The sequence below is a fragment of the Zingiber officinale genome, chromosome 3B, assembly GCF_018446385.1.
Source record: "Zingiber officinale cultivar Zhangliang chromosome 3B, Zo_v1.1, whole genome shotgun sequence".
Classification (NCBI taxonomy): Eukaryota; Viridiplantae; Streptophyta; class Magnoliopsida; order Zingiberales; family Zingiberaceae; genus Zingiber; species Zingiber officinale.
The window spans coordinates 61,888,478-61,960,566 of NC_055991.1; the positions used below are offsets into that span (position 1 = coordinate 61,888,478).

The 72,089-nt window shown below is 38.6% G+C and overlaps 1 protein-coding gene across 2 annotated transcripts; it reads right to left on the bottom strand.

Moving 5' to 3' along the window:
- Positions 1–23,818: 23,818 nt before the first annotated feature.
- LOC122056525 (mitogen-activated protein kinase kinase kinase YODA-like) lies at positions 23,819–53,319 on the bottom strand. Of its 2 annotated transcripts, none has more exons than XM_042618510.1 (12): positions 52,911–53,319; positions 51,063–51,711; positions 50,233–50,961; positions 48,323–48,410; positions 48,152–48,214; positions 35,052–35,212; positions 34,900–34,975; positions 33,232–33,291; positions 33,050–33,157; positions 32,169–32,408; positions 25,335–25,426; positions 23,819–24,839 (listed from the first exon to the last, which is right to left on the bottom strand). In XM_042618510.1, exons 2-12 carry the CDS (start codon positions 51,596–51,598, stop codon positions 24,320–24,322), a joined length of 2,673 nt encoding a protein of 890 aa, XP_042474444.1. In that variant the 5' UTR covers positions 51,599–51,711; positions 52,911–53,319; the 3' UTR covers positions 23,819–24,319. The 2 variants fall into 2 exon arrangements, with proteins under 2 accessions (XP_042474444.1, XP_042474442.1); XM_042618508.1 differs by having other exon boundaries at positions 51,063–51,756.
- Positions 53,320–72,089: the final 18,770 nt, after the last annotated feature.

The window sequence follows — 72,089 nt, forward strand, 5'->3', positions numbered from 1 at the left end:
TAGCCATGACCAAAAAAGATGAAGAATTCGGCAGGTTTCTTGACAAGGTTAAGGGTATCTATGTTGAAGTCCCTATAATTGATGTTATTCAACAAATGTCAAATTTGTCAAGTTCCTGAAGGACATCATGTCCAATCGAAGAAAGAAGAGAGAAATCGAGACTATAGCTTTAACAGAAGAATGAAATGCTCTATTTGAGAAGAACACTTCCCCAAAGCTCCATGACCCTGAAAGCTTTTTCATTCCTTGTACCATAGGATCTGAATTCATATAAAAAGCTTTTTGTCATTTAGGGGCAAGTGTTAACTTCATACCATATTCAATTTGTAATAAGATAGGTCTCAACAACTTTAAACTTGCTACCATGACACTGCAATTAGCTGATTAGGTATCGTTGAAGATGTGCCGATAGAAGTGGATGGTTGCATCATACCCACAGATTTTGTTATGTTAGACATGGAGGAAGACCCAAAAATTCCAATTATACTAGGAAGACTTTTCCTTGCAACAGCCGGAGCCATCATTGATATAAAAAACTATAAGCTATCTTTAGTTATCGGTAAGGAAAAGTTAGATTATGATTTATCTAATTCTCCTAACCAAGTCTCTTCTTTCTTAATAAGCATGTGTAGCGGGGAAGATGCTTACAAAACAGAGAAGCGGAACTTCCATCCTTATGGGAGGTCGTCGGATAAAGTATACAAACTGACAAATGTTGGGAGAAGACCCCCAATTAAGAATGAGAAGTAACTGTTGGGACCGATGTGCCCGCTAGAGAAGGGATGAATAGCATCTCATCGTGCGCTCGTCGATTGCGTCTTGATGATGATATACAGCGGAAATAAAATACAAGATTCACACAATGCTAACAAGTAGATTTACTTGGTATCCACCTCAAGAAGAGGTGACTAATCCAAGAATCCACACACGACACGCTCCGCCACTATGAAAACCCTCCTTCTCAGTCACAGCCGAAGGCGGAGAAGCCTTGTACAAATTCTCACACACACAAACAACTCACACAAGAAGAAGAACTACAAATACAAGTAAAAACACTCTCTTCTTGCTTGCTTGTTGCTTGTTATTGCCTCTTGAACCTTGAGAGAACACTCTCAAGAGCCTTCAAGAACTGGTGGTGAAAGTCGGAGAAGCTCCTTGAAGATCGCCGAAAAATCACAAGAAGAAGATCACAAAAATCTAGCGAAGAATACGCTCCGCCCAGGCTATATACAGTGTCTCCAATCGATTGAAATCAACCCCAATCGATTGCCACGTCAACACTGCTCCATCGCAGCCGTCCATCATCTACATCCTGTGCAACGGTCACTTCCTAATTGATCGATCGATCGATTGGGACTGCCTGAATCAATCGCCCGATCGATTCAGCGCCTTTCTGTGCTCTCGCGTCCGCGTGAGAGCTTCTGCTGCCCAATCGATCGACCGATTGATTGGCAGCTCCCAATAGATCGCCCGATCGATTGGGAAAGTCTTTGTGCTCGCGATTTCACATCCCAATCGATCGGCCGATCGATTGGGCCTTCCCACAATCGTAGCACAATCCAAATCAATCGACTGATCGATTTGGACCCTGTTCAATCGATCTCCCAATCGATTGACCAACCTGGACTTGACTCAATCTCAAGTCCAAAGTCTCCAACCCAACTCCCAGTCAACCATGACATGTTGGGTATCCATGCCTAGCATTTGGCCACACCCGACCAACCTCGAATTAGCCTTCTAGTCTCCTCCATCAGCCTTGCGTCCCTTAGATATCTCCCCATCCTTCACGCCTTACCTTCAAGAGCTTCCTTCGGCCTCATCCTAGTTGTCGGGTTCTCCTTGCCAAGTTACACTAGGACTTATCTTGCCAAGACCACATGCTTGGACTTACACCCTTTGCCAAGATCACACTTAGACTTTCCAATTGCCTGGCTCCTCGCCAGGACTTTCCAATTGCCTGACTTCTCACCAAGACTTTCTCCTTTTCCAAGATCACACTTGGACTTTCCAACTGTCTGACTCCTCACCAGGACTTTCTACTTGTCTAGCTCCTCACCAGGACTTTCTAATTGCTTGGCTCCTCACCAGGACTTTCTCCTGCCTAGCTCCTCACTAGGACTTTCCCGTTGCCTGGCTCCTCACCAGGACTTTCTCCTGCCTAGCTCCTCACTAGGACTTTTCCATTGCTTGGCTCCTCATCAGAACTTTCCCCTGCCTAGCGCCTCACTAGGACTTCCCAAATGCCTAACATCCAGTTAGGACTTTCTCAGTCAAGTCTCCTGTCAATCTTGACCTACTTGACTTGTATTCTCATCAACCTGGTCAATCCTTTGAATTGCCCCAGCAATCTCCTTATATTATCAAACATTAAAACTCAAATCCTGACTCAAGCTTGACTCAACTCAAGCTTAGTCAAACTGGTCAAACTTGACCTAGGGAAATTGCCCCAACAGTAACTCTGCCCTCCGAGGGTAAGAAATAAGGAAGAAGTAGCAACATCAACCTAAGGAGGAAAATCCGTACCTCCTCGGGTATATTTAGTGGAAACGGAGATGGGGTCGAGCTAAAGACCTTAAACAAGCACTTTTTGGGAGGCAACCCAAGGGTTCTTTTAGTTCGATTCGTTTTCACTTTTCTTTTTATTTTTTTAGTGTTTCTAATCTTTTGTTACTTTGTTTTCAGGTTGTATATCGCCTCCATGAGCTAACCATGATCATTTCATGGACGTGGAGGTGTTGGTGAAGTCAAAAAGGAGAAAATTCAGGACTCCTGGACCTTACAGAACCGGCCGTGTAACTTCACACGACCGTGTGATACAAACAGAAAAGGAGGAGCATCTGGACGGTTGTGTGAGCTCACCCTGTTGGTGCAACATCCCTCAGGTCAAGGTTGACATGGTTGACCAAGCTGAGTCTTGGTTTGAGTTTAGATGTTTGACAATAAGAAATTGATTGAAGAAGAGTCAAGTAGGTCAAGGTTGACCGGATACTTGACTGGGAAGTCCTAACTGGGATGTTAGGCAGAAGGAAAGTCCTAGTGAGTGAAGCTAGGCAGATTGAAAACCCTAGTGAGTGAAGCTAGGTGAAAGTCCTGGTGAGTGAAGCCAGGTGAAAGCCCTAGTGAGTGAAGCTAGGCAGATGGAAAATCCTAGTGAGTGAAGCTAGGTGAAAGTCCTGATGAGTGAAGCCAGGCAAGGGAAAATCCAGATGGATCAAGGATGATCGGACATCTGGTGTTGGGAAGTCCAAGTAGGTCAAAGGATTGACTGGATACTTGGCACGAGGAAATACAGATAGATCAAAGGGATTGACCAGACATCTGATGGAAGTCCAAGTAGGTCAAGGGAGTGACCAGATACTTGGCATTAATAGAAAAGTCCAAGTGGGTCAAAAGAATTGACCAGATACTTGGTGGGAAGTCCTAGCAGGTCAAAGGAGTGACCAGATGCTAGGCATGATGTACCAACAGGTCAAGGTTGACCGGATGTTGGTTTGATAGGCTTGGGACTTGGTTTTGGGCAAAAACCAAGTGCTGGATCGATCAGTGGATTGATCCAGGAGATGAATCGATCAGTGGATCAATCCAGGCCTTTCCTAAGCGAACAGAGAGCCTCTGGATCGATCCGTGGATCGATCCAGATGCCCCAATCGATCAGTGGATCGATTGGGACACGGCTGCTTCGCGCGATAAGCGCTGGATCGATCCGTGGATCGATCCAGGCGTTTTTCTAGAGCACAGAGGCACTCTGGATCGATCCGTGGATCGATTTAAAGCCTCCCCGATCGATTGGGAACATTCGAATCGATCGGGATCCGACCGTTGCGTCGGGTTTATAGCCGCAGGCGAACGTTGTCTTCGGCATTGCTTCACCGACTCACTCCAGATCTCTCGCCAGCTCCTCCACAGCACTCACAAAGCTCAGATCGCCAGTTCTTGAAGGATCTTGGAAGTTCTCCAAGTCAAGAGGCGGATCAAAGCAAAGAAGAGAAGCTAGGGTTAGGATTTTGTACTCATTGTAAGCTTGTAAGCTTGTATTTCTTGTATCCTTTCCCTCTCTTCTTGTGTTGAGTCTTGTAGGGCTTCTCCACCTTTGGTAGTTACCATAAAGGAGTGTTATTCATAGTGGAGGGTGTGTGTGTTGGTGTAGATCCTTGGATTAGTCACCTCTTGTGAGGTGGATACCAAGTAAACCAACCGTATTAGCATTGTGTGATTGTTTCTTTGTATTTCCGCTGCACATCTTTGAAGGAACAAGCAACGCCGACCACCGAGCGAACGCGACGAGCTATTCACCCCCCCCCCCTCTAGCTACTTTTGGTCCTAACAAGTGGTATCAGAGCGAGGCCGCTCTTCACCGGAATCATCGCCGAAAGGGTCAAGCATAACAAGAAAAGCTAGAGGGTGAAGAAGTTGGAGCAAATTCTTCAAGTTCAAGACTTTATCAAGCTCAACTTCAAGATGCAATTCCAAGATGGACTTGGATTTGACACAAGGGTGGCTCCACCGTACACATCCACAAGCTTCGATTCTTGGAAATCAAGAATCGAAAATTTTCTTATGATGGAAATAGAGCAATGGTTTGCTCTAATGGAAGGCTTCAAGGCTCCAAGAAATTCAAAGGGCAAAGTTCTCAAGAGGAGCAAGTGGAGCCAAGAGCAAGTCTAAAGGTGCGAAGCAAATGACAAAGTGACAAAGCTTTTGGTCAATTTATTGCCAAGCACCATCCTTTGCAAAATTGGAGAATTTGAAGATGCAAAGGAATTATAGAGCAAATTGGCCAAGCTTCATGAAGAGATCCCCTCCACTGTACAAGAGCAAGAAGTATCCAGAGAGGGTGACTCTTTGGAGCAAGACCAAGAGGAGGACTCCGAGGTTGAGAGATGCTCAACCTCCAAAGAAGAGGAAATCCAAGAAGCTTCATCCTCAAGGGAATGCAACGAAGGGAACAAGGAGGGAGCATACTCCTTGTTTCATATTCAAGATGATGAAGCCTCCACTTCTAGGATTGAGGGGGAGCAATCCTTGGTGACGCCGGATCAAGAAGAAGGAGAAGCTTCTATATCCGGGTCAAGAGACAAAGAGGAGGAAGAAGATTCTACCTCCACAAGTCAAGAAAAATCAAATGGAGGAGAATCAAGGTCCGATCAAGAGGAAGCTTCTACCTCCGGATCCAAAGGAAAAGATGCCACCCCTACAAGCAAAGGTATAAATATTTCAATTAATAATAAAAATCATATTATATGTTTTGAATGTAGGGAACATGGGCACTACAAGAGCAAGTGTCCAACTTGGCCAAGAAGAAGGGTCAAGTGGCACCAAAGGGCAAGGAGAAGCCAAAGGAGACCATTCCCGGAACAAAGAAGAGCAAGGAGCACATTGTGTGCTTCTCTTGCAATCAAAAGGGGCATTACCGGAGTCAATGCCCTAAGGGGAAGAAGATGGTCAAGGCTCAAGGAGGGAGCTCAAGTCAAGGGGGAGCTTCTAAGGTAAAAAGGAAGGTAACTTTTATTGAGCCTACCCCTTTACATCATGGTAAAAAGCATGATAGTTCTAATTTTTATCATTTTAATGCAATTTACCATAAGATAGAAAGCATGAGGGCTTTAAGGAAAAGCATGTGGCCCTACATGCCAAAACTACCCAACCTAAGGTTAGGAAGGTAGATAGACACTTGGGCGGGAACACTAAGGAAAATAGATACATGCCCAAGATCAAAAAGGCTCATGGACCAAAACCTAAGGATTTAATGATAGAAAATCAAGTCTTGAGGTCAAGACTTGATAAAATAGAAAAGACCCTAAAAAGGATGGAAAATATCCTAAAAGGGCAAAATGAGCAATACCTAGGGCTAGGAGCACAAAGGTCATCCAATGGCCATAGAGGTTTGGGATACAAACCAAAGGCTAAGAAGGATGCTCCCTCTTACCATAGAGTTCCATACAGTTATGGAACAAACCCTAGGTCTAGTGGTCAAGTCAAACATACTAGGGAGGTCATCCCTAAGAGTGTTTTTGCAATAAAAGTGACTAAGGCTTCTAAGAAGTCTAAGAAAGTCACCAACAAGGTCACAAGGGAGGCTATCCCTAGAGTTGACCTAGAAAATGTGACCAAGGCTTCTAAGAAGCCCAACAAGGTCACTAGGAAGGTATCTAGGGAAGTTATCCCTAGTGAGTACCTAGAGCATCCAAGGAGCACCAATAGGTGTTGGGTTCCTAGGAGCATCTTCTCTACCCCATAGATGGGTTAGAGAGTGTCAACTCCGATTAGAAGGGTAGTTAACCCAACTTTGAGGAAATTGACACTCAAGAAGCATTTTCAAAGTTTTTGTTAACCTTTGAAAATGGAATGGAATTATTATTTACTCCTTGAAAGAGTAAAATGTGCCTAGTGGTGAAAAATTGATTTTAATCTTAAATGACACATATTGGGAAATTCATAAGAACTACCAAGTTGGGATTTTGGTATGTTCTTAGGAAATTTAAGGCAATCCGGGCCTTAATTTAAAAGTGCTACTTTTGTGAAAAATGAAATATGCCAACATTTGAGGATATGCTTATTTTCGACTGGCATAAATTAATCAAGGGAATTAGAAATGCCAATTTAGGCTTTGGCATTTTCTTGAAGCACTTTAGGGCAATCTAGGTTTAAGTTGTAAGTTTAGCTAAGGTTTTAAGGATACTTAGATAGTTAATCTAGGTATATTTTATTTATGCTAAATCTTGCCATGATTGTTTGCCCATCATATGCCATGACATCATGTCTATTTTTGCATTCATGTTTTATTATGAAAAATCCAAAAATACCATGTCATAACATTCATACATCATGTAGTTATAGGATATTTTCTTTTGAAAATTATTTCTTTTTGATGTATGCCATAACATTATCATGCATTAAGTTTAATTCCTTGTAATTAAGGACAAAAGGCATTTAACAACACTTATTAACAAGTGACATCCTAGGTGGGTGTCTAATATCTCCAAAATGCCTAGATAATGCATGATCCCTAGATTAAGGGCAAAACCAAAATCTACATCTCACAAAGACCTATAAGATGACTTGTATGTATTTTTAGTACACATTAGATACAAGTGAGATGTTAGGATGATGAATAAAGCTCAAGATGTTGATTTAGTGCATTCTTTTGAGTTTTAGGTTCATCAAAACACATAGTTATGTGTTTTCCCATCATTGGGAAAGCTAATGTACAAGTCATGTGCATTATGCCCAAGGAACATGATGGAATATTGGTTTTGAAAATATTTTTAAAATACTTTTGGAAAACCATGGTGAAGGCTATCTTTTGATAGTAATCACCATTGAATAGTTAGACACAAACTTGAAAAAAATACTAAAGTTTTAGCAAGTTTTCAAGCTTGTGTCAATCTTTGAAAATATGATGTATTTTCATAGAAAACTATTTTTTCATGATTAAGTATGCCCTAAATAATGTCTACACGAAATTTTATGATTTTTGGATTTTTGTAGAATTTTCTAGGGGTTTCTGAAGTTGACTGAAATGGAATTTCAGCAACTATCAGAGCTTCGATCGATCCATGGATCGATTGGAGTGCCTGAATCGATCCGTGGATCGATTCAGAAGGCAAGTCTCCCACGAGCAGAAGCTCGCTGGATCGATCAGCCGATCGATCCAGGTAGTCTGAATCGATCAGTGGATCGATTCAGAAAGGTTCAATCGATTGGAACCCAACTCCAATCGATCCAAGTTGCTGATTTTGGCTGGGAAGGCCTGATTTCAGCATCTTTGAACCTCTTTGAGTCTAGGTAACCATTCCAAACCCCTAAAATACATTTGTATACATACAAAGGGTGTTTTCATGTGAAAACAAGGATGGATTGGTTTAAGGAAGGCTTCATTGAAGTTTAGGTTGAGGTTTGCTTCAAATTTTGAGTATTTGAACCTCAAAACTTCTAAATTTGGGTTTCCTAAAGGTTTAGGGATTCCAAGTCATTGTTGGTGCAATGACGAAGTTACCACCATGTCCTTAGGGGAGGGACTCTTTAAAAACATGAAAATTATTTTTCATGAACCATGGAAGGTGGTTAACCTTCTTTAAAGAAAATGCTCATGTATGAGCTTTTGAACTTGAAATGGGGAGTGGATATCCTCATTATTTCAAGTGGGAACTCACGTGGTTAGAAAATGCTCAAGGTTGGGTATTTGTCTACATTGAGGGAGAAGTTAAGGATAAATGAAGGGTATGGGACCTTCATTATCGTGTTGATTACAACGAGTGATGTTGTGAACAACGATGAGCCACTCTTCAGGGGGAGAGTCGTCAAATGGATTTGTTGATGTGTACTCAAAATTGGGGCATGGGTTGATGTGTGCCCAAAGATGGGTTGATGTGTGCCAATAGGGGGAGAATGAAAGGACCTGTGAATGGGTGTAAGTTAGGCTTTTATTACCTAGAGGGAGTGTGCCCTCTTAGGGGGAGAATGAAGAGCTTAATTTATGTGTTCATTACCTAGTGGCATGAAGATTGAGGCTATAGGATTAGCCTAACTTACATGTGGTATTGTAAATTGTGGTATTGTCAAACATCAAAAGGGAGAGATTGTTGGCACATCGTGTCAAGGTTGACCTGGTTGACCAAGTCGAGTCTTGGTTTGAGTTTAGATGTTTGACAATAAGAAATTGATTGAAGAAGAGTCAAGCAGGTCAAGGTTGACCGGATACTTGATGAAGTCCTAAGTGATGTTAGGCGTAAGGAAAGTCCTAGTGAGTGAAGCTAGGCGGTTGAAACCCTAGTGAGTGAAGCTAGGTGAAAGTCCCGGTGGTGAAGCCAGGTGAAAGCCCTAGTGAGTGAAGCTAAGCAAATGGAAAATCCTAGTGAGTGAAGCTAGTGAAAGTCCCGGTGAGTGAAGCCAGGCAAGGGAAAATCCAGATGGATCAAGGATGATCGGACATCCGGTGTTGGGAAGTCCAAGTAGTCAAGATTGACCGGATACTTGCACGAGGAATACGATAGGTCAAAGGGATTGACCGACATCCGATGGAAGTCCAAGGTCAAGGGAGTGACCGATACTGGCATGAATAGAAAAGTCCAAGTGGGTCAAAGGAATTGACCGAACACTTGGAAGTCCTAGCAGGTCAAAGGAGTGACGGATGCTAGGCATGATGTACCAACAGTCAAGGTTGACGGATGTTGGTTTGAGAGGCTTGGGACTTGGTTTTGGGCAAAACCAAGTGTTGGATCGATCGGTGATCGATCCAGAGATGAATCGATCGTGGATCGATCCAGCCTTCCTAAGCGAGCAGAGAGCCTCGGATCGATCCGTGGATCAATCGATGTCCTAATCGATCGCGATCGATTAGGACGCCGTCGCCACGCGATAAGCGCCGGATCGATCCGTGGAGCGCTGGATCGATCCGTGGATCGATCCAAAGCCTCCCCGATCGATTGGGAACATTCGAATCGATCGGGATCCGACCGTTGCGTCGGGTTTATAGCCGCAGGCGAACGTTGTCTTCGGCATCTCTTCACCGACTCACTCCAGATCTCTCACCAGCTCCTCCACAGCACTCACAAAGCTCAGATCGCCAGTTCTTGAAGGATCTTGGAAGTTCTCCAAGTCAAGAGGTGGATCAAAGCAAAGAAGAGAAGCTAGGGTTAGAGTTTTGTACTCATTGTAAGCTTGTAAGCTTGTATTTCTTGTATCCTTTCCCTCTCTTCTTGTGTTGAGTCTTGTAGGGCTTCTCCGCCTTTGGTAGTTACCATAAAGGAGTGTTATTCATAGTGGAGGGTGTGTGTTGGTGTAGATCCTTGGATTAGTCACCTCTTGTGAGGTGGATACCAAGTAAACCAACCGTGTTAGCGTTGTGTGATTGTTTCTTTGTATTTCCGCTGCACATCTTTGAAGGAACAAGCAACGCCGACCACCGAGCGAACGCGACGAGCTATTCACCCCCCCTCTAGCTACTTTTGGTCCTAACACACCCGAGGAGAAGATGGACAAGGCTGTGTGATCTCATATGGTCGTGTGGAAATTCTAGAGAGAAAGAAGAAGGCGGGTGTGTAACACACGGTCGTGTGAACTCAACAGTTGAGGAAAAGAACTCGGTCGTGTGGTATACACGACCGTGTGAAACCAGCCGAGGGGAAGACTTCATTGCCTATGTCATGGCGTGTGGATCTAGCCGAGAAAAGGAAGACTTAAGTCGTGTTGATCCACATGGTCATGTGGGACATTTAGATCGGGTCTTGTCTATAAGACACGGTCATGCCAAGGTCGTGTCAGTCGCACACCCTTGCTGAATTCTTGTTCTACATTCCTTCTTATTTGCAGACCTTCTTCTTCTACTTCTCATATCTAGATCAAACTCATTTTTCTCCAAGAACTAGATCTAGATCTAGATCTAAAACTTTGATTCTTCTTCTCCTCCTTTCTCAAGATCTATTTCTCTTTTCATAAGACCTCACTTCTTCAATTAATCACCTTTCCCTCTTTTAACTTGACATCATGTCTCATTTATTGAAAAGACTCCGAAAGGGAAGTGGTGGATCTAGTGGAGGAAAGGAACCACCAAGGGAAAAGGACAAGGAAAAAGCTACGGTAAAGGGAAAGGCAAGAGGATAGCACGCGATGAACATTACGACAATGAATTTCATATTGTCTTTAGAAATGATGAACATAAATTTAGATATGATATTCTTGTCGCTAGATAGATGCATGTCTTGTCATGAAAATGATTTGTTAGGATAGAGATGGGTTTGCCTTTCCTAAGAGAGACGGGTTTTCACTACCTCTTCCTTGTCCCAAGCGGCCTCAGTTCACAACCCTACTAATTAGGTGATCACCAATTCCATTCCCCGAGTATATTCCCTCCTTGTCCGAAAATATTGAGCCCCACCTTGAGCTCTCATCATCTGGACACTCGTAGTCGTCTGGACATCCGGAACCTGTTAGGCACTCTTTTGCCTATAGTACGGGTTATTCCATATTCTACTTTTCTGACTTCCACACTTCTTTAGACTCACTTCACGAGAAGCATGAGGCCCAACAACAAATGTTGGAGGGTCGCTTCACTTTGTCAGATGATCAGTTTCGAGAGGTACGTGATTATTTTCAGTTCATATGGAACTTCCAATGTCAGGTGGCCGAGTTTGTCCAAGATTATGACACTAACCAGGCTAGAATAAGAGAATTCATGGAGGGCATGAACGTCACTAGTCAACAAGTAGATGACCTCTATGAATACTATAGGATCGTTGGTCACTCCCGGCTTCCCTAGTTTCCCTTCTTGCTGACCACGTAGACCTCCCTTTCCCCATCTTCCACCTCCATTTTGATTTTTTCGGGACAATGAAGAGTTAAGTCTGGAAGGTGTTTGCACAACCTGAATTTTCTGCTTCTTTTTTATATTTTTATCACTTTACTTTCAGCATTTTCATTTATTTTGTTTGTTCTGTATTTTGTTTTGCTTTGCTTGCTTTTAGTTTCTACTTATGTCTTTGTTTTATTTGCTAGACTTGTTTTTGATTATTACTTAACTATCTTTTGAAATATTTTGTGGCATATTGAGAACATCATTCCTAACAATTACTGACTTGTTCAATAGTAAAATTATTTGCACGTTCATTTCTTGATTCATGTTGTTGTGGGCATAAATCTAGTATGTTTAGTATATCTCTTTCCTCTATCTCAAGTAGCATGAAATGAGCTAAGCATTGTGTGGAGACAAATTTGAGTTTTGGCTTAACCTTAAGGATCTTACTTTCACTTTACTTAAACTTTAATGGTTGATATAATTGAAATAGTCATGATTCATCTTATTTGTTTAGTACTTTAGTTCCTATGGTGATTTCTCAAACTACATTTTGGTTACTAGATGATGCTTAAATCATGTAAGCTCATTTGGAAAAATCAAATATCCCAACATTTGCATGTATGTATATTTGTGTTTTAAAGTGTTGCACCTTACAATCACTTAAAAAAATGATGAATGAATAAGGGATATAAAAAATAATTGTCATGAGTGGAGACTAGTAAGTTATCCTTTTGAGACTGAGTTAGGTTACTAGGAAAATAACTGTTATGTTTCTCTTGATATTGAGCACACATTTGAGACATTGGGTGGATTGAGGAATATGAACCAAGTCTGTAGCAGGTAAGTGCCTATCACCAGGAATATTAGGAACTCGATTGGATGACGACTTAACTAGGACAAAAATTTAAACTTGAAGAGTTTGGGTCACTATTTGCACAGTACACAAGAAACTTATGCTTAGGTCATACTTGAGTTATCTCTACGATCATGCTCACCAATGAAATTTATGATAGAGTTAGGAAAGTTTACTATGGATTATGATGCATTATAGAGCACATGGGTTTAGATTGCAACATTTTGCTTGAGGACAAATAAAGGTGTAAGTCTGGGGTTGTAATGTGCGTAGATTATATACACTTTATGCATGTTTTGATGCACATTTACATACTTTACGCATGTTTTATACAAGAAACTTATGCTTAGGTCATACTTGAGTTATCTCTACGATCATGCTCACCAATGAAATTTATGATAGAGTTAGGAAAGTTTATTATGGATTATGATGCATTATAGAACACATGAGTTTAGATTGCGGCATTTTGCTTGAGGACAAATAAAGGTGTAAGTCTGGGGTTGTAATGTGCGTAGATTATATACACTTTATGTATGTTTTGATGCACATTCACATACTTTACGCATGCTTTATCTATGTATTTTTATACCCCTTGTCTTACTTTCAGCATAATTACTCTTCATTATTCGAAGATCTGCTCTTTATGCATTTTCTGTTAACATGAGTCAAATTTGAAGAGAAAATTGCGTTCGTGGTCAGTCCGAACAACAAACGAAGGCAAACGACATTGGCCCTGTGACCCTACATGATCGTGTCAAAGAAGCAAGAAGAAGGATGACTCTTGCCTTGTGAAGCCACACAGTCGTGTGGTTTCACCAGAGAAGGAGCAAGGCATGGTCGGTGAACCCATACGGCTATGTCACCCAACCAACAACAAACAGAGCATGGCTAAGTGGATCCACACGACCGTGCAACATTTCCAGAGAGCAAGAAGACCTCGGATGTGTGACCCACACGGCCGTGTGGCCAAGCAGAAGAGAAGAAGAGCACGACCGTGTGAATCCACACGGCTGTGTAGCCCATCCAGAGCCAAAGCAGAACATGGCCATATGAACTCACACGGCCGTGTCACGTTGACCGAGAGCAAGAAGAAGGAGGTCGTGTGGAGGACACACGGCCGTGCCACGGGCTTTGTAGTACCTGTGCCCTGCTCTATAAAAGGGGGTTTCTTCCCCTTTCTAAGGGAGGAAGGCTCTCCCTTTAGGGAGATCTGTCTTGGTGTCGATCCTTGCCTTCTCTAACCTTGATTCGACAATTCGAGGTCATCTCCATCTCTGCATCGAGATCACTCAACGCTATTGGATAAGCATTTCTCTTCAATTTGGGATTTGAATGCTTGTGATTTTTATGTCTTTGAATCTCTATCTTAGTGTCATGGAGTGGATCCTTTGTTCTAGGATTAAGGGAGTAGTTATGGTGTGATTTGATGTAAGAACTCATGGATATGTCAATTTCCTATCTAAATGATGTTAACATGTTTTGTATCTATTTGATCTTATATGGATTCATGTGTTTGGACTCAATTATCACGTTTGATTGAATATTTATGTATGCTTGTGAATCACGTAGAGGGATGCCCTAGATACTATGACCGAGAGATACTAGCGACAAGCGGATCCTCGCTAATAGACGCCTAGGTGTTATCTTGAAAGGTGAAGTAAGTCTCACAAGGAAGTGGGATGGTTGAATGCAATTATCACTTTCATCTCTATATACATTGAGTAGTATATGTGTTTGTGTTATATGACCGAGGGACACTAGTGACAAAATCCACTAACGGACTTCATAAGAATCATACCTATTTGATTGCTAGTGATGTTGATCTAAGTTCTTGCCGGTTGTCCTCTGTAAGGGAGGGATACAAACCAAAGGCTAAGAAGGATGCTCCCTCTTACCATAGAGTTCCATACAGTTATGGAACAAACCCTAGGTCTAGTGGTCAAGTCAAACATACTAGGGAGGTCATCCCTAAGAGTGTTTTTGCAATAAAAGTGACTAAGGCTTCTAAGAAGTCTAAGAAAGTCACCAACAAGGTCACAAGGGAGGCTATCCCTAGAGTTGACCTAGAAAATGTGACCAAGGCTTCTAAGAAGCCCAACAAGGTCACTAGGAAGGTATCTAGGGAAGTTATCCCTAGTGAGTACCTAGAGCATCCAAGGAGCACCAATAGGTGTTGGGTTCCTAGGAGCATCTTCTCTACCCCATAGATGGGTTAGAGAGTGTCAACTCCGATTAGAAGGGTAGTTAACCCAACTTTGAGGAAATTGACACTCAAGAAGCATTTTCAAAGTTTTTGTTAACCTTTGAAAATGGAATGGAATTATTATTTACTCCTTGAAAGAGTAAAATGTGCCTAGTGGTGAAAAATTGATTTTAATCTTAAATGACACATATTGGGAAATTCATAAGAACTACCAAGTTGGGATTTTGGTATGTTCTTAGGAAATTTAAGGCAATCCGGGCCTTAATTTAAAAGTGCTACTTTTGTGAAAAATGAAATATGCCAACATTTGATGATATGCTTATTTTCGACTGGCATAAATTAATCAAGGGAATTAGAAATGCCAATTTAGGCTTTGGCATTTTCTTGAAGCACTTTAGGGCAATCTAGGTTTAAGTTGTAAGTTTAGCTAAGGGTTTAAGGATACTTAGATAGTTAATCTAGGTATATTTTATTTATGCTAAATCTTGCCATGATTGTTTGCCCATCATATGCCATGACATCATGTCTATTTTTGCATTCATGTTTTATTATGAAAAATCCAAAAATACCATGTCATAACATTCATACATCATGTAGTTATAGGATATTTTCTTTTGAAAATTATTTCTTTTTGATGTATGCCATAACATTATCATGCATTAAGTTTAATTCCTTGTAATTAAGGACAAAAGGCATTTAACAACACTTATTAACAAGTGACATCCTAGGTGGGTGTCTAATATCTCCAAAATGCCTAGATAATGCATGATCCCTAGATTAAGGGCAAAACCAAAATCTACATCTCACAAAGACCTATAAGATGACTTGTATGTATTTTTAGTACACATTAGATACAAGTGAGATGTTAGGATGATGAATAAAGCTCAAGATGTTGATTTAGTGCATTCTTTTGAGTTTTAGGTTCATCAAAACACATAGTTATGTGTTTTCCCATCATTGGGAAAGCTAATGTACAAGTCATGTGCATTATGCCCAAGGAACATGATGGAATATTGGTTTTGAAAATATTTTTAAAATACTTTTGGAAAACCATGGTGAAGGCTATCTTTTGATAGTAATCACCATTGAATAGTTAGACACAAACTTGAAAAAAATACTAAAGTTTTAGCAAGTTTTCAAGCTTGTGTCAATCTTTGAAAATATGATGTATTTTCATAGAAAACTATTTTTTCATGATTAAGTATGCCCTAAATAATGTCTACACGAAATTTTATGATTTTTGGATTTTTGTAGAATTTTCTAGGGGTTTCTGAAGTTGACTGAAATGGAATTTCAGCAACTATCAAAGCTTCGATCGATCCATGGATCGATTGGAGTGTCTGAATCGATCCGTGGATCGATTCAGAAGGCAAGTCTCCCACGAGCAGAAGCTCGCTGGATCGATCAGCCGATCGATCCAGGTAGTCTGAATCGATTAGTGGATCGATTCAGAAAGGTTCAATCGATTGGAACCCAACTCCAATCGATCCAAGTTGCTGATTTTGGCTGGGAAGGCCTGATTTCAGCATCTTTGAACCTCTTTGAGTCTAGGTAACCATTCCAAACCCCTAAAATACATTTGTATACATACAAAGGGTGTTTTCATGTGAAAACAAGGATGGATTGGTTTAAGGAAGGCTTCATTGAAGTTTAGGTTGAGGTTTGCTTCAAATTTTGAGTATTTGAACCTCAAAACTTCTAAATTTGGGTTTCCTAAAGGTTTAGGGATTCCAAGTCATTGTTGGTGCAATGACAGAAGTTACCACCATGTCCTTAGGGGGAGGGACTCTTTAAAAACATGAAAAATTATTTTTCATGAACCTTGGAAGGTGGTTAACCTTCTTTAAAGAAAATGCTCATGTATGAGCTTTTGAACTTGAAATGGGGAGTGGATATCCTCATTATTTCAAGTGGGAACTCACGTGGTTAGAAAATGCTCAAGGTTGGGTATTTGTCTACATTGAGGGAGAAGTTAAGGATAAATGAAGGGTATGGGACCTTCATTATCGTGTTGATTACAACGAGTGATGTTGTGAACAACGATGAGCCACTCTTCAGGGGGAGAGTCGTCAACAAATGGATTTGTTGATGTGTACTCAAAATTGGGGCATGGGTTGATGTGTGCCCAAAGATGGGTTGATGTGTGCCAATAGGGGGAGAATGAAAGGACCTGTGAATGGGTGTAAGTTAGGCTTTTATTACCTAGAGGGAGTGTGCCCTCTTAGGGGGAGAATGAAGAGCTTAATTTATGTGTTCATTACCTAGTGGCATGAAGATTGAGGCTATAGGATTAGCCTAACTTACATGTGGTATTGTAAGTGTTATTGTGGTATTGTCAAACATCAAAAAGGGGAGATTGTTGGTGCAACATCCCTCAGGTCAAGGTTGACCTGGTTGACCAAGCTGAGTCTTGGTTTGAGTTTAGATGTTTGACAATAAGAAATTGATTGAAGAAGAGTCAAGTAGGTCAAGGTTGACCGGATACTTGACTGGGAAGTCCTAACTGGGATGTTAGGCAGAAGGAAAGTCCTAGTGAGTGAAGCTAGGCAGATTGAAAACCCTAGTGAGTGAAGCTAGGTGAAAGTCCTGGTGAGTGAAGCCAGGTGAAAGCCCTAGTGAGTGAAGCTAAGCAAATGGAAAATCCTAGTGAGTGAAGCTAGGTGAAAGTCCTGGTGAGTGAAGCCAGGCAAGGGAAAATCCAGATGGATCAAGGATGATCAGACATCTGGTGTTGGGAAGTCCAAGTAGGTCAAAAGATTGACTGGATACTTGGCACGAGGAAATACAGATAGGTCAAAGGGATTGACCAGACATCTGATGGAAGTCCAAGTAGGTCAAGGGAGTGACCAGATACTTGGCATGAATAGAAAAGTCCAAGTGGGTCAAAGGAATTGACCAGATACTTGGTGGGAAGTCCTAGCAGGTCAAAGGAGTGACCAGATGCTAGGCATGATGTACCAACAGGTCAAGGTTGACCGGATGTTGGTTTGAGAGGCTTGGGACTTGGTTTTGGGCAAAAACCAAGCTTTGGATCGATCGATGGATCGATCCGGAGATGAATCGATCGGTGGATCGATCCGGCCTTTCCAAGCGAAGGGCCTGGATCGATCCGTGGATCAATCCAGATGTCCTAATCGATCGCTGGATCGATTGGGGCGAGTGCTCAGCGGCTCGATTGGCGCGGCTTTCCCGCGAAGGCTCTGGATCGATCCGTGGATCGATCCAAAGCCTCCCCGATCGATTGGGAACATTCGAATCGATCGGGATCCGACCGTTGCGTCGGGTTTATAGCCGCAGGCGAACGTTGTCTTCGGCATCTCTTCACCGACTCACTCCAGATCTCTCACCAGCTCCTCCACAGCACTCACAAAGCTCAGATCGCCAGTTCTTGAAGGATCTTGGAAGTTCTCCAAGTCAAGAGGTGGATCAAAGCAAAGAAGAGAAGCTAGGGTTAGAGTTTTGTACTCATTGTAAGCTTGTAAGCTTGTATTTCTTGTATCCTTTCCCTCTCTTCTTGTGTTGAGTCTTGTAGGGCTTCTCCGCCTTTGGTAGTTACCATAAAGGAGTGTTATTCATAGTGGAGGGTGTGTGTGTTGGTGTAGATCCTTGGATTAGTCACCTCTTGTGAGGTGGATACCAAGTAAACCAACCGTATTAGCATTGTGTGATTGTTTCTTTGTATTTCCGCTGCACATCTTTGAAGGAACAAGCAACGCCGACCACCGAGCGAACGCGACGAGCTATTCCCCCCCCCCCCCCCTCTAGCTACTTTTGGTCCTAACACACCCGAGGAGAAGATGGACAAGGCTGTGTGATCTCATATGGTCGTGTGGAAATTCTAGAGAGAAAGAAGAAGGCGGCCGTGTGTAACACACGGTCGTGTGAACTCAACAGTTGAGGAAAAGAACTCGGCCGTGTGGTATACACGACCGTGTGAAACCAGCCGAGGGGAAGACTTCATTGCCTATGTCATGGCCGTGTGGATCTAGCCGAGAAAAGGAAGACTTAAGTCGTGTTGATCCACATGGTCATGTGGGACATTTAGATCGGGTCTTGTCTATAAGACACGGTCATGCCAAGGTCGTGTCAGTCGCACACCCTTGCTGAATTCTTGTTCTACATTCCTTCTTATTTGCAGACCTTCTTCTTCTACTTCTCATATCTAGATCAAACTCATTTTTCTCCAAGAACTAGATCTAGATCTAGATCTAAAACTTTGATTCTTCTTCTCCTCCTTTCTCAAGATCTATTTCTCTTTTCATAAGACCTCACTTCTTCAATTAATCACCTTTCCCTCTTTTAACTTGACATCATGTCTCATTTATTGAAAAGACTCCGAAAGGGAAGTGGTGGATCTAGTGGAGGAAAGGAACCACCAAGGGAAAAGGACAAGGAAAAAGCTACGGTAAAGGGAAAGGCAAGAGGATAGCACGCGATGAACATTACGACAATGAATTTCATATTGTCTTTAGAAATGATGAACATAAATTTAGATATGATATTCTTGTCGCTAGATAGATGCATGTCTTGTCATGAAAATGATTTGTTAGGATAGAGATGGGTTTGCCTTTCCTAAGAGAGACGGGTTTTCACTACCTCTTCCTTGTCCCAAGCGGCCTCAGTTCACAACCCTACTAATTAGGTGATCACCAATTCCATTCCCCGAGTATATTCCCTCCTTGTCCGAAAATATTGAGCCCCACCTTGAGCTCTCATCATCTGGACACTCGTAGTCGTCTGGACATCCGGAACCTGTTAGGCACTCTTTTGCCTATAGTACGGGTTATTCCATATTCTACTTTTCTGACTTCCACACTTCTTTAGACTCACTTCACGAGAAGCATGAGGCCCAACAACAAATGTTGGAGGGTCGCTTCACTTTGTCAGATGATCGGTTTCGAGAGGTACGTGATTATTTTCAGTTCATATGGAACTTCCAATGTCGTGGCCGAGTTTGTCCAAGATTATGACACTAACCAGGCTAGAATAAGAGAATTCATGGAGGGCATGAACGTCACTAGTCAACAAGTAGATGACCTCTATGAATACTATAGGATCGCTGTCAGCCTCCGGCTTCCCTAGTTTCCTTCTTGTCGACCACGAGACCTCCTTTTCCCCATCTTCCACCTCCATTTTGATTTTTTCGGGACAATGAAGAGTTAAGTCTGAAGGTGTTTGCACAACCTGAATTTTCGCTTCTTTTTATATTTTTATCACTTTACTTTCAGCATTTTCATTTATTTTGTTTGTTCTGTATTTTGTTTTGCTTTGCTTGCTTTTAGTTTCTACTTATGTCTTTGTTTTATTTGCTAGACTTGTTTTTGATTATTACTTAACTATCTTTTGAAATATTTTGTGGCATATTGAGAACATCATTCCTAACAGTTACTGACTTGTTCAATAGTAAAATTATTTGCACGCTCATTTCTTGATTCATGTTGTTGTGGGCATAAATCTAGTATGTTTAGTATATCTCTTTCCTCTATCTCAAGTAGCATGAAATGAGCTAAGCATTGTGTGGAGACAAATTTGAGTTTTGGCTTAACCTTAAGGATCTTACTTTCACTTTACTTAAACTTTAATGGTTGATATAATTGAAATAGTCATGATTCATCTTATTTGTTTAGTACTTTAGTTCCTATGGTGATTTCTCAAACTACATTTTGGTTACTAGATGATGCTTAAATCATGTAAGCTCATTTGGAAAAATCAAATATCCCAACATTTGCATGTATGTATATTTGTGTTTTAAAGTGTTGCACCTTACAATCACTTAAAAAAATGATGAATGAATAAGGGATATAAAAAATAATTGTCATGAGTGGAGACTAGTAAGTTATCCTTTTGAGACTGAGTTAGGTTACTAGGAAAATAACTGTTATGTTTCTCTTGATATTGAGCACACATTTGAGACATTGGGTGGATTGAGGAATATGAACCAAGTCTGTAGCAGGTAAGTGCCTATCACCAGGAATATTAGGAACTCGATTGGATGACGACTTAACTAGGACAAAAATTTAAACTTGAAGAGTTTGGGTCACTATTTGCACAGTACACAAGAAACTTATGCTTAGGTCATACTTGAGTTATCTCTACGATCATGCTCACCAATGAAATTTATGATAGAGTTAGGAAAGTTTACTATGGATTATGATGCATTATAGAGCACATGGGTTTAGATTGCAACATTTTGCTTGAGGACAAATAAAGGTGTAAGTCTGGGGTTGTAATGTGCGTAGATTATATACACTTTATGCATGTTTTGATGCACATTTACATACTTTACGCATGTTTTATACAAGAAACTTATGCTTAGGTCATACTTGAGTTATCTCTACGATCATGCTCACCAATGAAATTTATGATAGAGTTAGGAAAGTTTATTATGGATTATGATGCATTATAGAACACATGAGTTTAGATTGCGGCATTTTGCTTGAGGACAAATAAAGGTGTAAGTCTGGGGTTGTAATGTGCGTAGATTATATACACTTTATGTATGTTTTGATGCACATTCACATACTTTACGCATGCTTTATCTATGTATTTTTATACCCCTTGTCTTACTTTCAGCATAATTACTCTTCATTATTCGAAGATCTGCTCTTTATGCATTTTCTGTTAACATGAGTCAAATTTGAAGAGAAAATTGCGTTCGTGGTCAGTCCGAACAACAAACGAAGGCAAACGACATTGGCCCTGTGACCCTACATGATCGTGTCAAAGAAGCAAGAAGAAGGATGACTCTTGCCTTGTGAAGCCACACAGTCGTGTGGTTTCACCAGAGAAGGAGCAAGGCATGGTCGGTGAACCCATACGGCTATGTCACCCAACCAACAACAAACAGAGCATGGCTAAGTGGATCCACACGACCGTGCAACATTTCCAGAGAGCAAGAAGACCTCAGATGTGTGACCCACACGGTCGTGTGGCCAAGCAGAAGAGAAGAAGAGCACGACCGTGTGAATCCACACGGCTGTGTAGCCCATCCAGAGCCAAAGCAGAACATGGCCATATGAACTCACACGGCCGTGTCACGTTGACCGAGAGCAAGAAGAAGGAGGTCGTGTGGAGGACACACGGCCGTGCCACGGGCTTTGTAGTACCTGTGCCCTGCTCTATAAAAGGGGGTTTCTTCCCCTTTCTAAGGGAGGAAGGCTCTCCCTTTAGGGAGATCTGTCTTGGTGTCGATCCTTGCCTTCTCTAACCTTGATTCGACAATTCGAGGTCATCTCCATCTCTGCATCGAGATCACTCAACGCTATTGGATAAGCATTTCTCTTCAATTTGGGATTTGAATGCTTGTGATTTTTATGTCTTTGAATCTCTATCTTAGTGTCATGGAGTGGATCCTTTGTTCTAGGATTAAGGGAGTAGTTATGGTGTGATTTGATGTAAGAACTCATGGATATGTCAATTTCCTATCTAAATGATGTTAACATGTTTTGTATCTATTTGATCTTATATGGATTCATGTGTTTGGACTCAATTATCACGTTTGATTGAATATTTATGTATGCTTGTGAATCACGTAGAGGGATGCCCTAGATACTATGACCGAGAGATACTAGCGACAAGCAGATCCTGCTAATAGACGTCTAGGGTGTTATCTTGAAAGGTGAAGTAAGTCTACACAAGGAAGTGGGATGGTTGAATGCAATTATCACTTTCATCTCTATATACATTGAGTAGTATATGTGTTTCAGTGTTATATGACCGAGGGACACTAGTGACAGGCAAATCCCGCTAACGGACTTCATAAGAATCATACCTATTTGATTGCTAGTGATGTTGATCTAAGTTCTTTGCCGGTTGTCCTCTGTAAGGGAGAACCGACAACTTCCTACATATGCATGTGGATTGAGGATGTGAATTAGTGAACCATATTACATTGATGAATATCACAATGAAATCGAACTCCTAGAACACTCACAAAGACCAAATTCCTCATTTACTTTTCTTATTCTAAGTCTTGTTTTTTTACTTAGTACCCTTCTTGTTTTAGACAATCATTTAGCTAATTCTTCGTGAGACATCATTAGTACTTATAATCAGTCCCTGTACACTTATGGAATCATAATAATGATACGCTTCGATTTCTGGATCAAATTAATAGCATTCACTTCCCCAATTTTATATGAAATTTTATTTTACCTATTATATAAGACTCAGTTTTATGTCCTTCCTTCAACATATTTTTACAATTAAACAATTCTAATGGTCAGATCTCATTTTTTTAGTGCTCTACGTTTCTCCTGATCTCCACCCTCTAGATGCTCTTATCCTTCTTTCAGTAATATTTTTTTCTCACTCTATGTTTTTTTTTTCAAAATGTAAAATAGAATGTTAAATTTTTTTAATATCAATTTTTTTTTCAGAGCTAGAAATAAAAGTTTAATTAATATTTTTTATCTCAAAAGTTAGAAAACTAAATTTTATAAAAAAATATATATACTTTTAAAAATTAATATTTAAAAAAAAAACAAATTATACCCACAAATCTAATGAAAAAAAGGTGAGGGTAAATTTTTTAAAAAAATAAAAAAATATTGAAGGCCTATTTTTTTTTTTTTTTTTTGCCTAGGGCAACCTTGAGACGGCCTTGATGTTGGTCTCATGCGCCATTGCCTTTAATTTTCCATCACCGTAGAATAGATTACCTTTAGCAACGAATATGACTTTAGTTACGCGGTAAAGACGTCGGCTTTGGATCAACGATTATCTAAAACTCTGAATGATTTTTTACTGCTAGTGGCTTACTTGTTCGATAATTTTATCGATGCGAAGAACATAATGTGCAACTGTGATGGATTGTTTGACGGATTAGAGAATATTGCGAGGACAATGGCAATAACTTAAGAAGTTGGCAGAGTGCGCGAGGCTGGGTCTCTTGTTGACCACGAGAGTCTTCTTAGAGACGAGGAAGCTTTTCTTCGCTAACGGAGGCACAATCTGGGATTATCATTTGGGATTTTAGTTTTTAGTCCGCAAAGAATCAGTGTCGATATAGGGGCATCAGGGTTTACTCCTCCAGGAAAGATCAGTGTGGTCAATGTGTATAAGGGCATTAGGGTTTAGTCCTCCAAAAAGTATATAAGGACATTAAGGTTTAATCCTCCAGAAATGATCAGTGTGGTTTATTTTACTTGATGCAACCCCAAACCGTATTGAACAATTATTCAAAAAAAAATTTTGTATTTTATTATTGATGTATGAATGGTTACCAGAAAAATATAAATTCGATGTTTGCCTTTTAGGAAAAAAAAAGTTTAAAATTCCATATTAAAAGATAAAAGAAAAGAATTTGCCATCAACCATTATCCAAACTAAATCTCTTCCTCACAATAAAAATGTTTTTTTTCTCAATTTTCTGAATTAAAATATCCTTCATTTTCTAAAAAATAAAATCAGTTGTAAACAACAATTAACTCTATAAAAGCCTTTACAACATGTCTAAGAAGCAAACGAGTGATTAAAACATCCTTTGATATCCTTAAAAACTGTCACAAATATAGATAACTGCATAGAAGAGAATGCTTCCACATAAAGAAATATGTTAATTGTACATCCAAACTGATGCAGTCAGACATAGTATAATAACTTAATGATGCAAAATGTTGGACAATGTGGGGGTCAGCCTTTATACAAATAGTCAAACTGTATGCACAAGTTGAGTTCCGAGCTTCCGGTTTTCCAAACATCGCTTGCTCTTTTGCTTTCCTAACAAAGAACTTGCATCCTCTGAAATCACTGCGTCAATCTGCAGACTCCACTAATACTTAGCAGTTTGAAACTTGGCAGAGAATTTGTAGAAAAGAACGTAGTCCACTTCCCAAGTCTCCAAAGAACAAAGAATGATTGTACAGTGGCAACTTCCTTACCAAATAAATTAGTTTGGGATGAAATTGGGGGGCAATATAAGCATGCCAGACCAATAAAAAAAAAAATTAAGATCTGGCTGATCATTCTGTCAGTCATGTAGCCTTTGTGAGTCATGAGTTGGAATACCTGAACTGCTGGGACTTTGTGAAGGCTTAAGCTTCATTTGATCTCTTACAGAACGAAGGAGCACATGATCATGCTGCTTCTCATGAGGATCCCGTAAATTAACCTGTCTCAACCTACCAAACTGAGCACTGCGAATGTCAGCTTCTGATGCCACTCTTTCCCAGACATTTTGCGGGCCTTGCTGCATTCCAGCTAAAAGATTGAGTTTCCGTTCATGGCAAATGGTCCCGCTAAGATACACATCACTTTTGCATTTTGACAAGCGATTGAAGCCATCAGGTTCTCGACCCCCCTGCTTTGACTGGCTGAAGGGAATAGCACCATTGCCACCAGTCAGAGGTGTAGATGCACCTGAGGTGGCTATAGGACTCGAAATGGGAGAAGGGGACATCCTTCCACTCACATACCGTTGAGAACTGGAATTCAAGTGAGGACTTCCCATCGGAGAGACAGGACAAGATATGTATCTCATAAGAACATCACTGCATACAAGAAGGATAATCAATAGTTTATTTTACAAAAAAAATTAATTTTTTTTTTAAAAGGCGCATGTTCGCTGCAATTTTGTGCAGTAGTGCGAATAATTGGAACACAAGACCTTTGTGTGCTAAGAGTGCTACTTAACCACGTGCCTATTATTGAGTATGCATTAAGTTCAACATACTATTAGAAAAATTTTAAAATGTTTGATTTGTAAGATCATATCCCACAGTAACCAATAGTTCATTTGGATTTCTTTGATTGTTCCATAATGAAATACGATGACAGGAAAACATTGAATATTTTCTTAAACAAATATAATTAGGATGCTTTCGACAAAGTTTCAAACTTAACATGTCATGTTTAAACCATGTCTCAAGTTAGACCAAGTATTCCTGCCTTTTAAATTGATAAAAGAAAACAACAAACATACTAATAAAATCATAGGTCTAACAAAGGCAAGAAAAACAAAACAAAAAAAAAAACAAGTGATTTACCTTGTCGTTATGGTAGGTGCTCCACCTCTTACGTGATAGATTGTCATTCCTTCTGTGTCCAGAGAAGACAAATTTTTCACATGGCTAGTTACCTGGAGTTGTATTAATAGCCACATGAAAATTCAAAGCATATAACAAGTACAAAAGAAAATATCACGATCAAAGCAGATGCAAAATGAAGCAATGAAAGAGAAATATAGAGAAGAAAACAGAGCATTTGACTGAACACATCCCTTCAAAAAGCACAAGGATTATATAACTAGACCTAGATCTTAGATTCATTCTTTTAAATTCTACTAAAGTGCATCAATTTCTGCACTATCAACGTGTATTTAACCATGTACTTCGTGGTTCTCATAGACGAGGGATTGGTTTAATTAACAAATACACATTCATTATCCACTAAAGCACATGTTTCAAGTGAAGCCACTTAGGGTACAATGAGGCAATTACATCTGTAATTCAAATTCCCATACTGTTCTTGGCACAGTTTCCAAAATTGCTCTAGAAGATGATGAACTGGTCAAACTCCAAGAAGTTGGTTCACTAGTTAGACTCATGCTTCAAATAGCCAGATCACATATCTACAATATCTGTATTTCTATATAGAATATATATAGGAATGTATGACAATATATAAAATATTACATCTAAATATTAGGCAGTAGAGTTAAATGGCATACAAGTATCCATAATGTAAAATGTGCGAAAGTGTACGTGAGAAGGTGAATGTAAAATATAAAAACTGAGAATAAAAAATTAGCAGAGTTTTGACCGATGAGAACTTGGTCCAGTCTGCTTAAATGAGAGAATTGACATTAATTTGTAAAGCCCAATCACTAGACCAAAATACTTAATCCAAAACCCAAGTCAATAGTATTAGTGCAATCATGCCCTATGTGGTCGTGTTCGACCAAAATGTTTTAATGTGTTTGTCAAAGGATAAGTTTTGTTGTGTTACTAATGTGTATGAAGTTTGCAGACTCAACAAAGTTGAGTTGTATTGACTTGGTATAGCCAAGTTGTGATGGTTCAATGGCTTGATGTTTTGATGTGTTTGTCAAAGGGTTTAAATTTTCATGTTACTAATATGTGTACAAAGTTTGCAAGAACTTAGTAGAATTCATATGAAACTCGTGGAGCTTATGACTCCACGAAGTCGAGTTGTGTTGACTTGGTGTAGCCAAGTTGTGATGGCTAAAAAGTCTATTGGAGATCCATGAAGGATGAAACATTTGGGGACTACAAGACCACGAAGATATAGTTGATTCAATAACTTTGACAGAAGCCACAATAGGGGGACTATGTAGGTAACCTAATGAAGGATAGCACATGGAAGGAGCTCAAGGCTTAGTGCATCTAAGGGACTGAGGACCTGATGGGAGACAAATTCTTGGACAACATAAAGCCGAGACATCCTGAAGACAGTGACCCTTCGGTTAAGGAACATAAGTTTCGAGTTGTAGTCTATGGTTGAGCATGATCTATGAGATTTTAAGGTGTAAGCCAAGCAAAATCGAAGATGGGAGTCCATTAATGCTTATTCTAGTTGCTTAGTTAACTGTCAAATTGATTAAATCCTATGCTCAAGATAAGCCTTGCACTCTATTTGATTTGAGTCAATTGGAATAGACTCAACCAACTTAATAAATTCAACTCGACTGGATTAGAAATTTGTCATATGGGACTAAACAATATCATAATCTCCCTACCTACGCCTTGACATCCCAAACCTTTTCAACTCATAGCCTAGAAACCTCCTCGAATAAAGGTACATGAAGTCAAATGGTGGCTACACAACAACATTGATAGCCATTCCAATATCTCATCATTCCTAGGATTAGGTTTTTGCTGATACTAATTGATACGACCCACTTAGATGAATGAATTGAATTATTAACATGTAAGGCACAATCACCCAACCAAAATACCTAACCAAATTAATAGTGGGTACCCCATCTAAGCTTTACAAAACTTCTTTATTAGCCCAAAACTCACCATGTGTGACTAAATTGAGGGATTACACGTTAACGAGAGTTACTTCTAAGGTTTAAAATCTCAATCCGTGTCGAGATTTCGGTTCAGACCAGAACAATAAGCTTTCAGTATCGTGTCATGCCATGCCGATATGATTTGTATATTTTTTTTATTTATATATAGTAATTATTAGATAAATATATTTATTGTGTATAATTTAAAAATAAGTTGTATATTGATTTTATATAAGTTCTTCATTATCGAACAACTTAAAATTGTTAGAAAAATAATTAAATATAATTTTCTTTAAAGAAAATTGATCTATCAATAACTCGAATTAAAATTGATACATCATAATATATTACCTTACTAATACCAAAAGAAGTTGTGTGAATCAAATGGAAGCATTGGTTCTTGTAACATTCTGCATAGGTCAACTCTATAGTTCTCTAACGTCCATATTAAATAATCATAATTATATAAATTAATACAAAGATGTTATTTTATATATAATAATTATATAAATTAACTCCGCCCATGACGACCGGTCATGACCGGTACCAAGCCCGGATAAAGGAGGAGGGTTGCATTAGGTTGCCAACTAGCGTCAAAACTATGGCAAATATTCAATGAATGAATCCATTAAACTATTGTGCTAATGCTAGGTTGTTCCCTGGAAGGAACGCGTTACAGGGTCTGACTGTAACGTCTCGGCAAGGACCGCTACATCTCCAAAACTCGGGTGTAGTGCTAAATATGCAAGAATTTGCGTTACAGGTCCGACTATAACGTGTCAGCAAGGACCGCTACATCTCCATGAGAACTTGAGTGAAGTGTTAAATAGGCAAGAGTTCTCACACCATAGGTTGGATAAGAATAAATATGATAGGAAAACTAATAATCTAAGATTTAGAACATGGAACATAGGAACTCTCACCGGTAAATCAATAGAGGTAGTAGATATGATGATTAGAAAAAAAATTAGTATTTTGTGTGTACAAGAGACAAAATGAATAGGCGAGTTGGCAAAGATGATAGAGAACTAGGGTTTTAAATTATGGTACACTGGAAAGAGTAAAGCAAGAAATGGAGTGGGTATTATTGTAGATAGTTTGTTAAAGGATGAAGTTGTAAGAGTAGTTAGAAAAGGGGATAGAATTATAGCCCTTAAGATAATAATGGCGAAAGAAACTATGAGCATAATTAGCGTATATGCATCACAAGTAGGATTAGACAAAGTTACCAAATCAAAGTTTGGGAGGACTTAGATGAAATATTACAAAATATTCCACCAAATAAAATGATTTTAATAGAAGGTGATCTAAATGGGCATGTTGGAGTGAAAAATGAGGAATATGAGAGGGTACATGGGAGTTATGGGTTTGGAAAGAGAAATGAGGAAGGAAAAACTATATTAGATTTTGCGATAGCATATGATCTTATATTAACTAATACGTTTTTTAAGAAAAGAGAAGAACACTTAGTCACATTCAAAAGTGGGAATAATATATCACAAATTGACTTTCTTATTGTTAGGAAGAAGGATAGAAAGATTTGTAAAGATTGCAAAGTCATCCCTAGAGAAAACTTAACTACCCAACATAGGTTAGTAATGTTGGATATACGCCTTAAACATAGTATCAATAGAAAGAAAATATATACGATTCTTAGAATTAAGTGGTGGAAGTTAAAGGATGGAAAGCAAAATATATTTAAGGAGAAGGTAGAAGTACAAGCATTAGGTGAAATATACGATGACTCTAATACGACATGGGATAAGATGATATCAAAGTTGAAAATATTAGCTAAGAGTGTACCCGGTGAGTCAAAGGGACATGCACCACTAAGTAAGGAATCTGGGTGATGGAATGAGAAAGTACAAGAGAAAGTAAAGGAAAAACGAATAACTTATAAGGAATTATATATTTGTAAGAACAAGGAAAACTTAAAAACATATATAATAGCCAAGAAAGAAGTGAGTGAAACAAAAAATAAAACTTCTGAATGATTATATCAAAAATTAGATACAAAAGACGGGGAAAGAGACATTTATAGAATAATTAAAATGAGATAAAGGAAAACAAGAGATCTTAACCAAATAAAATGTATTAAAGATGAAAGTAATAGGGCATTAGTAAACGATAGAGAAATAAAAGAGCGGTAGAAGAAATATTTTCATCAACTTTTTAATGAAGGTTTAGGTGACCAACTTAACTTAGGCAATTTAAGTAGGTCAAATAAGCATAGAAATTTTATTTTTTATCGTAGAATTCAAACTTCAGAAGTAAAACAAACTTTAAATGAGATGCACAATGGAAAAGTCATTGGACAGATGATATTCTGATAGAGGTATGAAAGTGCTTAGGAAAACAAGGTATTGAATGACTTACAAAATTATTTAACATGATATTGAAAATGAAAAAAATGTCCGATCAATGGAGGATAAGTACTCTAGTTCCCTTATATAAGAACAAGGGAGACATACAAAACTGTGCAAACTATAAGGGTATTAAACTAATGAGTCATACTATGAAACTTTAAGAAAAAGTAATAGAAAAAAGATTAAGGAAGGAGACCAGAGTGACCGAAAATCAATTTGGGTTCATACCTGAAAGGTTGACAATAGAAGTTATAGATCTTCTTAGACAATTAATTGAAAAATATCGAGAGCAAAAACAAGATCTACACATGGTATTCATTGACTTAGAAAAATTTTATGATAGAGTCCAAAAGAAATTATATGGAGAATTCTAGAAAAGAGAGGTGTTAGCGTAACATATATTGACCTAATTAAAGATATATACGAGGATGTAACGACTAGAGTAAAGACTTCAAGCGGAGTAACTGAAGCATTTCAATAAAGATAGGGTTACACCAAGGATCAGCTCTAAATCCCTATCTTTTTACACTAATTATGGACGAACTCACTGCGCACATTCAAGACACATTACCATGGTGCATGTTATTTGTAGATGATATTATTTTGGTAGATGAAACACTTGAAGGAGTAAATGTTAAACTAGAATCTTGGCAGAAAACACTAGAAGGGAAAGGTTTTAAGCTTAGCAGATTAAAGACAGAATATATGAAATTTAAGTTTAGCAATATTAGAAGTAATAAGACAATTGTTAAGATAGGAGAGGATGAATTGCCCGAAACCGAGAGATTTAAATATTTAGGATCATTTTTGCAAAACGATGGAGGGATTGAGAGAGATGTCTTACATAGAATACAAGCATGATGGGTGAAATGGAGGGAGCGTCGAGTGTTTTTGTGTAAGTTCTATAAAACCGCAGTTAAACCTGCTATGTTATAAGAAACTGAATGTTGGGCTATGACTCGAGCACATGAGCAGAAGATGAGAGTTGCAGAGATGAGGATGTTAAGGTGGATGTGTGGACATACGAGGATGGATAAAATAAGAAATGAGAACATTAGAGAGAAAGTCGGAGTTGCATCTATTGAGGAAAAACTCCGAGAGACACATTTAAAATGATACGAACATGTATTTAGACGACCAATAAATGCTCCAGTTAGGCGATGTGAAATTATAATAAACATGCATATCAAAAGAGGAAGAGGAAGACTAAAAAAAACTTGGTTAGCAACAATAAAACAAGATAAAATTTATTTAAATATAGATGATGATATAGGAGATACAGTTCAATGGCATAAAAGGATTTATATAGCCGACCCCACCTAGTGAGAAAATGCTTAGTTGTTGTTGAACTATTTATTCATTTAATTAATTATTAATTTAAATAATATATATTTAAAATAGTAAAAGATATCAGAATATAAATTAAACATTAAAATAGTAAAAAAATATAAAAAATTATCAAAATATAAATTTGAATTATTAAAAATGATTTAGAATTTTTTTTAAATTTTTAAATAAAATTTAAAACAAGAATTGCTTGAATTAATTAAATTCGCAGTTTTAATTTTCTTCGGCACAATAGCATCATGCGTCGTGAGATCGCTAGCGATGTTGGAGGCGTCGCGTCTTGCGACACCTCCGACCCACCTTTTGTTGCATGAGCATGACGCACATGATGACACACACGAAATTGTCACACATACAGTGTCGATTTCGCTCCCGTGTCAGAATAGTAAAAACCGAGCGTGTCGCCCGACATGGAACGATATTTCAATCACTGGTTACTCCTATGATTATATATGAGATGAACTAAAATAATTAGATACTAATTTTCATGTTTCCCAATACCATGGTCAATTTAGTCATAATTATATACCTTTGAGCTATTGGTTAAGGACAAAGAATGTTTGAAATAGAAATAAATATCGAAACAATTTGGCATGTCAAACTTTAGGGGCAAAAGTTGGTTGCTTGTGCACAAAACCTCAATCTGAGATTTCCTAGTTTATTTGTCATTTCATGTCTAGACAACAATGGGAATTCACTATTTAAAGAATTGAATCTAGATGATTCCACAAGAAAAATAGACAAACTAATGAAACTCTAGAAATTTTCACATTATACGTGGAGCTATACTTGCGTCCTGTCCCTAGTCTATACTTGACGTAGCCCAAGATAGAACCATGTGCCTAAATTAACGATCCCATGGGGTTGTATGCCTTGGTCAGTGATCCCATGAGCAAGGAAGGCCAAAGCAAAAAAGTATATTTTATTGTGGAATGATTTGGACAATGTAATGAGGCCTCTTTTATAACCTGGTCTTATTAAGTCTTGAAAAATAGACTAGGCAAATAGGAAATAGTAAAAGCAGAAATATAAAATATGAATTTTTGACCTGGTAAAAATAAATAAAAACTATGTATTAGATCCTGAACCGACTCTTTTTTTTTTTTGCATCGCAATTATTTAAAAGGTACCTTAATGTTTGTTCCAGCTGAAATACCACCTGGTGATTCTAAAGGTTCAGAACAAATTGGAGATTTCTCAATTGATGATGCATTTTTCACAAATGGATGCTGCAGAAGCTCAGAAGCGGTAGGGCGGTTAGATGGCTCACGCTGAAGACAATGCCTTATAAAATCCTTGCCATCATCAGAGAGGTGATCAGGGATTTTTGGAAGCTCTTTACTGTTTCCAATTTTGAACATTGCTGCAATCTATGGAAGAAACAGTTCATAAATATTGAAAAAAAAAAACAAATAAAATAAAGTAAGCAAACTAGAGAATAAAACTAATACTTGGCCATGCATTATAAATGGATAAATTCTTTGTATAATGTAAAATATGTACAACACTCTTATCAAGTACAAGACAAGGGAAACTCTATTCTCAAATTAATACAAGCAAAGGGCGAGATCATCCAAGAAAATTAATTAGGGAACGGGCTTCTTGTGAATTGCTACTTCAAGTCAATGATTAGTGTAACTGGTGATACCATGTTGGGCAAATTACTATTTCCATTCAGAGATGTGGAATAAAGTGAACTTGGCAAACAACTTAATTGCAAATGGAAAAGAATTAGCAAGAGCGTTCACAAATCATCCAAAAAGGTGTCTTCGCATTCAGCACACATATTCTCAAAATTAATATATTCATGGAGAGTAATTGATAAATCTATAGTCCTTGTTTAAAAAATGTATGTCTACAACTTATTTATGTAAAATGTCTTAAATACAGAAAGTTTATATAAGGAAACTAGTAAAAGAAGATGCTTTCTGAATTTCACATCAATGTAGTAGAAATATCAAAGTAGCACCCTAAATAAATTTTGCACGCTCTCAAAGTTTTAAGTAACAACCCCTTCATATTGACTCCAAGGTGGCTTTGATGTAGCCATCTCCAGGACAGTGCACCCTAGACTCCAAATATCCACAGCAAGGTTACATCCATTCGAATTCTTGATGACCTAACCACACGATGCATAATAGGAATTAGTTTAGATGCATAATTGAAAAAAGTGTCACCTGAATTAAACAATACCTCTGGAGCCATCCAATAAGGGCTTCCCTTAAATGATAAGGGGCATGATTGTCCAGTAATCTGGGAAACACAACATTAGGTGATAAATATTGTGTTCAAACATAGAAAAAAAACAACCTTTATGCCTTCAGATTTCAGAATAGATTCAATAGGGAATAGTTTGTTTTTGTACTAATCCATGTTAAAAAATAATTTTAATATCAAATTCACATAGGTAGTGGAAAAATGAGAATGCATTTGAAGTTTGAGTACATGTGTAATGATCTCATGGAATTTTAACTCATCACAATTAAGGATGATGCATGTTCTTTATCTAACAGTATGACAAAGTGGCAGACTTCCAGAAAATATAAATGCAGACTTTCTTACAATATGCTATAATTCACCTACAGCTGATTTGATCAAGCTATGGTACTCTGATAGCAAACTTTGAATATATATATATATATATATCCTGGGCGGATGTTCGGTGGCCGATGCATGGGGTGACTCTTAGTGAATCCAGGCGCCCGGACCATTGTGCCCGGGAGTGGTCCAAGCGCCCGGATTCACTGAACGTCTGCCCAAGATAACAAAAATCTATATATATATATATATAAAAGCACACTTATTACTTCTGCAGTAAAACAAAAACTAATTGTAAATTACTATACACTATTCCTTTCATATAATCTGAAGTTGGTTAAAAAAAATAAAGGATGCTCTAAGTAGACTAGTGTCACAATCCAAGCATATCTTGAATGCATAACATAACTGGTTGTGCAGATTGTCATGGAGCAAGGGATGTAAGAAACAAAATCACTAGGTGATCTGGCACATGAGTTCCAGGTATGTATAATAAATTCAATGACTGAGAAAGATTGATAAATCAAGTTTATGAATGATATATAATACCTATAAGCTTAATCTTTAGGAGATTATTCTCCTCCACTGACCTGCTCAGTACTTTGACTAAAAGCACTATTATAATATTTAATCTGGTAAATCATATGAATGAAATTAAGTGGCACTGTGGCAACAATAGCATGTGGAATTGCCTAACTCCCAACAATAAAGCCTACAGGAGCAACTCAAAATACAAAACCGGAATTAGCACATAAAGAAGTTTTTAAAAAATAAACATGCACAAAATGTAGCACGATAGCATTTCATCCAAAACAGATTTTGAAGCACATGTTCCATTGAAATGACTAGTCACAGTTATATGAATTGTGAGCAAGATATGTCAGATAAGCACGACAATATTTCGTCCAAACAGATTTTCAAGTATACACATACCTTAGAATGACTAATGACATTATATGAATTCAATGTACAAATCACATACTATTCTTAGAACCTTAATATTATATATATTTAATGTATTGTTCAAAATCCAGTCTGTCAAATCATATGAATTAAGCTAGGTGGGACTAGTGAGTGAATTGCCAAAATAGCATACTAAAGAAAAACTCAAGTAGCTAATAAACACTGAAATTTGCAACAAAAAACAAGTATGATATATTTAATTTCACATGAAAAACATGCACGAATATGGAGATAGGAAAAACAACATTTTTCCCAAACACAGATTTTCAAGCCCTTATTGCATTAGAAAGACTAGCCACTATATTATCAGGATATAAAAGGATAAAATTGCTCAAACAGTGCTTGGAGATAAAAGCATACATGTTTTGCCATCCCAAAATCTGCCAGCTTAACTCGGCCATTTGGATCTACCAATATGTTTGCACCTTTTATGTCCCTGCACAAGGTTCAGTAAAAAGTCAGGTGCAGAAAAGAGACCAATCATTCAAAAGGAACAATTCCTTATGTCATACCTATGTACAGTATTTTTAGCATGCAAATATGCTAATCCAGAAAGAATTTGCTGGGAATAGCTACGAATTGCTGGCTCACCAAATTGACCATAGTCCTGGAGGAGTTTATGTATAGAACCACCGGATACATATTCCAGGTAAATATAAAGTTTATCATCAATCTGTTTGAAGGAAATACATACACATAATCAAGTCATGGATCTATGATAAAGAAATATACTATTGCTTGTTGCTATTCATTCAATTGTATTAGTAGGTTACCTTCATCTAAAATGGAAATATACACTATCTGGATATAGCAATGTAAATTTCCCAATAAATTACAAGGCACAAGCGAAGATAGGATATAAATATCATCGAGTACATAGTGACTACCCAACTCCTAAACTATATCTTTATCAAACAATTCTAAGTGGACCTAAGTGGGCAATAAGTTTCCTAAGGAAATAAAGAATTATCAAGTAGCTTCTTCAGCTAAAGACTTCTAGGATGCATCAGGACAAAGGAATATTTGCATCAAATCAGATTTATCGTCCAAAATAGAAGTAGCTTAGATATTTATAGGCGTGCAAGCATACTGATTCACTATTCTTGAAGAGAAATGAAAATTGAGATTTCACTTCTCCATGATGCCAAGCTATGTGTGGCAAACCATTAGTTGATGGTCAGGCAAGAAATCATTTATATCTACATACTAAACACATCAAGTAAGGATTTGAGTCTAACATGGAACTAAAGTTAACATGCTTGCAAATATTTAGTTTAATGGTCAAAATCTCAATTTACACATCACATCCTGCAGAAAACACTAACATAGCTGTAGTAGCATGGGAATTGTTCCATACGATCAATGCACAATGGAGGCAACAACTAAATGGATCACATTCCTTCAATTTGAAAGTGAAATTGAACCAACATGAGGACCATTTTCGTATGCATTGCATGGTTGCATTAAGCTAGTATTAGGGATTAGTGGTTGCATTAGTGGATAATAAATACCATGCATGCAAGCATGATATTTATTGCATAATTAGTGCATAGTGGATCTTAGGGGATGTTAAATAGGAGAATTCTTGTATGACATATCAAGTGAGTTTGAATGAAAATTTGAGTTTCTCTTTCGTGAGACCTTCCTTCAAGTTCTTAGGCAAAGAACTAATTCCGATCTTATCAAGGCAACTTGTGGCGATCAAACCCCATGACTTATCACTCACCTTCTCATCTTGCTTGAGTGTGGCGTCAATACCCTTCCCCAAGCTGAATTTCAAGGCAATCCATTTACAAGGTTCTTTATCATTTGGTATCAGAGTCTTGGCTCCTTAATTTTCAGGTTTGTGTCTTGTTTTCATCTTTGTTCTTGTCCCTCTTTGTTGATCTCTCTATCCCAATCTGTCGTAAATTTCTGTTCACTATTTGAGTCCTCAACTAAAAAAAAAAAAACAAGAAAATTCGAAAAAAAAGGGAGGATTTGTGAATTGAAAGGACTCAAAATTCTTTCTTTGTGAAATCTGAATTCAAAGATATTCCTTCATTGCTCTTAATCGTTGCTGAATTTCTCGTTTTATCCGTTTATTTCTCTTATTCTACTCATATTTCTCTTGTTGGTTTCTTGTTCACTTGATTGTCTACTTGCTGTCTTGAGAAAGACATTGATAAGATTCTTTCCTTAAGAGCTTATAAAGGAAGCTGAGGGGATAAATTTGAGTGCAACCACATGAGTAGAGTGGTGAGGACCGTCTAACATTTCTTTTGTAATTTTCCTTGTATCTTCTTTTGTTGCAAACATGAGTGGGGAAAGATCACCTCATTCCCCTAGGCAAGATCTTAATAGGCTTCAAATGGAGGCACTTACTCAACAATTTGAGAGAATGCTACAAAGACAACTTGAAGAATTACACGAAAGGATGGACCGACTTGAAGGAGAAAAAGTTTCCAACCGTGGGGGCAATTCTAATCATGAAGAATCTCGTCAAAGTGACTCATTCTATGATTCACCAAGAGAAAGAAGGAGGCGTGAAGGAGGAAGAAGACGTGAAAGAGGAGATAGAGACCATAGATGAGAAGATGATCTAGGAGGTGTGAAAGTCCAGATACCTTCCTTCCAAGGGAGGAATGACCCCGAAACATATCTTGAGTGGGAGATGAAAATAGAGCAAATCTTTTCATGCCGCAATTACAATGATGCAAAGAAAGTAAAGGTGGTTGCCCTTGAGTTCACCAATTATGCCTTAATTTGGTGGGATCAATTGCAAAAGGAGAGAAGAAGGTATGGAGAGCATCCTATCAACACTTGGGTCGAAATGAAGACTTTGATGAGAAAGAGATTTGTACCTTCCCACTACCATAGGGAATTGCACAACAAATTGCAAAGACTCACCCAAGGGAGTAGGAGTGTGGGTGATTACTACAAGGAGATGGAGGTGGCTTTGATTAGGGCCAATATTGTGGAGGATAGGGAAGCTACCATGGCTAGTTTCTCCATGGCCTAAACCGAGATATTGGAGACATTGTGGAGTTACAACATTATATGGAGCTTGACGACTTAGTGCATCAGGCAATGAAAATATAGCAAGAATTAAAGAGAAAGGGCGTTAGGAAGAAATCATCTTCTCCAAACTACTCTTCAAGTTGGAAGGACAAGCCAAAGAAGGAGGGTTCTTCTTCAAATTCTAAGGAGGCAGCAAGCACTAAGAAGCCTATTCCTACTACCTCTTCTTCCACTTCTAAGAGTAGGGATATCAAGTGTTTTAGGTGTTTGGGAAAAGGTCATATTGCATCCGAATGCCCGAATAAGAAGACTATGGTGGTGAGGGATAATGGGAGTATCTCTAGTGAAGAAATTTCTTCTTATTCCTTTTCCTCAAGCGTTGAGGAAAATGATGGAGCAACCTATGCGCAAGATGGAGATCTCTTGGTGGTTAGGAGATTATTGGAAAGCCAAGCCAAGGAGCATGAGGACCAAAGAGAAAATATTTTTCATACCTGCTGCCTTATTCAAGGTAAGACATGCTCTATGATCATTGATGGTGGAAGTTATACCAATGTGGCAAGCACTAGGTTGGTCACCAAACTCAACCTCAAGACTACACCACATGCAAGACCATATAAACTCCAATGGCTAAGTAATAGTGGTGAATTGGAAGTGAACCAGCAAGTGTTGATTAATTTCTCCATTGGCAAATATGAAAATCAAGTTCTATGTGATATTGTACCTATGGAGGCAAGCCACATTCTTCTTGGAAGACCTTGGCAGTTTGATAAGCGAGCTCACCATGATGGATCCTCCAACAAGTTCTCTTTTGTCCACAATTCTCGCAAAGTCACACTTGTACCGTTATCACCTAGGGAGGTTTGTGAGGATCAAATAAAAATGAGAGAGAAAAGATAAAAAGAAGAGCGAGAGCTTAAGAAAAAGAAAGAGTGTATGAAAAAGAAAATACTTGATTTTGAGGACAAAATTCAAAAGAAAAGAGAGAATAAGGAAAAGAAAGAGAGAAAAATAGAAAATTTGTTTACAAGAGGAAGTGAGGTGAAGAAAGCTTATTTGACAAGGCAGCCTATATTTCTTCTTTTGTGCAAGGAAACTTGCTTGGAATCTAATACTAACTCCTTGTCTAGTGATGTTGTTGTTATTTTGTAGGATTTTGAGGATGTGTTTACCAAGGAAGTACCTCACGATTTGCCACCAATGAGGGGGATTGAACACCAAATAGACCTTATTCCTAGCGCTTCTCTGCCCAATAGGCCAGCTTATAGGAGCAACCCTCCAGAAACAAAGGAGATACAAAATCAATTTGAGGAGTTATTGCAAAAAGGATGGGTTAGAGAAAGTTTAAGTCCTTGTGCTGTACCCGTAATTTTGGTGCCTAAAAAGGATGGATCATGGAGGATGTGCACTGACTGTAGAGCAATCAACAACATCACAATTCGGTATAGACATCCTATCCCTAGACTTGATGATTTGCTTGATGAATTGCATGGTGCTTGCTTCTTTTCTAAAATTGATTTGAAAAGTGCGTACCATCAAATTAGGATAAGGAAAGGGGATGAATGGAAAACAGCTTTCAAAACCAAATATGGATTGTATGAATGGTTGGTAATGCCTTTTAGGTTAACTAATGCACTAAGCACTTTTATAAGGCTTATGAACCATGTCTTACGAGAATTTCTTGGAAAATTTATGGTAGTATACTTTGATGATATTTTGGTATATTCCAAAAGTTTTGTTGAGCATATTGCACATCTCCAATCTGTCTTGCATGTCCTTAGAAAGGAAAAACTATATGCTAACTTGGAAAAGTGTTCTTTTTGCACTAATCATGTGGTTTTTCTTGGTTTTGTCATAAGTTCTAAAGGAGTGTAGGTTGATGAAGGGAAAGTTAAGGCCATTAGAGATTGGCCAACTCCTAAAACTGTGAGTGAGGTTAGGAGCTTCCATGGGTTGGCAAGTTTCTATAGGAGGTTTGTGAAGGACTTCAGCACAGTGGCACACCTCTAAATGATATGGTAAAGAAAAACATGGATTTTAGATGGGGAGAGAATCAAGAAAATGCATTTCAAACACTTAAGGATAAACTCACACATGCACCCATTCTTGCTTTACCTGATTTTTCCAAATCATTTGAAATTGAATGTGATGCATCTCATGTGAGTATTGGCTACTTCAAGATGGTCATCCCATTGCATATTTTAGTGAGAAATTAAGTGGCGCCACTCTCAACTATTCCACTTATGATATAGAATTGTATGCACTTGTTAGAGCATTACAAACATGGCAGCATTATCTTTTGCCTAAAGAATTTGTCATTCATAGTGATTATGAATCTTTGAAGTATTTGAAAGGGCAAGGGAAGCTCAACAAAAGGCATGCCAAATGGGTCAAATTTCTTGAACAATTTCATTATGTGATTAAGCATAAGGAAAGGTAAATGTTGTAGCAGATGCACTTTCAAGAAGGTATAACTTGTTAGCTACACTTGAAACTAAATTGCTTGGCTTTGAATATATTAAGGAATTGTATGTACATGATAATGAGTTTTCCCAATTATATGCTGCGTGTGAAAAGAAATCACAAAATGAGTTTGTTAGGCATGGCAACTACTTGTTTAAGAATAACAAACTTTGTGTGCCTAGAGGTTCCATACGTAAATTGCTAGTTAGGGAAGCACATGAGGGGAGTTTAATAGGACACTTTGGGGTTCAAAAGACCTTGGAAATGCTGCTTAAATATTTTCATTGGCCACACATGAAACATGACGTACAGAAATTTTGTGCACAGTGCATTGTGTGTAGAAAAGCAAAATCTAAGACATTACCTCATGGACTTTTGCCTATTCCTAATTTTCCTTGGACTGACTATGGATTTTGTTTTAGGGCTACCACGTACCCAAAAAGGTAAGGACTCCATGTTTGTGATAGTTGATAGATTCTCCAAGATGGCACACTTCATACCTTGCCACAAAGTAAATGATGCAACTCATGTGGCAGATTTGTTTTTCAAAGAGGTGGTAAGATTTCATGGCATGCCTAGGAGCATTGTGTCAGATCATGACACCAAATTTTTAAGCCATTTTTGGAGGACCTTATGGAACAAGCTGGAAACAAAGCTTCTTTTCTCCACCACATGCCACCCACAAACTGACAGTCATACTGAGGTGGTAAATAGGACACTTTGTATTCTTCTTAGAGCAATTATTAAGAAAACATTAAGTCTTGGGAAGAATGTTTATCTCATATTGAATTTGCTTATAATAGGGTGATCCATTCTACTACTCAATTTTCTCCTTTTGAGATTGTTTATGGGTTCAATCCACTAACACCTCTTGATTTGCTTCCTTTACCTAACACTTCTTCTTTAGTTCACAAGGATGGCAAAACAAAGGCAGAATATGTGAAGAAGCTTCATGAGCAAGTTAAAGCTCAAATTGAAAAGAAAATGGAGCAATATGCAAATCAAGCCAATAAAGGGAGAAAAAGAGTTGTCCTTGATCCCGATGATTGGGTGTGGGTTCATATGAGGAAGGAACAGTTTCCTACCCAAAGGAAATCAAAGCTTCAACCAAGAGGAGATGGACCATTCCAAGTGTTGGAAAGAATTAATGACAATGCTTACAAAATTGATTTGCCCGGTGAGTATGGTGTTAGTGCAACATTTAGTGTGGCTGATTTGAGTCCCTTTGATGTAGGAGATGAAGACCTAAATTCAAGGACGAATTCACCTAAAGAAGGAGGGAATGATGTGAGCCAAGAAGAGGCATTGAAGGGAATTGGGGGACCCATGAAAGGTCCAAGACTAAGAGAATGAAGCAAGCTTTGGAAGGCTTAATAATGGGGCTCAAGGAAAAGGAGGATCAATGCACAATGGAGGCAACAACTAAATGGATCACATTCCTTCAATTTGAAAGTGAAATTGAGCCAACATGAGGACCATTTTCGTATGCATTTGGGGGGGGGGGGGGGTTCTAAAGTGATTTTTGATGCCCTTTGTGGGTTTTTAATGTATTTTTGGAGAGTTCCTAGGCTAGTATTAAAATACCATGCATGCATGGTTACATTAAGCTAGTATTAGGGATTAGTGGTTGCATTAGTGGATAATAAATACCATGCATGCAAGCATGATATTTATTGCATAATTAGTGCATAGTGAATCTTAGGGGATGTTAAATAGGAGAACTCTTGTACGGCAAATCATGTGAGTTTGAATGAAAATTTGAGTTTCTCTTTCGTGAGACCTTCCTTCTAGTTCTTAGGCAAAGAACTAATTCCGTCCTTATCAAGGCAACTTGTGGCAATCAAACCCCATAACTTATCACTCACCTTCTTATCTTGCTTGAGTGAGGCGTCAATACCCTTCCCCAAGCTGAATTTCAAGGCGATCCATTTACAAGGTTCTTTATCATCTTCTACCTATATATATTATTGATTAATAAGGAACATTAGATATAAACACTTTATCAATTTACAACTAAGTCTATAACACCATGAATCTACCTCAAGCTAATTTGAATTTTTATAGAAACTCAACTTGTTACTAATGTATTACACACTAGGTTCTTTTAAGGATTTAGTTAATAAGTTTCTAATGATTAATGTAAATCATTAGAGTTGAGTGGTAATTGCAGTCTTTATGTGTTTTGTCCTCTTGTAAACTATTGGTCGAAGATGTATGCATAGTAATTTGATTGTCACAATATCATTGTCTCTACAAAAGCATATCCTACCTTGATCAGAAGTTGTTTAACCATGATGAGCTCACCTGTAACTAAAGCTATATAGTCCTATATTTTATCTCTGCACTTATCTTGCTACAAGTGTCTATTTATTATTGTCCCAAGAAATAAAATTACATCGTTAAGTAGCAACAATAGCCAAATGCATATTGTTTATCCATAGAAGCTATCAAATCTACACTCAAGTACTCCAAGATCTAAAGATCACAAAATAAGATACTTTTCTCTAGAGCACTCTTGAGGGCTATCAATGGGTTATGGTATAAATTCTCTAAAAATTAATTACATACTATGAATAAAAAGATGTCACGTTTGGTGACTGTGAGATAGTGAAATTTCCCTACAAATCCTATGTATTATCTGGGATCATTTAGAAGCTCCCCTTGTCCTGATACTAATCTAACATTATGGTCTATGCAAGTATCTACTGGTTTAATTTCTACCATGACAGTCTCGTCAAACATATTCAATGCATACTTGAGTTGTGAGATATACGTACGTTTACCTTTATCAGTGATTTTAACTTACACACATGACTAGCTTTCCCTGAGCAATAAACATTGAAGACTACTCCATAGACCTTAGAAAAATCAGCTTGAAGAAAGTTATTCTCAATATGAAGTTGATAAAGGAGTTAATAGAAGACAACAATTAGGGAAAAAAAAGATGGACAGAAGTAATTTTAGCCACTAAAAAAAAGGTATCCATGTAGTAAACACTATAAATCTAGGTGTAGCTCTTTACTACTAAATGAGCTTTAAGACAATCAACTATTTATGGAGGCAACATTTAATTGACAAAACTTATTTGAGACTTAATGTGGACTTCCTTGGGAAAAAAGAATCAACTTCTAAGTGTCAGACTATAGAGCATCCATCTCATTGATTACGGTTAGCTGTAGCCTAAGATTTGAAAATGCCACCAAGGCATTCATTGGAATGTACTCTCAGGAAAATGAAGATACACGCGCAACATATTTATATGATAATAATGCATAAACAAAAAAGTGGATGAAAAATGGGAAATAGAGGACTCACAAGTACCTTTGTTAGAAGCAATGAAAATATCCAAATCAAAGGGTTCCAAGATGGCAATTGGTGACTAGAGAGAAGGAAAGTCACAAACATGTGGTGGAGTTGGAGTGTCTTTGCATTATAGTCGTCATTTGTGCATTGGCAAGGAAGGTTCTTTAAATGGAGGGTCATTAGCAACAAGGTAGGGGTAGAAAGGACAATGGATGGGGATAAGAAGATCTTCCTATGTAGACTCAAGTAGATGATATAGAGAGAAAAAGGAGCAGACTAAAAAAATGACACATTAGCAATGTTAAAGGCATGACATTTCTTAAGGAAATAACAATGATAAACTTTTTAGAGACAATAATAACTAAAAATGCACTTGATGGACCTTGAGGAAAACTTACCACATCAAGGAACACAATAGATGAATAAAATAAGTACATTCAATAACCTAATACCTAAGGTAGAAGAGAGTGTACAACATTTTATAGAAAGAGGATAGTAAAGTGAACTTTACCATAGAATAGAGATTAGCATACAATTTATAAGATAATGTGCACTGAGAATAGTGTCGTCATAAAAAGAAAGAGGGCATATATGTATAGAAGTAAACTTTGAGCAATCTCAATTGATTCTTTTATTCTGCTATACCATTTTACTAAGTCTGTGTGAGCATAAGAACTAACAAAGACCACTATGAATTGATACAACTAAGTGAAGGAGTAAGACAAATATTTCTAAGCATTGTCACTACATTGAAGCTTGATAGACATGCCAAATTGATTTTTAGTTTGTTATAAAAGGAAGATGAAGAAAAGTTTAGAATGTCCTTTCGTTAAAAATTACCACATTTTACTCTCCTATAAATTATCTTTTTTCAAGATGTCCTCAAAAGTTTCAAAATAATAAAATGTGAGCATCCAATCTCATCGATCATGGTTAGTTGTCGCAAAGTGCCTCTAAGGCATTCATAGGAATGTAAATTAAGATACAAATGTAACATATTTAGATCATATTGGTGTATAGAATTAAAATGAAAAAAAGGATGTGAATAAAGGATTTACGAGTACCTATGTTAAAAGAAATTAAAACATTAAAATCAAAGGAGGGATATGAGATGGCAATTGGTGACTAAAGAGAAGTCTTAGACAGGTGTTGGAGTATTTTTTACATCACGGTTGTCAATTGTACATTAGCAAGATAGGTGCCTCGAGTGTGGGTATTAAACATAAGCAAGGAAGAGGCCCATCGATGGGGTTAGAAAGGACAATGAATCGAAATAAGATCTTCCATCATGGAGCAATAATTAATCCCACTAATCAAGTGATTTATTCACCAATCAGTACCTTGATCTACGAATTCCCAAACTTTCTAATGAATAATAATAACTTTCAATTTAATTTGACTAATATATAATCACTATCCTCACGAGTTGGCACAGTTGGTACCTACATGAATGTTTGCTCTAACAAGTCCCCCAATGGATGCAAAATGTCTCATTGAGTGTCTGATCTCTCACGTGCTATTATGGATTGTCGGCAAGCCCATGCAACAAAAGAGAATCCGAGCCCATCAAATACCAGAGATACATGCACAACAGATTTAGAATGAAGGGTGCATATCAAGATAATTGACTCAACTATAGAAATTGATTTTTATTTAAGTCGAGTATCTTTTATTTTCAGTAAGATTGTCGAGTATCTTTTATTTTCAGTAGGATTGAGTCTAATATCTTTATTTTTAGTAATACAACCTTTCTTATTAAGTATTTGTTTTCTTCCTTTGTCGGGAAGGAATGTCAATAGTTGTATTTAAATGGCTGGAATAATGCAAAAAAGATTACTAAGTTTACAAAAAGAAATCAAACCCCCTAGATCAAGAGGTTCTCTAATCCCAACGAGCCTCAAATTATCTCTACCACCATAAGTCATCAAGGTCGTAAAACCAAGAAGACGAAGATTGATTCCACTGATCAGTCGATAAATCGTCTCATTACGCGATCCATATCCAAGGGCCATAACAAATTGGTATCAGAGCTTGTCGTAATGGATGACTCACAATCACTTCAACCACTCTTTGATACTTTTCTCAAAATTTATTGGAGGGCAAAGCTGCCAATGAAAAACGGCAATAGCTCATCTATGCTCAAATAGAGGAATTATCCAACGGCTTCTTTAAGCTACACTCGCACAACAACCATCCAGGTGAAGAGAGTAGCAGCCATCCTGACCCATAAGGGTGCCGCTCGAAAGAGTATCATGGGCATGAGGAGGGATCCTCATATATACCACAGTATTCGAAATTAGATTTCTCATGTTATGATGGTCAGTCAGATCCTTTGGGATGACTCAATCAATGTGACCATTTTTTTCGCCATCAACACACTTCGAAGGAAAAAAGGGTTGGCCTAGCCTCGTTCCATCTTAAGGGATATGGACAATTATGGATCATCAAACTAGAACGTAATCGATCTCATATTCAATGGGAGGAATTTAAAGATCAATGTAATCTAAGGTTTGGGCCACCTATTCGCAACAACAAATTGGGTGAGCTTGCCAAACTTCAACAATCATGATCCATGGAAGACTACCAACAAAAGTTCGAACAATTGATGACACAAGTACGTTCCTTAACATCAAAACAAGAAGTTCAAATATTCATTAGTAGCCTCCAAGATCACATCGTTGTGGAAGTTGAGCTTCACCACCCAAAAGATCTCACATCGGCTATGAGTTTTGTCTATCTTTATGAATGATGCTCTAAACGATCTGAAACTACCGTCACACCACGATGTGCCCCATCCAACCACCAAAGAAACCATTTATCAAACGATTAAATTGGGAGGAAATGGAAGAATGACGTGTCAAAGACCTTTGTTTTAATTGCGATGAACTTTACACTCCTCGTCACCATTGCAAACGTCTTTTCTAACTTGACGGATTAGAAGAGTCTGATGAACAAGACTATGTCGAGGATGTTGAAATTTCCTTCAATGCGATCACAGGCAACTGCACCCCTCAAACCATGCGGATTCATGGGAAGAAGCAGTAGCTATTATGAAACGTTACCCATCATTCATGTTTGTGGACAAACACATTTTTCAATGGAGGAGTAATGTTATGGACCTTGGGCAAGCCCATGCAATTAAAGAAAATCTGGAGCCCATCAAATACAAGAGGCTATAGTAATTGATTTTTATTTAAGTCGAGTATCCGTTATTTTTATTGGGATTGAGTCTAGTATCCTTATTTTTAGTAAGAATACAACATTTCTTATTCAGTGTTTGTTTTCTTCCTTTAAAGGTATTTAAATGGCTGGAACAATACAATAAAGATTACGACTGAGTTTACAAAAAGAAATCAAACCCCCTAGATCAAGAGCTCCTCTAATCCCAATGAGCCTTAAATTATCCCTACCACCATAGGCCATCAAGGTCTTTCTTATTCAATGTTTGTTTTTTTCTTTGTTAAGAAGGAATGTCAGTGGTTGTATTTAAATAGCCAGAATAATACAATAAAGATTACAAGTTTACAAAAAGAAATCAAACCCCCTTGATCGAGAGGTTATCTAATCCCAACGAACCTTAAATTATCCCTACCACCATAGGCAATCAAGGTCGTAAAACCAAGAAGACAAAGATTGATCCCATTACACGATCCATATCCAAGGGCCATAACACAAGGTCGTAAAACCAAGACAAAGATTGATTCCATCGATCAGTCGGTAAACTATCCCATTACGTGATCCATATCCAAGGGTCATAACACATGTAAAGGGTGCACTAGGGCAAAATACCCTCCGTGATTTACTTGCTTATATCTTGTTATGAGACTGATGATACTAGGTCACTTGGGATGAATGATATCACCTTTTGCTCCAATATATATATAATTACTAATTTTATTCATATTTATACCTTCTTTGTTTGAAAGGGAGCCTTGGCGCAACGGTAAAGTTGTTTCCATGTGACCTAAAGGTCACGGGTTCGAATCCTGGAAACACCCTCTTGCAAAAAACAGGGTAATGCTGCGTACAATAGATCCTTCCCCGGTACCCCGCATGGCGGGAGCTTCGTGCACGGGCTGCCCTTTTTTTTTTTATTTGTGCCTTCTTTGTTTGTGAAATCTATTCCTCCACCTTCCCTTTCCAATTTATGGTATAACTTCTGAGCTGCATGGGATGAGGAAGGTGGCAAATAACGAGGGAGGCTTCTTTATGTATAGATGAGCTAGTATTTATGAGCAAGGGAGGCATACAAGGTCAAGGAGAGGCAACAGTTGGTTGGAGCAGCATGACTCCTGGCACGGAGGGTGGAGATTGAATGGGTGGTGGCGATGAAATTAAGGATTTACCTTGGTAGAGAAAGGAGAGACAACACCATCAAATAAAACTCTAAATAGGAGAGCATGCTCTGGCACAAAGTAAGAGAGATAAGTATTGCATTGTCTTTTAAAGAATAAATATTCATCATCTATATATTAGATCACATCCTATAACTGGATACTGAATGCATGACAAAAAAAAAACTAATAGCTGTAGTAGCATGAATCCTTATTAGCTTCTCATGGCTTGCATCACTTCTAAATGCCTATTTTATGGGCAGACCTACTAGGGATGATATTCAGTTGACATTTATACCAATCGGTTTTACTTAGACTCCTAGTCCTAGCTTACAAAGAGCTTTAAAAGAATGGAAAACATGGAAAAAAAACAAGAAATGATGGAAAACTACCAAGATAGTAATAATGTCTTGTAATGATGGACCAAGAAAAAATTTTATCACCACAACCAATCATCAATAATTGACAAGTAATAGAATGTTCTCATTGCGTATTAAGAAAGCAAGTAATACCATCTCACTACCATAATACTGCACAATATTTGGATGTTGCAATCGACTCAAAAGAGATATTTCCTGCCAAAAGAAAACACAAAGAATGATGCTTGAAAATTAAAGAAGAGCAATAATAAATACAGTATAAATACCTTAGAGGATGTAATTCTAGTACAACAAAGTATTCACCTGCCCTAAGTGTTTTGCACTTTCCTTTGACTTTGCATCATCCATGAAGAGGGTAACTTCCTTCATCGCACACATTTCACCACTCTCACTATAAATAACGGCATAAACAGAGTAAAAGACATGGAAAGTAAAACAAACCTATAGAAGTCCGAGGAATCAGGAACGGAGAGAAACTCACATAGAAGATGAAGATAGTAAATTAATAAAATTTTAAGGATGTTAGATGAAGTTATGTGGATTTATAACTGAAACTTATTTTTTCCATGAAATAATTCCAAGGTGTTTCTATTGGCTCTACTAGTTTACGTTTACACACAAAATTACCCGCACCCTTATCACACTAGTGGTTGATATTCATGAATCATTATTGAATATAAAGGCTTCCCTCACTTTCAAGGTCGTTTGACTTTAGCCCATGTCCCTAAGACTCAAATAGACTACTTTAAAAGAAGTGCGCAAACTTCCGCTAATGTGGAGTCCCAACGAAGAGTCGGACCATATTGAGTCGGTTGTACACAACCTTAACTTATATTGCAAGAGGTTGTTGTCGCGACTCAAACCTAACCACTAAGTTACACAACAGAAACTTTACTATTGCGTCAAAGCTCCCAAATACACTACTATATTTAATTAAATTATTTCATACTTTAATTGATAGAAGCTAGCACTGCTTTGACTCAAATAGACTACTTGATTAAGGTAGAGCTTCTTAAAAAAGGGGATAGCTAAGCTCCTTCCCTAGTCAATTCTATACTTCCTCAATTATGGGTTTGCTCGTAGATGTGCAAGGAGAAATGCATTAGTATAAGATTATGGATGAATTTGGAAGTGTTTATTTGAGAGACATACAAAAAATAGAGATTAAAACGGACAATAAATGATACCCATGTCTCTACGTCTATTTAGTCCAAAAGCATATTAGATTGAAATTGGCAATGATGAAGTCCACCTATTGCATAGATTTACAAGCTAATTTAACAACAGATATTTGTTGTCTCAAACCAAATTATTGGCTAAAAGTCATTGTCATAAATGTTGCTAATGCAATCTAAACCTTTGACCTTGCCTTAGCAAATATGTTGTATTTCAAAATAAGATCTAACTTCCAAATTCTTATTAATGACCAATCAGGAAAAAAACTAATGTTTTGATTCATTTAGAAATTAATGTGTGCAAGTGGAACTAGACGTGTCAATGAGCTCTACAGTGCTGAGCACAGCCTAAGCCAACCTCGGCTTGTAATTTGCCATGTAAAACTAGGGGCAATTTGGCTCGATTATAGCCCATTTGATTTCGGATCAAGCCTAACCCAAGCCTAGACCCAAAGGTAGCCCCGCCATGCTCTACATGGCCTAAGTCTACCAAACCCAAATGTTTAAAATATATTTAATTAGAGGAAACAAAAATACTAAAATTTGATAATATATTTTAAAAATCAAAATATATATTAATTAAAATTGATAATTTTTATTAAATAGTATTAAAAATGTTTAATATTTATATTAATTAAAAGAAAAAAGACATGCCAAACTTGGCTAAGAGGTCGTGCCAAGCTTGAGGTCGTGCTAGCCCAAACACGAGCCCATAGACTGTAATTCCTATGCTAAGCACAGATCCACGTATACTGTTGGGCTTGGCACAACACATCTCGTTTGTGGCTAGGCCAAGCTAGACACTGCCAAAATCATGTCAGGCCATACCACACCATGGGTGGCCTAGACCATTTTGACACCTTTGTCAGTTATACTTCAATACATATTTGACACTAATGTAGACTAAATATAGAAATATGTCAATTAAATAATCATCCATAAGAATCTAATAAAAAAAACCTTTTGGACCAGCTAAATAATTGGCAATGAAGCATAACAAGTCAAAAGATCTACCTTATTTAATAGTAGGATATTTACCTGTTAAAACCAACATAAACATGGCCAAATGTACCACGACCAATCAATTTTCCCTTCTTCCACCGTGACCCTGGACTTGCAGGATTTTCTGTCTTTCCAGGACTACGAGATATTGGTGTAGCAACAGCTGAATTGCTTGGAGAGAATGGAGAAGTGCGAGAAACATTTATTGGCGGGAGAGGTAATCTATGGCATTGTTTCTTTCCGTCATCGTTCCTACTGGTAGGTGATTCTGGTGCAGTTCCTCCTGCTCGTGGATGAAGAGGAGAAACAGTACCACTATGTATCCTGGAATTCGGACCAGGACTTGTCATTCGTGGACTGGGTATTGGAGAACATTCTGGACTACCTCTACTATGTTGCCAAAACTGCCCTAGCATATCTCCACCCAGAGAATTATGCCCAGAAGTCTGTCCTGAGCCTGGGCTTGAGCACTGGCCAGATCCATTGAATGTTACATCATTACCAGTTTTCATTGGCAAACATGCTGATGCTGGAACCTGCTCAAGACATAAAACCCTCATAGGACTTCTTGAAGGACTTGACATAGAACTATCTGGGGCACTTCCGACAGCATTGCTATGAGGAATTTGCATATTAGACCGATTACTGTTTGGAACACCCCACATGGGTGAAGATGTTGTTTGGTTTCCAAATAAAAATTTTGTTGGCTTAGCAATTTCTTTTGGGCTCCTTTTCCTTGGAGAAAAATGGTCCTTTTGCAATAAGCTTCAAAAAAGAAAAGCAACATTAGGTTGCACACGCATTAAAATAGCATTGAACTAAAATTGAAAAAATGCAGACGGAATTCCTTAACTACTATTGCACACCTGAAATGATTATCTACAACAGTTTTGTTGGTATTCTCAAGGTCATTGCCTACAGGACTTTGAAGTTGAGAATCGCATCGGTCATCACTATCAATCGAGCAATTACTAGAAGCTGAAGCAGTAGCCAATTCTCCATCAAAATCATCAAGTCCTTTGGGAATGTGATGAGGCTTTGGAAGTGGCAAACACAATGGTGGTTTTCCCCGTTTTTCCAATATTGGTCTTTGATAACGAACTTTAGAGGGTGTACAAGTAACACCTGAGTTTATATCCGGAAGAGGAAGTGGTTGGGCATTTGGCCTAGCAGCAAAACTTTGACAACGAGACACTTGTGCAGAGGGTGATGTAGATTGTGATTCAGCTCTGGATCTGCAGTTCTTCTCTGAAGTTACATGGCTGCTATGCCGTTCAATCCTTCTTGAACCTTCTTTATGCTCAGTTGGACTTATAAAACGATGCAATGTATCGATGAAATTTTCTTTAACGGTCTTCTTCTTCACATCTTTAGATGAAGATTTCCCCCACAACATAGGCATTCTGATTGAAATTACTCGATTGCTTTGAAGATTACAAAATAGAAGCAATTATAGCATAAAATTCCAAGTCATTGACAGGAACTTGGCTGGCTTCCTCCAGTAGAAGCCTCAATCTAATTGGTAGCATTCAGAAGGAATGAACTTTTAATTGACAGAGGCTGGAGAGAAGTTTACTCAGGAATCATTACTTACTTTAAGAAGAATCAACAACAATAACTACTACAGCAATAAGTCTACGTCCCATTCAATCCTAAAAAAATCTTTTAATACTGTAACTTTCTTAAAACTGCAAACACACATAATCAAGTGCCAAAAACAAGAATTGCATTTGGAAAAATTGCATCCATGTTGAGAACAGCTTTCTTCAGCTCTTTCATTCATACAGACACACGCATTGGATTCTAATATATTTACTGCCAAGTAATAGATCATGAACGGTGAGAGTAGCCTCAGGCTCAATGTGGGCGACTAGTGGTTATGTGAAGGAAGAGGTCGCCAAGGAGGATGTGGAAATGTGGAAGAAGACAGAGGGGGTCTACAAGGGATTCAAAAGCAAAGGGAGGTGGCATCGACAACCTCCCCTCAATGGCAATCTCTTGATGAAGATTAGATGAGAATCAGTATGTTGTGACTAAAAAAAATATTGCATTTGATATGTTATGATGATAATACACGAAGCCTCTTTTATAGAGATAACAATATGATGATAATAGTAGTAATTAACATAAATGGAAAATACATAGATGGCATTGTATCACCATGGATCAAGAAAATATATGAGGTTAATTAGGAAACAATTGGAGATGAATCCGGAAGGAATCAAATAGAATTGGGTAATAGTGTTGGAGCTAATTGGGTAAGAGATTAATCTTCTTCCTTGGACAGGATTCACCTCCACCAAAGCATTGAACTAGAAAAAGAATTTATGTTGCTTTAGTAACAGTTAAACTTTTATACAAATGACTATCAGCAGAAGCCAAACCTGAATCCAATGTCAAAAATAAACATTCACATTCACTTAACATAATTCCATAAGAACTTGCAAAAACTAACATAATGTATAACGAAAAGATTCAACTAAGGTTAAAAATTGCAACAAGACAAATCAGTATCTCTAATGAAAAATTCAAAATAAGCAATCACCCCTAAAATTCAGGATCAGTGGGTCAGATAGCTAGAGTTTAAATACTACAACAATCATATGAATTCCTTATGGATCAAATACAGAAACTGCAACCGCCTGTAAGATCTAAAAGCTCAATTTTCCATCAAGAATTGAGAAACCCCGAACCCAAAAGACCTAGATACTGACCATGAAACAATTCTCTCTGAGGTAGTTGCACGGATCCTGTCCGAACGACATTATCTGGCAGTTGTCGGGACAAAACAATTATACGAAACGACCAGTCTCTTAGACGTCCAATCGAGCAATTCTACTGACGATTCGTTGCTCACTTCGCCCTCGATCTCACTCTCTAAGCTCGAGCTCACCCTGGAGGAGATCCAGAGTCGGCGGTCACTGGAAACCCTAGCAGATGACCAGAGATCGCACGGAGGGAACGAGGAGGAGCATTCCAGAAACCATAATTCGACGACGAGGGCGGACACAGAATGGAATCGAGATCAGAAAGCGAGGCGATGGAACGCCGAAAATAAGAAGGGGTTTGGAGTGGTAACTCCACCCTCCGCCTCCGCCTCCGCCTCCGCCTCCGCCCAAGAGCTAAAAAAAAAACAATTTTCATGTACTGACACCAACGTACCTGATGTATCACCTGTACTTTTATCTCGCAAATGTAGGCTCCATCTTTGTCCTGACCAGTTACGAAATTGGTAGAATTTGGGAGTAGATCGAGAGAACTTTGGTATCTTATGAGATGTGGACTAATAGAGGTACCTTTCGTGGACTCGTGAAATAGACTCAAGATAGCGTGGCGTTTTCTACGGGACGCTGAGTGAGGGGCCCGGAATAAGCACATGGATGGTGACCGGCAAAATAGGAAATGAGGTGGGACAGTGATGGCAGTTAGGTGTTAAATGATATAAATATATATAAAAGTAAGTGGGGTTCGGATTAATCAAGGCACTTGTGTTGTTTGCTATTATATATTTTTTTTTATATGGATGGATTTATATTGTAGTATAGTAGTGTGGTTGACATAGTTAATATTTATATATATATATTTATTTTAATAAATTTTGAAATTAATTTTTAATAAGTACAAAATATTTTATTGAGTATTTGATCTCTTCCATGTAAAGGATCATTATGTTAGGACAAAATCTCTCTATGATTACCTACTTATATTTTATCGTAGGATCAACAATACTAAACTATTTAAGATAAGTGATATCAATTTTTATTCCAATAGTTCGAAACTCGTTTAGGGGCAAAGACAGATTTTATCGTAAATTTTCAACTATCGAAATAGATTATTAAGTGAATTAACACGAGTTAGGGAGTCTGGATACCTGGTAGGGATAATAATGGATCAGATTTAGATCGGATTCCATATTCTTTGTCCCCATCTTCATTTATTATATTCATCATCATCCCCATTGAATATTCAACTTTCATCCACATTCATATACTCATCAGAGGATCGGATATTTATATTCATCCAAATATCTTATTATTATCTAGAATTACATTTTTTTTTCTTTTATATATATATATATAGTAGTGTGTTTGTCCTCGTCTTCATGATGACCGGTCATGGTCGGTCCCAAGCCCGGATAAAGAAGGAGGGTTGCGTTAGGTTGCTAGCCAGCGTCAAAACTATGACAAATATTCAATAAATGGGTCCATTAAACTATTGTGCTAATGCTAGGTTATTCCCCGAAAGGAACGCGTTGTAGGGTTCGACTGTAACGTCTCTGCAAGGACCGCTACATCTTTAGAACTCGGCTGTAATGCTAAATATGCAAGAGTTCGCGGTACAAAGTCCGACTGTAACGTCTTAGCAAGGACCGCTACATCTCCATGAGAACTTGGGTGTAATGTTAAATAGGCAAGAGTTCTCACACCATAGGTTGGATAAAAACAAATATGATAGGAAAACTAATAATCTAAGATTTGGAACATGGAACATAGGAACTTTCACTGGTAAATCAATGGAGGTAGTAGATATGATGATTAGGAGAAGAGTTGGTATTTTGTGTGTACAAGAGACAAAATGGACAGGCGAGAAGGCAAAAATGATAGAGAACTTGGGTTTTAAGTTATGGTACACTAGAAAGAATAAAGTTAGAAATGGAGTGGATATTATTATAAATAGTTTGTTAAAGGATGAAGTTGCAGGAGTAGTTAGAAAAGGGGATAGAATTATAGCCCTTAAGATAATAGTGGTGAAATAAACTATGAACATAATTAGCACATATGCACTACAGGTAGGATTAGATGAAGCTACCAAATCAAGGTTTTGGGAGGACTTAGATGAAATATTACAAAATATTACCAAATGAAATGATTTTAATAGGAAATGATCTAAATGGGCATGTCAGAGTGAAAAATGAGGAATATGAAAGAGTACATGGGAGTTATGGGTTTGGAACGAGGAATGAGGAAGGGAAAACTATATTAGATTTTGCAATAGCATATGACCTTATATTAGCTAATACGTTTTTTAAGAAAAGAGAAAACACTTAGTCACATTCAAAAGTGGGAATAATAAATCACAAATTGACTTTCTTATGCTTAAGAAGAAGGATAGAAAGATTTATAAAGATTGTAAAGTCATTCCTGGAGAAAGCTTATCTACCCAACATAGGTTAGTAGTGTTGGATATACGCCTCAAATATAGTATCAATAGAAAGAAAATATATATGATTCCTAGAATTAAGTGGTGGAAGTTAAAGGATGGGAAGCAAAATATATTTAAGGGGAAGGTAGGCGTACAAGCATTAGTTGAAATATATGGTGACTCTGATACAACATGGAATAAGATGATATCAAAGTTGAAAATAGTAGCTAAGAGTGTACTCGGTGAGTCAAAGAGACATACACCATTAAGTAAAGAATCTTGGTGGTGGAATGAGAAAATACAAAAGAAAGTGAAAGAAAAACGAATAGCTTATAAGGAATTATATATTTGTAAGAACGAGGAAAACTTAAAAAAATACATATTAGCTAAGAAAAAAACTAAGAAAGTAGTGAGTGAAGCAAAAAATGAAACTTTTGAACGATTATATCAAAAATTGGATACAAAAGTAGGGGAAAGAGACATTTATAGAATAGCTAAAGTGGGAGAAAGGAAAACAAGAGATCTTAGCCAAATAAAATGTATTAAAGATGAATATAATAGGGTATTAGTAAACGATGGAGAAATAAAAGAGAGGTGGAAGAGATATTTTCATCAACTTTTTAATGAAGGTTTAGGTGACCAACTTAACTTAGGCAATTTAAGTAGATCAAATGAGCATAGAAATTTTAATTTTTATCGTAGAATTCAAACTTCAGAAGTAAAATAAATTTTAAATGAGATGCACAATGGAAAAGCCATTGGACCAGATGATATTCTGATAGAGGTATGGAAGTGCTTAGGGAAATAAGGTATTGAATAACTTACAAAATTATTTAACATGATATTGAAAATAAAAAAAAATGTTTGATCAATGGAGGATAAGTACTCTAGTTCCCTTATATAAGAACAAGTGAGAAGTATAAAATTGTGCAAACTATAGGGGTATTAAACTAATGAGTCATACTATTAAACTTTGGAAAAAAAGTAATAGAAAAAAGATTAAGGAAGGTGACCGCAGTGATAGAAAATCAATTTAGGTTCATGCCTGAAAGGTTGACAATAGAAGTGTAAAATACTGAACCAGATAATAATTAAATAAAATGGTTATTTGAGGAAATAATCTTATTAGAATTTTTTAGGAATTTTTGAAAAAAATTCTGGATTTAATCAGAGGTCATATGACGAGTTAAGAGGGGCGGATTAGTTAAGCTAGATAAAGCCTGTTTGGAATATTCGAATGTGGGAGTTGATTGAGGAATTGATCTAGGGTTTAATTTACAAATCCCTAAGTTATAAAAGAAAATTTCCGTGCCCTAGTTTTTTCCCCTCCGAACTTCCTTCTACCCTCTCCTTCTCGCGATCTTCTTCCCAAAACCCCCGCTGAATCCCTCCTTTCCCCGGGCCCTCACCCACGCTGCCCGACGCCACCTCTCCCACCTTCCCTCTATCTCGCCCGAGCACCGCACAACCGGCTCTCCTCCTCACGCGAGCACCCTAGCATCGTCGATCCTCACCGGCACCCGAGCACCGCCCGACACCTACTAGCCCCGCCACTTTCCCCTCCTCTGCCCAGAGCTGCCGATGCCATCGGATGCCACGCTACCCAGCGGATTGTTTAGGTATGTGTTGTGTAGAAATCTTGTGGATTCTTGGATTCTGTCTTCGTGGTTTCCGATGTAAGGTTTTCCTCGACCATGAGCAAGTATAATCCCTTAGGTATAGGATTTGTGAGGTTGATTGGGAGTTGGCGTATAGAATGGTTCTGAAGGATGTCCTTATTTTTTCAATGAGTCTTTGTGTCCGGTTTTCTGCTCTAGGTTTAGGAGGAATGCAATTGGTTTTCGATGTGGCTTTGTTTCTGTGTAGCAACTCCGATTACTTGGAACAAATTTGAGAGTTTTCAAACTTGATTTGTTTTCCATGCACTATTTCTTCATGAGAGTTGTTCTAGATAGATTGGAAGTTGGTGATTTGTTTCCTTGTTACGATCGTGTTCTTTGCTCCTTAAGATGAGGCTGGATCTCTAGATGGGTTTGAGCGATGAAGAATTGATCTTGGGTGTTGTGTTCACTGGTTCTTGTTAGCTGAAATCTTTTGGAACCAATTTTGGGAAGTTGATTTGATTTAGAGGTTGCATTGCTTCCCTATAATAATCTCAGGATATTAGAACAGATTTTTGGATGAGTTGATTCAATTTCATCGTTGCTTTGCTTTCAGGTAAATCTCAGAATTTTAGATCAAATCTTGGTGAGTTGTTTGGATTCTCGGATAGAAGTGAAGTGTGTTGAGATGTGTTTCAGTTCTGGTGTGGGCTAAGCTATTTCTGGACAGAAGTTGCATTGTTTTAAATGAGTTATCCTAGTGTTGTTTCTGCATGTGTTGGCTGTTGTATTTCTAGGTAGAATTGAAGTGTTTTAAAATGTTTTTCATTATGTTTTACTACTGGTGTTGGCTGTGAAATTCTGGACAAATTCGAAGGGATAGGATTTAGTGTGGTTAGGTGGATGTGTCTACAACGTTTTCTTAAGAAACCTAAGTTGGGTTTGAGTTTAGTTTGTTGTTGCTTATGAAATTAGCTAAATTGTACAGTACATGATTGTAGGACGTTGATTGAGACGGTTGACGTGACAGGATGTGATTTGGTTCAGAATACATATTAGAGGCGGGTACTTCTTACTTTGACTCTTTAGTTTTTTGAACTTAGTGCATGAGCTATCTTTGGATAGAAACTGCTTTTACCTTGACTCCACTCTTATTTTCCTGCGTTTAATACCTCCACTCGATCTTTTAGATATTCGTTTCCATATCTATATAGTCTCTCGTTGTTATCCATGATACGTAGCAGATACTAGATACCATGTGTTCATGTTTTGATTGTTGCTTATTTATGTTCTGTATTGAGCATGCTGGCTTCATGTAGCATACCTAATTTCTGCTTATATTTGTATGATGACTATTGTATGTTGTGCATCATATCATTGCATATGTGTTAACGACAAATTCTCCCTTGCGGTCGAAAGAGTCGTTAACTAGTGTCGCACGCTCGGCCACTCGAGAGAGTGGTAGCTGGAGCAGATGTCGCTTATCCTGTCGTGCCGCACTCGGCCACTCGTGGGTAGTGGTAACTGGACTTGTGAGCAGCAGGGACCCCCTTCGTTGTGTAGTTAGTTAGCTACTCAGCACCTGTCCACTCAGTCACTCGAGAGTAGTGGCGACCTTTGAGTGATACAGTTGTCATCGATCTGGCCTCTCGACCATATAGGGATCGTAGTGTAGAGAGGTGGGTGGGGTGACCATCCGTGCATACGCTATTATTATACTTACTTTGGCTGCTGCTGTTTGCACATGCTGTTGTTGCCTACTTATGCTGTCGTTGCTAGCTTATGCTACTATTGCTTACTTATGCTGATATACTTATATATGTTGAGATATATATCTATTGTGTGTGTTTAGACTGACTTACCTATTGGTAATATGTATATACCTCACATGTTACCCTTGTAGTTATGAGCAACTCTGTAGCAGAGTTGTTCTATACCTGATTTTACTAGCCTAGGATATGGTTATAGGTACGAACATTTATTGTGATTTTATTTTAGTATCTGCTATCTTTTTCTTATGAGACTGTATTCCTTTTGGTATTCTCTATTTATATGTTATGTTCATGCACTATCTTTCCTTACCCGCTGAGTTCCAATACTCATCACCCCACAAACTGATTTTTCTTTCGCCAAGTAGCAGGTAGATGAATTATGGATGCTTGGAGAATCCCGACTGTCGGTCCCACTTCCCACATCATATCTGAGGGCATTTATCGGTTTTATTTCTGCTTTACTCGTATTTTTAGTATTCAGCAGTTTTAGTATTGTATGAATTTGTCTGTGTTTGGAGTTTGATTCGTGGTGTTTTGCTATCGTGATCTTGTGGTTATATAAGCCTAATTGGCTAGTAAACTTTAGTTGTGGATTGTGGGTTTTCTCTTTATTTTTCCGCTGTACTTTTAATACAGCCGTGTGGGTTGAATATTACCTGTGTGGTTGTTTTATTTATTTATGTCCAGTCGAGTAGGCTGTGTTATATAACTGCGTGGGTATGTATGTTTCAACTGTGTGGGATGATGAATATGTTATATATTGTTTTGTGTATGTATATTGCTTCATATTGTCACCAGTACAGAGGAGATGCTGCCAAAATTTTGTCGGTAGGGACTCCTCTAAGGGTGTGACAAGAAGCTATATATCTTCTTAGACAATTAATTGAAAAATATCGAGAGCAAAAACAAGATGTACACATGGTATTCATTAACTTAGAAAAAGCTTATGATAGAGTCCCAAGAGAAATTATATGGACAATTTTAGAAAAGAGAGGTGTTAACGTAACATATATTGAACTAATTAAGGATATGTATGAAGATGTAATGACCAGAATAAAGACTTCAGGCGGAGTAACTGAAGCATTTCGAATTGTAACGACCCGCCTTCTACTGACTAAGTTGTGAGGCCGATCGCTACATTATACTGTGCTAAATTACTATTGCGGAAATCTGGATTGATTAAAATTTTACTAAACTAATTACTGTAAAATCTGAATTTAATATTCTAGGTGTACCTAGGAGTTGTACACATGCTAGGGAAGATAATCTATGCCTCTCGGATGTCCTGCTAGCTGTAATCAGGCATTTCAATCGATCCATGAATCGATTGGGCTGTCGGATCGATCCAGTGATCGATCCAGCTTGATACCGGCACGGAGAAAACTCTGGATCGGTCGGCTGACCGATCCACAAGCTTTATCGCTTCTGTATGCGGCTGGATCGGTCTACCGACCGATCCAGGAGTACACTGATCGGTCGGTAGACCGATCCAGTGGCTCACTGATCGGTCGGCTGACCGATCAGTGAGCTTCTGTACTCTCTGCTAACTCTCTGTTCGCGACTGGATCGGTCAGCTGACCGATCCAGTGGCACAACCCACTTCTGATCGATCTGTAGATCGATCAGGTTTCTGATTTCGAATCAGAACCCCGGATTTCAGCACTTGTTCGTGCCAAAATCTCACACAACAATTATATAATGCATGGAAAACGTTCTAATATCTATCAACTAGCATTCTAACATGATATAGTGCGAGGTTTATTAATTTATAGCATTTAAGCCACTAGAAATGCATAAAGGTATCTTAAGAAAAGAAACTAAGTTCTTAATTTGCTAAACTCCCTAAGGATCTTCGTTCCAGGTTCCTGCCACACACACCATCTCTGCATTGACCTCCAGCTTCCTCTGCTAGTCCATCTTCCCTTTACCTTTATCTGCAGTATAAGGGAAAATAGTATCTGTAAGTTTTAAGCTTAGTAAGAAATCAACTACCTCACTAAAACATGCAACGATGCAAACATGTTTTTAAAGAATGCTATTTAAAAACATTCACTGAATTTGTTAAAGCATGGTATACTGAAGTTACATGACATAAATACTGAAACATGGCATGCATAATAAAATCTAAGCATGGAGTTATTTCATGGTATCAACTAAGAGAACTAAACTGAAACTGAAACTAAAACTGAGCTAACACTATATTCACATAACTAGATTACGAGTTTGAAAGCTATTATCATAATAAGTGAAAATAGTAATCATGCTGCTGTTTGGGCCCGACAACTGTACTTGCTGTGCACGCATCCCTAGCTAGACCCGGGTTTGCAAGTCCCGCATTTAGTAGGGTTTACTAGGTTATCTAAACCTAGGGACCGACTATGGGAGCCCAACCCAATGGATATCTAATCCTGTACAGTGCCCCTACTGAAAATAAAATACTGAATCATAGCTAATTAATTTATCTTGCTTTTACTAGGTTATCTGGACCTAGAGGCGACTGTGGGTGCCCACCCATTGGACCGTAGCCCCATATAAGCTGTAGCAAGACTAACTAAACTATTTAAATGCTTCTATTGCATTTACTGAGCTATTAGAAATGTCTACTGTAGCATTTTACTGAGCTAAGCATTTTATCGAACACTTGGTGTGCTCCAACTCTCCTCTCTGTTAGGGAGACCACCTCTAGGCACCCAACAACGTCTAGAATCTCCAACTGAAAGGAGAAAACGTGTCTGGCCCATCTAGAGGTGCTCAACTAGATCCCTAAACCTGAAAAGGAGGGTTAAATACACCCTATGCGTCGAAAAGTCTACATATAGCTAATTTAAAAACATTCAATCGTACGAAAAGCTACTTATACTGCAGGTGAGGGGTTTCTTACCTCCTGCTTGAAGTTTCTTACGATTCTAATCGCTAGATTTCCGGTGGGGAAGATCCTTTCGACGATCTCCTTGCGTCTATGCGTTCCTCTCGCGGAGGGGAGCGTCCACGTGTCGAAGTCGTCGCCGGAATTTGCCCTTGGAACCCTTGGGACAGAACCCTTGCTTGTTCTTGTGGTTGGCGTCGAGAGAAGGAGAGGAGAAGGGGGAGTCGGCGGTGAGGGTTTGAGGAGAGAAAAGTTACGATCCAAAATAACCCTTCACTCATTTATTTCCTATTTATATTAAGTGGTAATTTCCGCCCAAACCTAACATAAATATTATTGAATCCCTTTCCTTTCAGCACGGCCCTGCTGGGTTCAACTGGTTACTAAAATTATCCGTAAACCATAGGTCTTGGGTTCAATTCCCGCTTAGGCCGTTTTCGTTTTTTATTTATTTTTGCTACTTCCGCTCCTTTAAAAATTCTGTAAAAATATTCTAAAATTCCAGAAAAATCATAGAATATTTCTAAAATAAGTTTGAGAATTTTCGGGCGTTACAATCCCCCATACCTTATAAAAAGTTCGTCCTCGAACTTAGGATAATTCTGGGTACTTCTGTCTCATGCTGGCTTCTGTCTCCCAAGTTGCCTCTTCTGCTGTGTGACTGTACCAAATAACCTTGACTAATGGTACTTCCTTGTTCCGCAATTTCTTAACTGCTCGGTCTATTATCTGAATAGGCCGACTATCATAGCTGAGGTCTTCGCGGATCTGTACCGACTGGGGCTCAATCACCTGGGTGGCATCTGGGATATGCTTCTCCAGCATAGAGACATGAAATACATTGTGGACGGTGATTTCTCGGGTAGCTCTAGCTCATATGCTACCTTGCCCACTCTTCTCTGAAAAGGTATGGTCCCACATATCGGGGACTTAGCTTGCCCTTCTTCCCAAAACGCATTACTCCTTCATGGGAGCTACTCTAAGGAACACTGAATCCAACTGAAAACTCCAAAGGTCTGCAGATATCAAGATAGCTTTTCAAGGCTCTTGCCTCTATCCTCTCGGATCTCAGATAGCTGTGGTATCTGCCACTAGATCTGTCTGAAGTTCTAGCTCTTTCTGTTCACCACTCTCATACCAGCAGATTGGAGATCTACACCTCCGCCCATAGAGAGCCTCGTAAGGTGCCATACCGATAGTGGCCTGATAGCTGTTGTTGTATGTAAATTCTGCTAAACTCAGATATTTGCACCAACTTCCCTTGAAATCTAGGGCACATGCTCGGAGCATATCTTCGAGTACCTGATTTACTCGCTCCGTCTGTCCATCTGTCTAAGGATGGAAGGCTGTGCTAAACTTTAACTTCGTGCCCAAAGCTGACTGTACACACTCCCAGAAGTGTGATGTGAATCTACTGTTCCTGTCTGAAATAAAGGTTCGTGGGACTCCATGAAATCTAACGATCTCCTTGAGATACAACTGAGCTAGCTGTTCCATGGAGTAGGATATCCTGATAGCTAAGAAGTGGGCTGATTTAGTCAATCTATCGACTATTACCCAGATGGTATCAAAACCATTCGTGGTTCTGGGTAATCCCACTATAAAATCCATAGAAATGTCTTCCCACTTCCATTCTGGTATCTGTATGGGCTGCAAAACTCCCCCTGGTCTCTGATGTTCTACCTTAACCCTCTGACAGGTTAGGTAGGTGCTGACATATCGAGCGATGTCTCTCTTCATCCCAGGCCACCAAAAACGTTTCTTCATGTCCTGGTACATTTTGGTGGAGCCAGGATGCATCGCATAGGGAGTCTTGTGAGCCTCGTCTAGGATTTTCCTCTGTAGTTCCTCCTAATCCGGAACACATAGCCTGCCACCAAAATACAACACCCCGCTATCTGATATTCTGAACTCTCCACCTTCTGATTCTGCTAAACCTTACTTGATTCTCTGAATTTCAAGATCCTGCTCCTGAGCTGTCTGGATGTCACCGAGCAAGGTAGACTCTAATGTCATAGTAGAGAGCTGTCCGACTATGAGCTCGAGACCGAAATCTGAGATCTCCTTCTGTAGGGGCGGTGACATGGCTGCTAGAGATAATAGGGTAGCGCTGGACTTCCTGCTGAGGGCGTCTGCTACTCTATTCACTTTTCCTGGGTGGTAGAGGATATCTATGTCGTAGTCTTTGACCAGTTCTAGCCACCTGCGCTGTCGCATATTCAGATCCTTCTGAGTGAAGAAGTACTTCAGACTCTGATGATCTGTATACACTCTGCACTGAGCTCCATACAAGTAATGTCTCCAAATCTTGAGAGCGAACACCACCGCTGCAAGCTCAATGTCATGAGTAGGATAGTTCTTCTCATAATCCTTAAGTTGTCTGGAGGCATAGGCGATCACCTTGCCATCTTGCATCAGCACTGCTCCTAGTCCCAACTTCGAGGCATCACTATATATGTCAAAGCTATCTGCGTTCTCTGGTAGAGTCAGAATAGGTGCACTGGTCAATCTCCTTTTCAGCTCGCTGAAACTGTTCTCACAGTCCTCTGTCCACTGAAATTTTCTGTTCTTTCTGGTAAGAGCTGTCAGTGGGGAGACTATCCTGGAGAAGTCCTCTACGAATTTTCTGTAATAGCCTGCTAATCCCAGAAAGCTTCTGATCTCACTGGCATTCTTGGGTCTCTTCCAGTTACTCACAGATTCTATTTTACTGGGGTCTACCATGATACCATCTTTTGAGATGATGTGACCCAGGAAGGACACCTGATCTAGCCAAAATTCACATTTGGTGAACTTGATGTACAACTGATTCTGCTGAAGGGTCTGCAATACTGTTTTCAGGTGCTCTATGTGTTCTTCCTGAGTTCTTGAATAGATAAGAATGTCATCGATGAACACGATAACGAACTTATCTAAGTATTCTCTGAATACCCTGTTCATGAGGTCCATGAAAGTAGCTGGAGCATTTGTCACGCCAAAGGGCATGACTACGAACTCGTAATGTCCGTATCTAGTCCTGAATGCTGTCTTCGGTATGTCCCCTTCTTTAACCTTCACCTGATGATAACCTGATCTGAGGTCTATTTTAGAGAACACTGCTGCTCCCTTTAGCTGATCAAACAGGTCATCTATTCTGGGAAGAGGATACCTGTTCTTAATCGTGACTTGGTTCAGTGCTCTGTAATCTATGCATAGGCGCATGCTCCCGTCCTTCTTCTTCACGAACAATACAGGCGCTCCCCATGGTGAGTGACTAGGACGTATGAAGCCCTTGTCAAGCAGCTCCTGTAGTTGCTCATGAAGTTCCTTCAGTTCTGCTGGAGCCATGCGGTAAGGTGCTTTGGAGATAGGATTTGTACCGGGAATGAGCTCTATCTCAAATTCGATCTCCCTGTCTGGTGCTAGGCCTGGTAACTCTTCAGGGAAGACTGCTGGGTAGTCACATACGACTCGGACCTCTGCTAGCTGTTGGTCCTTGTCCTGATTAGTGTTGACTACGTGTACTAAGAACCCCGTACATCCTGAATCCATCAACCTCTGTGCCTTCATAGCTGAGAGAAACTTCTTGGCATTTCTCCTGGGTTCTCCGACGAATTCGAACTGTGCTTCCGCTTCAGGTTGGAATATGACTTTCTGTTTACGGCACTTGATGGAGGCACCGTATTTGATCAAGAAGTCTATCCCGAAGATGACGTCGTAGTCGGTCATATTAATCACTATCAGATCGCAAAAGAGCTCTCTGTCTGCTATAGTGACCGGCACTGCTCTGAACCAGTGATTTCTCCTGAGGGTAACGTCGTAAGGAACTGGCTACTGAGCACCTCTGGAGGTACTGCTAACTTCTCAACAAATGCCCTGGATATGTATGAATAGGTTGCCCCAGTATCGAATAAGACAGTTGTACTTTGCTGTAAAATACTAATCTAACCTGTAACAACTGTCGAGGCATTTTCGTCCTCTCCGGTGAGTGAGTAGATCCTCGCATTGGTCGTAGGTGGAGGGGCTTCTAATCGCCCTAGCGATATGTGGACCATCTAAAGCGGCTGCATCTCGATGTAATCGGTGGCCTCCATACCAATTGGTGAGAAAGATCGGTCTTGTTTGGACCGCTTGGCCATATGCCCTTCCTGTCCGCATTCAAAGCATCCTCGTGTGCCCTTACGACAAACTCCAGGATGGAATTTCCCACAAGTAGCACACTTTGGATAACTGGGCTACTTGCTGGTCCTCCTTTGGGTAACTCCCTGGTTTGCGCTTGTTCTTGGAGTTCCTTTCCAGCTAGAGCATGGGGCTGTGACCTGCCTTCGAGTGCCCAGCCTCCTTGACCTTTAGCTTCCGAGAGGACTTGCTCTGCTGCTTGATATTCTGGTAATGCTCGATGATTAGAGCACTGCTCACTAATTCTTCCGTGGTTTGTGGCCTATGAACGCCACCAGCCACGTTCATTGCTATTTCGGCCTCAGGATCTTGAGCATCAACCGGATTCGTTCCTTTTCTATGCTGACTAGAGCCAACCTGTTGAATTTCTTCACGACTTCCTCAACTGATAGGTTGCCTGACGAAACTCGTGAACTCGTCGTAGTGACGGTTGACCCGCACGTGAAAGAACTCCTCAAAGAATTCCTTCTCAAGTCGCCCATGTCATCCGGTTCACCGGGCGCCTCGATTCTCTCCACCACATCGTGCATCTCCGCCGATGTAAGGAGGCGACTTCACCTTCTCATGTTACGCCACCCAAGCTCCATCGTACTTTCCGGTGTTTTGAAACATGCACGAGCATCCCATGGTTCATTCTTTGCGAGAAATTCTCGCTTGACTCTCCGGATCGGATAGGCTTCTCTCTGCGCTGCTTTGGGACCGTGCCGAGGTGGAGTGGAACTCTAAGACCACCGTGTCGCGAAGTTAAGCTCGGGGTGACGGTGGGAGTGTTCTGTGACTAGCCTTTAAGGTGGCTATTTCTTGTTGCTGTTCAGCTAGCCACTGCTGTAAGCACTGAGCTGTCCGCCTCATGCTGGGGCTCAGTGGCTGGTGCCCTTCAAGCTGGGCATCCTCGTGCCATTTCTAAAGACATGCAGGACATACATGACTAACACAAGCATAATAGAGAAGCTATTGTTATCATGTTAACTACTATCATAAACAAGCATGCTTTAGTTATCTATAACAGAAAAGCAATAAACATACAAAGTGAGAGGTATTCTTACTTGGAAGCTGCAGGTACAATGCTATTGTGTGTGTAGGAAGTATGGAAACTGCTCTGATACCACTCTGTAACGACCCGCCTTCTACTGACTAGGCTGTGAGGCCGATCGCTACATTATGCTGTGCTAAATTACTATTGCGGGAATCTGGATTGATTAAAATTTTACTAAACTAATTACTGTAAAATCTGAATTTAATATTCTAGGTGTACCTAGGAGTTATACACATGCTAGGGAAGATAATCTATGCCTCTCGGATGTCCTGCTAGCTGTAATCAGGCATTTCAATCGATCCATGAATCGATTGGGCTGTCGGATCGATCCAGTGATCGATCCAGCTTGATACCGGCACGGAGAAAGCTCTGGATCGGTCGACTGACCGATCCACAAGCTTTATCACTTCTGTATGCGGCTGGATCGGTCTACCGACCGATCCAGGAGTACACTGATCGGTCGGTAGACCGATCCAGTGGCTCACTGATCGGTCGGCTGACCGATCAGTGAGCTTCTGTACTCTCTGCTAACTCTCTTTTCGCGACTGGATCGGTCAGCTGATCGATCTAGTGGCACAACCCACTTCTGATCGATCTATAGATCGATCAGGTTTCTGATTTCGAATCAGAACCCCGGATTTCAGCACTTGTTCGTGCCAAAATCTCACACAACAATTATATAATGCATGGAAAACGTTCTAATATCTATCAACTAGCATTCCAACATGATATAGTGCGAGGCTTATTAATTTATAGCATTTAAGCCACTAGAAATTCATAAAGGTATCTTAAGAAAAGAAACTAAGTTCTTAATTTGCTAAACTCCCTAAGGATCTTCGTTCCAGGTTCCTGCCACACACACCATCTCTGCATTGACCTCCAACTTCCTCTGCTAGTCCATCTTCCCTTTACCTTTATCTGCAGTATAAGGGAAAATAGTATCTGTAAGCTTTAAGCTTAGTAAGAAACCAACTACCTCACTAAAACATGCAACGATGCAAACATGTTTTTAAAGAATGCTATTTAAAAACATTCACTGAATTTGTTAAAGCATGGTATACTGAAGTTACATGACATAAATACTGAAACATGGCATGCATAATAAAATCTAAGCATGGAGTTATTTCATGGTATCAACTAAGAGAACTAAACTGAAACTGAAACTAAAACTGAGCTAACACTATATTCACATAACTAGATTACGAGTTTGAAAGCTATTATCATAATAAGTGAAAATAGTAATCATGCTGCTGTTTGGGCCCGACAACTGTGCGCGCATCCCTAGCTAGACCCGGGTTTGCAAGTCCCGCATTTAGTAGGGTTTACTAGGTTATCTAAACCTAGGGACCGATTATGGGAGCCCAACCCAATGGATATCTAATCCTGTACAGTGCCCCTACTGAAAATAAAATACTAAATCATAGCTAATTAATTTATCTTGCTTTTACTAGGTTATCTGAACCTAGAGGCGACTGTGGGTGCCCACCCATTGGACCGTAGCCCCATATAAGCTGTAGCAAGACTAACTAAACTATTTAAATGCTTCTATTGCATTTACTGAGCTATTAGAAATGTCTACTGTAGCATTTTACTGAGCTAAGCATTTTATCGAACACTTGGTGTGCTCCAACTCTCCTCTCTGTTAGGGAGACCACCTCTAGGCACCCGACAACGTCTAAAATCTCCAACTGAAAGGAGAAAACGTGTCTGGCCCATCTAGAGGTGCTCAACTAGATCCCTAAACCTGAAAAGGAGGGTTAAATATACCCTATGCGTCGAAAAGTCTACATATAGCTAATTTAAAAACATTCAATCGTACGAAAAGCTACTTATACTGCAGGTGAGGGGTTTCTTACCTCCTGCTTGAAGTTTCTTACGATTCTAATCGCTAGATTTCCGGTGGGGAAGATCCTTTCGACGATCTCCTTGCGTCTATGCGTTCCTCTCGCGGAGGGGAGCGTCCACGTGTCGAAGTCATCGCCGGAATTTGCCCTTGGAACCCTTGGGACAGAACCCTTGCTTGTTCTTGTGGTTGGCGCCGAGAGAAGGAGAGGAGAAGGGGGAGTCGGCGGTGAGGGTTTGAGGAGAGAAAAGTTACGATCCAAAATAACCCTTCACTCATTTATTTCCTATTTATATTAAGTGGTAATTTCCGCCCAAACCTAACATAAATATTATTGAATCCCTTTCCTTTCAGCACGGCCCTGCTGGGTTCAACTGGTTACTAAAATTATCCGTAAACCATAGGTCTCGGGTTCAATTCCTGCTTATGCCATTTTTGTTTTCTATTTATTTTTGCTACTTCCGCTACTCTAAAAATTCTGTAAAAATATTCTAAAATTCCAGAAAAATCATAGAATATTTCTAAAATAAGTTTGAGAATTTTCGGGCGTTACACGAATAAAGATAGGGTTACATCAAGGATCAACTCTAAGTCCCTATCTTTTTACACTAATTATGGACGAACTCACTACGCACATTCAAGACACAATATCGTGGTGCATGTTGTTTACAGATGATATTATTTTGATAGATGAAACACGTGAAGGAGTAAATGCTAAACTAGAATCTTGGAGGGAAACACTAGAAGGGAAAGGTTTTAAGCTTAATAGATTAAAGACAGAATATATGAAATTTAAGTTTAGCAATATTAGAAGTAATTAAACAATTGTTAAGATAGAAGAGGACGAGTTGCCCGGAACCGAGAGATTTAAATATTTAGGATCATTTTTGCAAAACGATGGAGGGATTGAGAGAGATATCTTATATAGAATACAAGCAGGATGGGTGAAATGGAGGGGAGCGTCGAGTGTTTTATGTGACCGTAAAATGCCTCTTAAACTTAAAGGTAAGTTCTATAAAACCGCAGTTAGACCTGCTATGTTATATAAAGTTGAGTGTTAGGCTATGACTCGAGCACATGAGCAGAAGATGAGAGTTGTAGAGATGAGGATGTTAAGATGGATATGTGGACATACGAGGATGAACAAAATAAGAAATGAAAGCATTAGAGAGAAAGTCGGAGTTGCGTCTGTTGAGAAAAAACTCTGAGAGACACGTTTAAGATGGTACAGACATGTACTTAGATGACCAATAAATGCTCTAGTTAGGCGATGTGAAACTATGATAAACATGCATATCAAACGCGGAAGAGGAAGACCAAAAAAGACTTGGTTAGCAACAATAAAACAAGATAAAATTTATTTAAATATAGATGATGATATAATAGGAGATAGAGCTTAATGACGTAAAAGTATCCATACAGCCGAGCCCACCTAGTGGGAAAAGATTTGATTGTTGTTGTTGTTATTGTATATATATATATATATATATATATATATATATATATATATATATATATATATATAAAATTAAATTGAGTATTCAGATAAGATATTGGTAGGATGTTATCCACCTCCATATCCTAATATGAAAATTCTCGTACTTCATTATTTAATCAAGTTCATACCCTCTTCTATTCTATCGGTTATCCGATCTCGGAGGAAATTGTAGATTAATAATAATAATAATAATAATAATAATAATAATAATAATGTGTAGGATCAAAAATATTACTATAGGAGGAGTGAATAGTCGTCATCTTTTTTTTCACTTTTTTAAAAAACATGAGAGATAAACATAGCAGAATAAATAGAAAAAACAATGTTAAGATTGTTATTTTTACTTAGTTCACAGTCTAACAACTACTAGTACAAGGCTCACACTCATTGAGTGTTTTCATTGGGCAATTCGCTATAAGTTTGATACGAATACAAATGATTTGAATACAAAGTGCATGTAATTAAAAAGATACTGATAAATGGAGAATATAGTAACTTGAGTGTCGGTTGTTAAAGTAGCATTTCGGCATCGTAGAGCAGGTCTCAGAGCAGCAGACGAGTATGAAAGTTGTATAGAATGTGTGTCTCAAGCTGTTGGTTGAATGCTTCTTTTACGACCTCTTCCAAGCGCCTGGACTAGCTTCGAGCGTCTCCACCAAGGCTTATTTGATCCACCTTCGTCACTGACTTATCCAACTCCAAGTGCCTGGATCCCTTTCAAGTACTTGGACTACCGACGTGGATGCACCTTGCCAAACCTCTATCCAAGTCACTTTTATTCCTTTTCGAGCACCTGAATCCCTTCCAAGCGCCTAAAGTCTGACGTGTGCTAGCCAACCAGGGTATGCTAACTCAAATGCTTGCATGGCTGGATTTGGATTATTCTAGGCACCTGGATCCTTTTTGATCACCAGATCTTTGGGCGCCTAGATTATTTCCAGGTGTTTGGAATATCCTAACTTCCACTTTAATTTCCTACATCATAGAATTAACACAATAGACATAATATAAAATATGAGTATAAAAATATTTAGACAATCTCAGGACTATCTGATCCTAACTTTTAGATTTCGCTGAAACCTTAGGTTGGACCAATGTCTATTGTTCCCTCAATGGGGAACATGTTCTCACAGACTCCTCGTAGGAGAGTTTACCTATTGTCAAATATCTAGTCTTCCTGATATGCTTAGACTTTTGCTCATCATTTCATCTTGATCTTCGGGACTTTCCACTAGACGTTCGATCCTCGACCCGCTTAGACTTCTGCTTAATGTCGGCGACCACAGGGCTTCCAGCCTAGTGTCCTCGGCCCCTAGGACTTCTACCCGACATCCTTGATTTTCTAAGACTTTTGCCAAGTCCATTCGATCAAGACTTCCTTGCCCAGTCCACTTGACCAAGACTTCTTAGCCGAGTCCACTCGACCAGGACTTCTTTACCCAGTCCACTCGACTAGAACTTCTTTACCCAGTCCACTCGATCAAGACTTCTTTAACTAGCCTCAACCTGAACTTTCATGCACACTTAATCATGCTCATTAGAATAACAATAAGTCTTAACTTTAAACATTTACTAATATCAAAACTAGGTTCAATTATCTAATGCTGACAGCACCAACAATCTCTCGTTTTTGATTTATGATAATCTGATTCAAAGTTAAGAAATTTTTTTATCAAACATAAGTAAACAATTTTCAATATAAAAACTTTTAAAAAACTCTCCCTTAACTTAACCTCTCCCCCTAAAGTTAATATTCTTGAGGTTTTGTAAATCCTTAGAACCTTTTTGAAAACTTTTAACCTATTCTATCTCCCTTTAATATACATGCAAAAAATCAATAAGGAGTTAAAACAAAATATTACTAAGTTGTTACAGATAAAACATATTTTTTAAAATTTTTTTTTTTAAAACTAAGATTTTTCAAGTGAACTTTCAAAAATATATAAAGTTATAAGATGCTCCCTTTAATTAAAACTT

Bases quoted from the DNA above. Each gene is read 5' to 3' on its own strand.
- LOC122056525 (XM_042618510.1), bottom strand. From the start codon at position 51,598: ATGCCTATGTTGTGGGGGAAATCTTCATCTAAAGATGTGAAGAAGAAG. The intron at 50,962-51,062 runs GTGTGCAATAGT...TCTTTTTTGAAG, and splicing joins GTTGTAGATAATCATTTCAG to CTTATTGCAAAAGGACCATT. The intron at 35,213-48,151 runs GTATTACTTGCT...TCCTTCAAACAG, and splicing joins AGTATTATGGTAGTGAGATG to ATTGATGATAAACTTTATAT.